Source organism: Arachis hypogaea, chromosome 11, assembly GCF_003086295.3.
Source record: "Arachis hypogaea cultivar Tifrunner chromosome 11, arahy.Tifrunner.gnm2.J5K5, whole genome shotgun sequence".
Classification (NCBI taxonomy): domain Eukaryota; kingdom Viridiplantae; phylum Streptophyta; class Magnoliopsida; order Fabales; family Fabaceae; genus Arachis; species Arachis hypogaea.
In genome coordinates, this window is record NC_092046.1 from 3,636,658 (window position 1) to 3,700,760 (window position 64,103).

Sequence of the window (64,103 nt, forward strand, 5' to 3'; positions counted from 1 at the left end):
TCCGGTCCGATAATTGGACTGCACAAGGAAAGGAACCGGTGCAAATCGGTAAAAATCGGTCAAACTCAGTAAAGACCGGTCCGACCAAACCGTCTTTCGAGGTAATTGTCAGGAGCTGTTTTGCGTTTTTCTCAAATGAAATAGTTGGGGTTCGAACCCCCTCCCTCAAGCATATGAACGGTAGCCTCAACCACCAGGCTAACTTGCTTATTACTAGTATATATGCAAATTAAAATACATATTGATATCTTTCAGCAAATAATTTACTTCTATTTAATTTATTTTAATTTTAATTATAAGATCACTCATTCTTAAATTAATTATATTTTTATTTAACAATAATTATAAACTCACTTATTATTTTCTTTTCATAATTATATAATATCTATTAATATTATTTTTCAATGAATATTTATAGTATATAATAGTATAATAGATATAAACTAATTAATAAATTATTAAACAAAATAAAAATATTTATGATAGAGTAAAATTAACAAAATATTTATTGTTTCTGTTCCATATTATTTAGAATAGCTAGATATTTTTAAAATATTAGTAAAAATATGTAGTTTAAATTTTTAATTCTAAATTTTTTACTATATTTTATTTTTTATTTACATAGGACCGGGTCAATCTGTTCAACTAGTGATCCATCGGTTGAACCAATGATCTAGTGACCCAGTAACCTAATCGGTTCAATCACCGATTCGGTTATGATAACTATGACTATAATATAATTATATTAAAAAGAAAAGTCTATGAGCCAGCAATTTTATTGAATTTTGGCCAGCATGTAACCAGCAGAGAAAGGTGAGCCATTTGATGAAATTTCACACCAATTTCACACCATTAAATCATCATTGATGACTATTTGATGGCTACTAATTACAAAAGTTGATGTCCCCTAGCATTGCTCATATTAAAATGACTCATATAACATATGTGACTTGAGAGGTCACTCAGAAGCTCTGAATTGGTGACTTGAGGCAGAAGTAATGCCTAACACCGTTTGAAAGATTGCACATGAATATGTAAACTAAAAATTAAAAAAAAAAAAAAAATAGGGTTATATATAGGTTTTGCTCAGGTAGGTGTTATATCTGTAGAGTTGTTAATATACCAACCTAAGCCTAACTGAATCTAAAAGACATTTTGATTATATATTGATTTTGTATGAGACCCAATATATTTTCTTTATCAATATATCATAGGTTCATCAATGTCTTTCCCTATACGATATGGCATGCCTTTTAATCTGTGTAGATGCATTATCTCTTCAAAAGTTTAATTTTCCAGGAGTTGACGAATTGATCTAATATTGCAAAAATGTTTTCGTTATTGCTTTTGACGGAAATCGTGTAACAAACTAAAGCATTTTTGTGGTGCTCAAGAAACAAAATAGAAGAATCATACGCGTGCAAACTTCATTAGTTATCAAACTATACAAAATTATTGATATCTAACTGTTGTATATAATCATTAATCCTTGAATTTGCAGGAATTCGATTTTCTTCCAATTAATAATTCTTGTATTGCACCCTCTAGGTTGGAGTAGAAAAATCAATCATGTATTTAGAGTAGAGACTATAAACTTTGACAACCAAACTTCAAACTTCGAAGGCCATTGCAATTTACAATTATGTTCTAATAAAATGAAAAAAAATTCTTTCGATGAAGTATTATGATTAAATAATGAGAATTTGATATGCTATATTTTTTTTTCCCTTATGAATCGAGAAGGTTGAAATGGAATTTCAAAGATATTAAAATAACTGAACCAATTGGTTTTTAAAATAATGAATAAAATAGTACATATTGATTAATTGTGTGTTTTTAGCATTTATTATTTTATTTTATTTTTAAAAAAATTAATAAATTCAGTTCATTTAGTTATTTTCGATTTAATTATTTCAGGTTAAAAAAAAATCAAATTTAACTAACAATAAAATCATGCCACATGCAATGTTGCTTAATTAAAGATTATATGATCATCGTTTATATTTGAGTTTCGAACAATCCAACTCATATTCAACCAGTTAATCTAATAGCACCTGTTTAATAGATTGTGCTGTTTTTAAGATCGGAACTAAGATAAAATTTAAGAAAGAACCAAAGTTTAATCTTTTAATATAAAAAGACTAAAATTAAAATTTTAACAGAGATTAAACCAAAATTTCCACCTAACTTATAAAAAAAATTAAAGTTTAAGGGACTATTGCCGCTTTTTATGTATGAGTGGCTCTTTCCTGACTGCTTTTATCCCCTCTTTCACAATTTGACCCAACTATTACAATATATCTTGGAGGAATGCTAGGGCCAACAACTTTTGTGATTTGTAGCTATCAAATAGCTATCAATGATGAATTTAATGGTGTGAGATTGGTGTGAAATTTCATCTAATGACTCACTTTACATGCTGGCCAGAATTTAACAAAGTTGTTGGCCCTAGACTTTTCCTATATCTTATTCTCTTCAACCGAGTCAAAATGGGTCGGATCGACGATATAAAAGTTCCATGACCTGGTATCCGATCTCATTTGGGAAGCAAGTTAAAAGTTCTTCCATTGCTTTTGTATTTTTTTCATTCAACTCATATTTAATTTATCAAAATTCTTATTAATTTAAGTACTAAAATTTCTCATAGATACTTCCGTTACCATCTAAGCAAAAATATCAAAGATAATCTAAGAAGTTTGAACCTCACATCTAAACTAAAAAATACCATCCTGATTTTAGGTAACACCTGAAAACAATAACGATATAGCAATTCTTTGATGCATCTTACAATTTTTTTTAGTGTGACTTTTTGAGGCATAAATATCATTTTTCCTTTCAATCTTTATCAAATAAAATAAATAATAGTATTCTCATTCAATTAATAACATTCCTCGCAATACAATTAATTCCACGACACACCATGCAGATGCTAGCTAGTTACCGCTAAACAAAGCAATAATATTTAAACTACCGATTTCGCTGTGTTACCAACAGTATCTGCCAACTTTTGTCAATTATTATTTATAATTGTATTTTATGGAAGTGTGTTCGTGGATGTGTCTAATAAAAATGTCTTTTTTATAGCTATGTTTAGTATGTTTGGGCGCCATTATTTTGTTAAAAAAAGATCTTTTTTCAATGAAAAAAGATCTTTTTTTATTTTTTAACGTGTTTGGCAAATTTCTAGTAGTAAAAGTAAAAGTACTAGTAAAATAAAAAAAAAAATCTTTTTTGAGAAGCTGTAATTTACATTTTTTTTAAAAGATCTTTTTTCCTTAAAAAAAAGATGTTTTTCATGTAATAAATAAACAAAAAAGTACTTTTATATTGTTATATCCAAACATAATTGATTGATAAAAAGACCTTTTTACATGAGATATCCAAACATAAAATTACTTTTACTTCTTTATAAGATCTTTTAAAAAAAGATAACTCGAAAAAAGATCTTTTTTAAAAAACTCACCCAAACAAGCCCTTAATAGAAGTGTCTTTATAGATATATTTTCTGGATGTGTCTCTTTATATATGTATTTAAAATATATTAATTATTAGACACATCCACGAACACACTTCCATAAAATACAATTATAAATAAGAGCTGACATATAATATGTTGGTACCCTATACTTTTTCTTAAACTAATTAAGATTTGAGAATTGAGAATCTTCAGGCTGAAAGCAATGGAATTTCACATGAACGCTATAATCAAATCAAATATATTAAACTCACATACGTGCGAAATAATGGATCCAATGGAAAAAAAAAAACAATTAAGCATTTGTAGGCTTGTAGCTACACAACAATGTCTTCTTCGGATAAGCTCTCAATCACCATAGCCATGGAAACACTCCAAGCTTCCCTCACAAGCGTTTACAACCACGCTCACCGCCGACCATGGCGGGAGCTCACTGACCGGAGCACCATCTCTTTGCCAAGTTTCCTTACCAACGGAATCTCTAGACTATAAAAGATTATTTACTATTCTCGCATCAACTATCTCATCGTGGCGGCGGCAACGGTGGTGGGGTTCCTCCTTCCGTATTCTTTCTCGCTCCTCATCCTTGCTTCCTTAACCGGTGCGTGGCTGTTCCTCTATTTCTTCGGGCTGTCAAAGTATGGGCAGAGCCTCTCATGTCTCGAGGAAATTTTTTTTTTTTTAAGTTAAAAGTGATATTCAAATTCAAAACGAAGATAAAGAGACTAAAGAAATATTAGCCTCGTAAACTTTAATTTTTTTTATAAATTATATGTAAATTTTAGTTTAATATTTTTAAAATTTTTATTTTAATTTTTTATATTAAAAAATTGAACTTTAACATTTCTCTAATTTTATGCTAACTTCGCCCTTACGTAGAGTAACAGCTAGTGATCTTTGGCCGTTTGCCACCGTCATGGCATTGCTGATGACAAGTGTGTTGTTAGAGATCATTTATGCAGTGACGATGGCGGTGGTGATAATTTGTGTTTCTGAAACCCTTCGAGCTCATGAGGATATGTTTCTTGACCAGCAAGAAACAAGGTTATGGGCTTTTGGGCCTCTTGTTGATATCAGGCCTATATCTTCAACTGAAATCTCACTAGTAGGCCCAACAATTGTTTAGCAATAGTAATGTATGTTCATGGCCCAGAGTGATTAAGCAATCATATTATATTATTATGTGTATATTAATAAATGGGATAAATATTGTTTTGTCCCTAACGTTGTTGGTCAGAATCGAAACCGTTCCTAATGTAATTTTTTATTTAGAATCATTCATAACATTTTTTTGTATTAAAATCATTTTTTTTAATAAAATTTTTTATTTTATTTCTAAATGATCCCTATTAATAAAAAAAATTATAAAATTAAAAAAAAAACACGCGAGGAGGCAGGGGAGAAGGGAAAAGGGGAAGGGCGCGAGGGAGTGGGGGAAGGAAAAGGGGAAGGGGGGAGGGGGGAGGGGGGACGACGCCGGCGAAACTTGGAGCCGCCATCGCCGTCGCGAGCCAAGGAGAGAGCTTCTGCTTCTGCACCGCCGCGTTCTCGCTGCTCCTCGCAGCCTCGGCCCTACTCCTCGCCGCCTCGCCGCTGCTCCTCCCCTTTTCTGCTTCGGCCTCTGTTTCTGCTTCTGCTTCTTGCTTCAACTTCTGCTTCTTGCTTCGCTTCTTGCTTTGGCTTCTACTCCTTGCTTTGGCCTCTGCTTTCTGCTTCTGTTTGAGCTTCAGCTTCTGCTTCTGTGACTGCTGCGTCGTCGGGAAAGGGAGCCCGACGCGAGAAGGGCGGCGCGCGAAGGAGAGAGAGGAATCTGAGGCTGAGCTGGGTTCCTACCACCGCCGATCTGCCCAGCCGCCGTCGCTCCGTCGCCCACGAATTGCTGGTGGTTCTGCTTCGGCTTCTGCATCTGCTTCTTCTTCTGCATCTGCATTTTCTTTTTCTTCTGCATTTGCTTTTGCTTTGTTTCTGCTTCTGATTTTGCTTCTGATCCTGATTTTGTGTGTTGAACTTGATGTTGTTGATTTTGAATTTTATGTTGTTGAATTGGGTACTCGTTGAATTTGATGTTGTTTCGGCTTCTGAATTTAATTCTGATTCTGATTATTAGTATTTGATGGGAGTAAGGGAGGTGGTGGTGGTGGTAAAGGTGCCGGAAGTAGTAAAGGGTATTTTTGTCCGTAAAAAAGTTAAAAGTACGATTTTAATACAAAAAAATGTTAAGGATAATTCTAAATAAAAAATTACGTTGGGGACGGTTTTGATTCTAACCCTCAACGTTAGGAACTAAAACAATACTTATCCCTTAATAAATAGTCTCTAAATCAACTATTCATATAAATATTAATAAAAATGAGTTAAATACTTAATATATTTAAACATAAATATATAATGACTTATTTAATGGATGATTTTTATGTGTATATAATATTAGAAAAATTTCAAGTGTACTGGAAACATCGGTATTCCAATTGTTTTAACCGTTGATTTCAATTAATATATATTATATATATTTTTTATAATTCAGATTAACGGTTAAAACAATTGGAACACCGGTGTTTCTGGTACACTTGAAAAGTTTCTTATAATATTTTTGTTTGATAAATTGTCAGTGTCAAAGATTTATGTATTATTATTCAATTCTATTAATGAAATTAATAACATAGCAAATGATTATGTTAAAAAAAAAACGATCGAGTATATTATCCTTTGACAGTGTTAAGTTTGTTTTGGTGGTTATTAGTAAGTAGTAACGATTTCTGAATATATAATGAGAATTTTTTGACCAAGTTTAATTAATGAGATTTGTTTCTTTATAATCTGGATCATTATTAATTAGATGTAGATATCGATGAATGACAAATATTTTGCATAGATGTAACAATGATTAACCTATAACAAGGTTAATTCTTGTGAGAATAACATCAAATTTATAAGAGTTAAAAGATTCACCCTGACCTAGTAATATTCTGTGGGAAAGTCTTTTTTTATTTTTTTGATTTAGGTCAAAGTGAGACTTGGATCTCCATCAAAACCGAGAAACAAAAGGACATGAAAATACTTAGAACAGCTCATATCGTAAAAATTAAAGGCAGGTTTTGACCATAAAAGAACAGAGTAGTGCAAGTTGAATATTCACATTGTCGGTGAATCTCTATTAATCTTAACAAAAATACTATGAATCTCTGCAGTAACGACACACTAAGACTTAGTAGAGAGTGTGAAATTAACATGTAAACTCATCAGGTTAAAGAGGTCAATTAATCATCACATAACGAAATGACTCCATGATATCTTCTAACAGAACGAAACTAAACAAATAAAAGGGATGGAGAAAACCAAAAAGGTTAAATCTAAATCGTGTTACCAAATTGGTTATCATCATATATATGATATTCTTACATTCAATAGCACATGTGGCAATATCGCAATATGGCATCTTATGGTTGATTTAAAGTGACGCATTATCAACAATAACATCAGTTCATTAACAATTCATCATTTAAGTAAATTAATCTATAAAATGTAATTTAATGGACTTATTAAATTCGTATTTGTAAAATTTTATAAAGCTAAATGAAACAAGTTTTTAATTTGAATGATAAAATTAAACCGATATTCAATATTTTTTTTATATTTAGTTAGAAAACTCGACTACAAACAGGACTTTTTTACCTAAATGCGCATGTAAAATGTTTTAATTCCCAAAATGCGCATGGTTTGAAATTTTTTTGAAAATACGCACTTCCATTTCTTGGCCGGCGTCTGCGAAATGAAATTCAACTCCATTCCACTCTAGGTGCCCACGAAATGGGCAAACCATATCAGATTTAGCTCCCACGAAATGGGTTGTCCATTTCCTTGGTGGCAGCAGCAAATTGGGAGGAACAACTCAGGAGCGCCAGTCGCGAAATGGGAACACTGCGGAAGTGAGTTGGACACTCCATTGATAACAAACTTATTCTGCTTTTCAAATTTGTTTCGGTGCATCAATTTTCAGTTTTTCTCAATGCTTATCTATTCTCTTTTTCCACTTGTTATATGCTCTATTTCAATCCTTTTTTTTCCCCTTTTGTTTGATATATATATATATATATTTGCTTTTATAATTTTATTATTATTTTTTTGTTCATATGAATTTTTTTTCTATCTTTTACTATATTGTATTTATGTTGTGTATCAAATTTTTTTATTTTGTTATTTATTTTATTTAGTTTTTATTGTATTTTTTTGTTCATATGATATATGTTGATGGTTTTATGAAATTTTTATTATTTTTTATCTATATGATTTTTTTCTATTCTTTAATGTACTCTACCTTTGTTTTATATTAATTTTTTTATTTTTTATTTTGACTTTGTAAAATTTGTAATTATAATTATTATATACTACGTTTATTATCAAAATTTTGTATAATATAAACTATGATTCTATAAAAAAGGACAAAATAAATAAAAAATTAATTATAAGTAACAATATAGCCATAAATAATGAAAATTTATATTCCAAAATAATACTAAATTAAAGAGTACGGGATAATATTAGAAAAATTATAAAATATTTTTTTTGTTTAACATTATAAAATTTATAGTACTCTCTTATATATTTTTTTATTGTATTTATTTATTTATATAATAAATATTTTTTATATTATTTTTGTTAGGTTCTGTTTTTGCATATATATAAAAAAAATAATTTAAATTGATATCTCTTTTAGTAATTTTTCATCTAAAAGTGATTTTGAGTAGTATAATCCAAACAACATTTATTTTGCTATAATCAATTTTGATACAAATATTGTCAAACATAAATCACGTTATCCCAAACTTACTTTTTATCAAAATCAATTTTGTAAAATCAATTTTATGCAAACTCACGTTTGCCAAACACACACGAAGCTAGATTAGTCAAAGTTTTGCTGATAAATAAAAGGAGGAGCAAATCCACAACTGACGTAACTTTAGTACTGAAACTAGGGGAGCAGTGAGAGAGCTAAATGGAATTGGGCAACTCACTTCCGCAGTGCCCCATTTCGTGCCTGGTGCCCATGAATTGTTCCTCCCAATTCGCTGCTGCCACCAAGGAATTGGGCAACCCATTTCGTGGGAGCTAAACCTGAAATGATTTGCCCATTTCGTGGGCACCTAGGATGAAATAGAGTTGAATTCCATTTCGCAGACACCGACCAAGAAATGAAAGTGCGTATTTTTAGAAAAATTTCAAACTATGAGCATTTTGGGAATTAAAACATTTTACATGCGCATTTAAGTAAAAAAGCCTACCAACAAAGAGTAAAGTATTTATACACCACAATACTAGGTATAACGTACCAATCATACAGCTCTAAACCACTTGCTCTAAACCACTTACAAAAAGACACGCATTAAAAATAAATAGTCTCATACATAAAACAAAAGAAAAGATACGGTACTAACGAACCACAATTAATACTAGGCGCTTTTTTTGGGGATAGAAGTAAAAATAGTGATATATTCTAATATTGTTATTTTTGATATTTTTTAAAATTGTAGAAAGTACATAAATTGAAGGATTCGATTTGTGTAGTTCAACTTTTTTAATTTTTTTTAAAATAGATCGGAGGATCTGATTTCTGTACCTCTAATAAATCGAACGGTTTAATTTTTACTTCTCTAATTAAACAGTTCCACATTTAAAAATAATATCTCAACCATTCACATTTAAAAAAAACAGCACTACCACTCCAATATCAAAAACATAAAAGGTCAATTCTCAATGTGCATATTATAATAATACTAGCAGAAGCCCCGCGCGTGATAATAGTAGTGTTTGGATGGTGTAACTGCTTTGCTTAAAATATTAGATTGAATGCTAATATTGTATGTAACATATATAATGGTCTTTTGACCGATTTTAACACATAGTAATAAGACATAATATAAATAAAGTGTGAAATTAAAGAGAACACACAAAAAAAAAAGAGTCATTAAATGTTTTAATTGTATTGTACTATCTATTATCTACTTCCTTTTAATTAAAAATGCAAGGTTCCAAAAATAGTGTAAACAATAAAGGAAACACAATAAACAAAAAAAATATAAAAGATAAGAAGATGATAGAAATTGACACAGTCATTTAAAAAGATTTAAAGAATGTTCGACCTATTATATAGGAAAAAATATGTTCCATCATCTATATTTGATAGTCTAAATAATTTTTCTTTTCGAGTTCATATTAACAAATTTTACTTATATATGAAAAACATATTATATTTGTATATTAACATTATTACCTCACTAAAACAAATTTATTTTATATCACTTCTAATTTTAAATAAATAATACATGCTAAACTAATAACTTCTTACTAAAAGAATAATATATTTTAAAAAATATTATTATTTAAATTCACCTTATTTTGACTTACAAACTAATTATTCAATTTGTTAGGGTTCACAACTTTAAGCAAAAGATCATTATTTTTGTATATAATCTAACAAAATTTCAAATTTTTGTATATGATTATAGACAAACTTAAACTTTCTTACAAAAAAAAAAATTCAATTTAAAATATTTATAAAATTGACGAAATATAGTTTCATAATTATTTTATATTTTAAATATAATAATTTGCAATGTACATTTGGTTCTAAAATCTTACTTGTAACTGTTCATTCAATATAGGTAAATTGTATAAAACATATAATACTATATTTTTGTTACCTTATTTAATTAGTGTTATGTATTTATTTAATTAAATCTATTATCTATTTAAATTTCTAATTAAGTATATAATGATAAACTCTCTCAACGAAAAATGCATTAAATTAATGTAGAGTTATATGTTATTTACGAAAATGTTCAAATTCTAATAATTGGATACTATAGTTAAGTTCAATTAACCTCAAATAACACACCACAAACTTGCACGCAATAGCTTATGTTAAACAAAAAAAAGTTATCTTCGTTTAATTAAAATTTATATGTATCATAATTATTTTTCTAAGAAACAATTAGGAATTTAACCATTTTGATATATATAATTTTTTTTCAAGTAGATAAGTTTCTAAATTCCCAAGAATTGAGTTATAAAGTAAAGTTTAATTATCCTCAAATAAAAGTAAGAGTATAAAAAAGTGCTAAATCTCTTTATATAAGCTATTAAATAAGTTATTTATGTTTGTGCTTGCTCTTTATCATGAACATTTTGAATTTGTATGTGAGTGTTGTCCTCTAAGACATACTTCTCATCCTTGATCAAAATAATTCACAAAAACTCTTTATTAAAATTTACAAAAGTGAGATAATTATTTTTATAACTAAATTTTACTTCCAACCTACTTGCCTTTATAATCCCATATTGACCTACAGAAATTTAAACTTGCTAAGATTAAAATTTAAATTAAAAAAATTTTAAATTATATGATTTAACATACTTATTTAAGTTATCCAAAATGCAGAAAATATTAAATAAATTTTTTGGTTCTTATAAAATTCAAAATTAGTTCTTGTAATTTATTATAATTATTCAAATTTGATACTAAAACAATTAAAGAAGATTGATTTTGATCCCATAATTAATTTATTTATATTAATTGTTAAGGCGGTCTCAAAACAAATATAGATGTTATATGTCAAATTTAAACGGTTTAATTACTTTGTTGTTCCTATAGTTTCGCAAAATTTTCAATTAGGTCTCTATATATTTTTTCTTTTTAATTGGGTCCCTGCACCAAATTTTTTTTCAATTAGGTCCCTCTTCGTAGTAATTGGCTTCATTATATAGGGACCCAACTAAAAAAAAATTGGTGCAGGAACTCAAATAAAAGGAAAAAAAAGTGTAGGGACTCAATTAAAAAAAAATTGGTACAGGACCCAATTAAAAGTAAAAAAAGTATAGGGATCTAATTGAACATTTTGCAAAACTATAGAGGCTAATAGAGTAATTAAACCAATTTAAACATATATCATTCAGCATTTAAAAAATAAGGACAAAGATCAATTAAATATTTAAAAAATAAAGGTTTAATTACTTTGTTGCCCCTATAGTTTTGCGAAATTTTCAATTAGATCCGTATACTTTTTTTCCTTTTTAATTGGGTCCCTACACCAATTTTTTTTTTTAATTAGGTCCCTCTTAAGTAATTAGTTTAATTATATAGGGACCAAATTAAAAAAAAAATTGGTAGAGGGACCCAAATAAAAGAAAAAAAAAATATAGGAACCCAATTAAAAATAAAATTTGATGCAAGGACTCAATTAAAAGGAAAAAATGTATAAGAACCTAATTGAAAATGTTACGAAACTATAAGGACGAACAGAGTAATTAAACAAAAAATAAATACATATTTGATTCACAATTTTCACAGAAAATAATCAATATAATCATTGTACTTTAAATTAAACCTCAAATCCGATGAATCTTCTATTTTTATTTTCTCTTTTGAAAAATTCAATGTTGTTAAGATAATATTAATAAAATCGTAAAATCATAACATTAAAAAAAATTGCACTTAAATTCATTTCAAATTATCAATATAATCAACTCCACCAATATTATTTTAACTTTCTAATAAAAGTATTGTTTATTTTGGACAACTTTTTTCAATCTTAATTGTACAGTTTTAGATAGGATGAGCTGAATATATATATATATATTAACATTTTCTGCTAATTGAGAAAAGAGAGAGAGGGAGAAACAAATTGAGAGAGAAACAAATTGAGGAAAGAGAAAGGGAGAGAGAGAATTGATAAATTCGAAGTTTCATTTGAAGAAGGGTAAAAGTTTAAAACGCATTCGAAAATTTTCTCGAGAAAATTCCCGCTAATGAGTTTTGCTTAGTATTTAAAATCAAAGTATTTGGCTGATCAACGAAAGGCAATCCGTGTGATGTGTTAACAGCCAATCAAATGCTACCAATATCTTCTATTATGAAGAGGAAAAAAACAAAACTACCTAAGACAACTGTCACTCTCTCAGCCATCATTTAACAATGCTAAATAATGTGTGAATTCAATGTGTAACTAGTTAACTATTATATATTAATAAATAGATATGGTACATGAATAACTATTTTGTGTACAACTTTTGTACAACTACTACAAATAGGTGTATTTTCACTATTTTGACAATTGCTTTAGTATATTTTTCAACTTGCCTAGGATTTACCTCACATACATCATTTATGCAACAAGATGTATAGCATTCCAAATCCAAGGCAAATTGACCGGCCTCTCAAACGGTAACATTTATGAACTGAATATTTTTATTACCAATGGAGAAAACTATAAAGTTTGTTTTTTAGTTTATTTTATTTTATCTATTTAACTTCAATACAATTTCAGCAACATTTCACACTCACACCTTCATGTCAAGGACCATGGGCACAAACCAACTTAAGACTTTTTTAATCCAGAAAAAATTATGGAGATTTGTGGGTTTTTCGTCTACCCCAATTGCTCTACTTTGTTTTGCTTTGAGTTCCTCTTTCAAACAAGTATTTGGAGAATGGAACTTATTGAAGATTTTCATCTATGCAAGTGTGAGCTCCATTATCTGTACCGTGATGTCATTTGCATACAAGTTCCATGTTTCTTGGAGTCACTTATGGAAAGCACAGGTTAGCTTTTTGGGGTTTATGCTAATTTCTTGTTCCTCATTTTTATATGATCAAAAAGTCAACGGAAACCCAGACATGTTTAGTTTGGTCTCAAGTGTTGCATTTGCTATAATGTTCTTGAGTTTGTCAAGGCAAGTTGACTTTGGATTCGAGGTAGATCTCTTCAACTTCTTCCTTGGATACTTTTTAGTTCAACTCATGAAAATTCACATTGCTCTCATTTTTTTGGGTGCTTCAATATGCTATTTTTTCACGTGTCTTCGCTCTTACTTGGATAACAAGCAACCACTGAATGGGAGTAATGTCGCCCATTCAGTGGTGCAAATCGCATTGGAAATTGAAGATGGGAGAAATACAGTAAATAAAAAAGAAAATTTATATTTGATTCTTGGAATAGAGGAGAAAAGAGAAGACATGGTGATTTTTCCCATTGATATGGAAGAAAAGATTCGGACGGCGATTTTCGAAAAAGCAGGGTATGATGAAGAATGCTACAATGTATACCTAACTTGGAGGAGACAAATCCTTGCTGAGAAAATGAGGAAGATAGATATGCAAAAGCTTCTCATAAAGGAGATCAAAGGTGTTCCATTAGATTACTTGCAGAAAAAGATTCAACGCTGGATCATGTCTTTTGAATATTCTATCAGGATTCTGTTCTCTGAAGAAAGGAATCTAAGTAACTCTGTTTTTGTGGAGTGTTCTTCTAGTTCAAACTATGCTGATCTCTGTTTTATGGAGCTATGCAGGGCACCAATGACTCTGCTACTAGATTTCGCTAACGCAGTGGCGAACAGCGCAGGCTCGCCATTGCGATTGTTTAGGCTGCTCAAGGTATTTGAGGCATTGAAAGAAATGTTACCTGAGATTGAAACATTGTTCTCTGATGAATGTGGCGGCGTGGCAATAAGGGACGAAGCGATTGGAATCTTGGCAAGGTTGAGGGAAGCAATCAGAAGTGTTTTCGCCGATTTGGAGACTCTGATATGCAAGAATGAAATTTCAGTTGGGATTGTTAATGGTGGAGGGATTCATCCAATCACTTATTATGTAATGAACTACCTTGGTGCTGCTTGTAAATCTTTGATGACATTGGAGCAGGTTTTTGAGAACAATAACAATAATCATGGAGTGGAATTTTATTTGGCTAGGATTTTGTTGTTGTTGGAGCAGAGTTTGAAGGCTAAATCAAAAGAAATGTACAAGGATTCAACTTTAGGGTTAGTTTTCTTGATGAACAATTACACCTACATGGTTAACTGTGTGAAACATAGTAAACTAGGAGAGTTGTTAGGTGAAAATTGGATCAAGAATCACATTGTAGCAAAATTTCGCCAATGTTTTAAAATTTACAAAGCAAATTCATGGGATCAAGTATTCAGAGGGAAGCTTATTAGTGAGTTTGTGTTGAAGTTTGTGGAGATATGTGATGTGCAATCATGTTGGATTATCTTTGATGATCACCTAAGAAGGAAAATTAGAAATAACTTGAAAGAAACATTGTTGGCAAGGTTCAAAAGTGTTATAGAAGGGTCACAAGAAAACATTAATATTTGTGGTGACTTTGGGTTTGGGGTCAGAGATATTGTGGCTGGAATAGACAAGTTGTTTAAGGGAAGAGATGAGCTCAAAAATCACAGGTAACTTATTTTTTATATAACGAATATACCAAAATCAGCTACCAAAATTAGTTATCAACGTAAAATACATGTTGGAATATAAAAAATACACTAAAAATAAATTAACACATGTATTTATATGGCGACTGATTTTAGTGTTTGATTTTGGTATATAAATTGCATTTTTGTTTTTCTACAATATCACTCTACAAGTTGAGTATATTTTTAGGTATTTTTCACCATCAAAATGTATTTCATGATTTGTTGCAGAGAGATTCATCCTACATGGACTACAGCCTTGCATGAGCACAATATCAAGGATTTTCATAAACATTGGAAGAAGCATGGCCAGAAAACATTCATTGGTTCTTCATATCCAATGTAATAATCATTATTGCACTCTTTTTAATATAAGATGAAGAAATCTTAATAACTTTTGATAAGAAAAGACTAGTTTGAAAAGGTTGAAATTTTCTAGCTGAAAAATTTAATCCTATGCATAAATAAATTATATTCTTATATATATTTGTTCTTGTTTTGATTGACAGAGAATACTACTGGTGTATTCACAAGTTTAATCAAGGATGCCATGCAACCATTCAAGTGCAACAAATACAAGAAAATCCATCAATGTATGAGACTAGGTATACTGGCCTTCACACATGCAACTTACACACATTCATCTAGAAGTACAATAAATCCGACCCTTGATAAATTTTTATTACAATTTCGATCAATTTTCGATTAAGTGTGTTTGTTTCAGTTTTAGATTTTGTAATCATGTTCAATCAAATTTCTATAGTTTAAACATTTTTGATCAAATATATATGATTCATTTTCAATTAGGTCCCTTTTATTTAAAAAAATTGTAATAAGTTAAATACCTAGCATAAAACTTTGGCGCAACTACCCTTTCTATCTATAACTGCATGTAATTTTTTATTTTTTGGATGATATAATTCTATGGAGGTCACTCAAATAAAGACGTTTAAAACGTCTTTTTTTAAAGATGTTTTCATGTTGTATTTTAATTGGTTTCTGTATAATTTATTCGGTGTTCCTCGTCACATATTATTAAATTCCTCAAAAGATTTTCTTTCCATAAACAATAAAAAAATTTAATTTGGACTAAAATAAAAAAAGTAATAAATTAACTATTAGATTTTTTTTAAAAGATTATTTACATAAAAAAATATATCACATTCATCAACATATATATATATATAAAATAAGCTCTTAAAATTTTTATAAATAAAAATATAATTAATTTATATTCGTATAATATATAAAATAATTACTATATTATTATTATTATATTATATATTAAGATTCACTAATTTAATTTTTTTTATTTTTAATATAAGCATTAGAAATAAATAAATTTTTTATAACTAAATGTAGTGTAACAAAATATATATAATATTAATTAATTCTTAAAAAATTCTAAAAAAATAGTTTCTTTCATTTTAGTAAAATAACTATTTATTAAAGTAGACAAATTAATTATTTTCTTCTCATATACAGTTTTTTTAAGACATAAAAGTAATTAATTAGGACATTGGTTAAGATAATTAAAGTCACTATTTCATTAAATTTTTAATTTAAAGAAAAATCCTAGTTAATTTTGATATAGAAATTTCGAATTTGAAAATATTGATAAAAATTATGTTGAATTTTGATTTATTTGATTCTCATTTCAATTAATCACTACATAAGTTAAAGTTCTGTTTTGAAGTTATATTCGAGCTTTAATCTGATTTTTTAAGTTTTAATTTACTTAGTTTGATTTTTTAACTTAGGTATTCGTGACTCATATTAGGATTTTAAGTGTTTAGTTGAAAAAAATAAGGTAAAAAAATTTCAATTGTCACATCAAACAATCGCTAGAATGTATAATGTAACAGTCGTTAGTCCATCTCAGCATGTCGTTAACGATTTTGTGAGACAGTGACAAAAATAAGATTAGGAACCAATATGAGTCATAACTATTAAGTTGGGAGACTAAATTGAGTAAATCGAAATTTTTGAAATTAGATTGAAACATAGTTGTTAGAACCGAACCAGTGATCGAACCGGTCAAGCTATTGGTTCACTGGTTTATTAGTTCAACCGATAAATCATTGGTTGAACTGATAAAACCGGTCTCACGTAAATATAAAATATAAAATAGTTAAAAACTTAAAATTAAAATTTGAAATACATATCTTCACTAACATTTTATGAAGAATCAAGTCTCAACTTCTAAAAATAACTAATATAAAAAATCATAAAATTTTAATACTACAATAGTATCTTATTTTGACACAATAAAAAAATAATTAATTCACAAAGTCTATCCTCTAACTATAATATCAGTAGATTTTAACACTAACATCAAAACAAATAACCTTAATCACAATACTAGCAATAAAATAGATCAAGTAAATTAATAAATTTTTAGTAAAATTTATATTTATATTAATAATGGTATATAATTAAAATATAATTAATTTTAAAAATAGAAAAATAAAAAATAAATTAAATTAGATATTTATGTATACTATATAATTAGTATTTGTCAAATATAATACTTAGAAGTGTATTGGCTAAGTGGCAAGTAGAGATTGCTTTTGCTCCAAGGTTCTTGGTTCGAGACCTTGTGGAGACATTTTAAAAAAATTTTCAAGCAGACCAGTTCGGTTAGACCGGTTTTTACCGATTCACACCGGTTTTATTTCTTAAACGGTCCAAGGAGTAAACCGAACTAAACTAGGGTTCAGTTTTAGTCCAGTTTACTAGTTTTCCGGTCGAACCAGCCGATCCATATAAATCACAGTATTTATCCGTATCTGATCTGAAACATAAAAAGTGCGAATTATAATGATTATATTTTTAACTAAGAGGAAGTGCAAAAAAAAAGTACTAAATACAAGAACATTTAATCAAATATTAAAAGAAAATTTTACTTTAAAATAGTTGGACTTTTTTTACTCATATATATATATATATATATATATATATATATATATATATATATATATATATATTATAATGTAATAATAATATGATAATTGTTTTATATATCACACAAATATAAACATTTTTTTTCTATGATCTTAAGAAAGGTTTTGTAAGTCCCTAACCTTGTTATCGTTTTTTGTAGTGTTAGCCCTCATATTATCAATTTTATTCATATATAATTCGGATGATAAATTATTTGGTGACGTGCTTTCTTTTTTATTGTGATATACTTGTTTATTATTATTATTATTATTATTATTATTATTATTATTATTATTATTATTATTATTATTATTATTATTATTATTATGTACATTAAAAAATAACAGGCGAAATTATTGCCATAACATAATAGAAATATGGAAGTTTATCATTCTTCTCTAATGGAGGAAACAAAATTCTTGTCAATAGTTTATTTAACGTTTAGTAGAATAAAATAAATTTTATTAGAATAAATTTTAGTACGAGTTTAATATTTTTATTCATCATAAAATATTTATACAACTACTCGTAGATAAATTTTGAAAAAAAGAAAAAAATATAATTTTTAATTTTATTTTTAAATAAACTTTATTTTTAATTTTAAAATAATTTTTATTTTTATTTTTTAATAATATTAATTTTTTACCGTATATAATTATTCAATTATTTTTTAATCATATATAAATAAATTACTCTTAATAAGATTTTTTTGTGTTATTCAATTATCTTTTTTAAAAAATAATTAATTATTAAAATAATTAAACTTTTTACAACAAAAATAATAAAAAAAAATTATGAACGAAAAAAATTAACTATCCTGATAATTTTTTGTATTTTTATTCATATTTTAATTATAAACATAAATATAATTTAATTGTATTATTTATGAAATGTGACTATAGATGTAGATAAATTTTAGTTATATTACTTATATATAGTTTCATTGTATTGTATTGCTTATAAAGTTAGATTATAATTATAAAGTTAGATTATAAATAAGATTTATAATTTAAAAAATCAAAGACTCAATTAAAAAGATACAAAAAAAATGATGTTAAAATATTCTAACTCTTTAAAATAAAAATATTTAAAATTCAATTAAAAATTATTTAAATTTTAAACTCAATAAAAATTTATATTCAATGTGTTTTGTATTAAATATATTTAATAACCTATTATATCATATTGGTTGAAATTAGTTTTTATAGTGTTAATTTTTTTAATAATACTTTATTAAAAAAATCATCTTTTCAGAATTTTTTAAAAACTAATTAATATTATATATATTTTGTTACATCACATCTTGTTATAAAAAATTTATTTATTTCTAATGCTTATATTAAAAATAAAAATAAAATTTAAATTAGTAAATTTTAATCTATAATATAATAATAATAATAATATAGTAATTATTTTATATATTATATGAATAAAAATTAATTATTTTTTTATTTATAAAAATTTTAAGAGCTTGTTATATATATATTTTGATGAATGTGATATATTTTTTTATGTAAATAATCTTTTAAAAAAAATCTAATAGTTAATTTATTATTTTTTTTATTTTAGTCCAAATTAAATGTTTTTTATTATTTTTGGAAAGAAAATCTTTTGAGGAATTTAATAATATGTGATGAGGAACACCGAATAAATTATACAGAAAACCAATTAAAACACAACATGAAAACATCTTTAAAAAAAGACGTTTTAGGCGTCTTTATCTGAGTGGCCTCCTAATTCTATACTAAAATAGGGTAAGTCTTTACTTCTTTTTAATTTTTCCTATACACTTCATAAGGGGACATTAGAATTGAAAGTCCAAGGATATACATTTTCTTTCGATAAAAAGAGACAGAAATAACGACGTCTAATACAAATGATCTATGATGCACGAACACTGATATAATAAATATGGAATACAACACGATACGAAACACACAAAGAGAGAGAATGAGAGAGAGTACACATTGTGCTAAAATAAACACTGGTTTTGGAATTGTCACTAAATGCATTTTGGGTAGAATCTCGTTAGGGAGCCAATGGAGTAAATATATAATGTGTACAATGGGCTGATTCTTTGGCCCAATATAAATAAAAAATCAAAATTACCCACATTTACCCTTATTCCAAAAGTGATGTTCATTTTTGAGATAACCACCACCACATAATCAGTAACCATGACGTTTCAAACCAAACTCTTCACATACAACGTTGAACATCCCACCGTCTCTCCCAATGGAATGGAACTCTAATCAGCGCTGAGCATCCTTCACCGCTAGCTTCCGTCGCGTGTCTCCCGCCCACCAGACTCTAGTGGCTCGCTCTCGATCACAGGTGTACAGGACGCCGACGGTTCAACCGAAGCTGCGCCATCCATGTTTAAATTCTTGTATAAGATCACACACAATAAGCCATGACAATTTTATATAACCATCTGCGTATAATAAGAAGTAGTCATCTGCTATCGTATAGGCTCGAACATCTAGAGTAAATTACTACTAATTTATCAAACACAATACACTCATACTATCCAGAATAACCATCCGGATACCAGGAATAATAAATATCTGATATCCTACTAAATCGAATATCCAATTTAAAATACTTGAAACTGATCACATATATTGGCTCCCTATATTTCCTCTTTTGGTAACAAGTTTCAACTTTGTCATAACATTTGGTTTGAGAGCTTTAATTGGTTTTGACCCTTTTGGAGTGAAACCCATGTAGATTTCAAGCAATCCAAACTTGTCTCATTGGCTTTCATGTCTTGTATTCAACTAAGAAGTAAGAACTACACCGGCAAAGAGACATTATCTGTTTAGCATTCAAAATTCATACTATATAGCTACCTACAACTACAAGTGTCCTACACACATTGCCACCTATTTAGTATTTAATTCATCATAATGCCAGCAATTAACAAATCTGATTATGTCTATCCTTAACTCTTGAAGTTGGTTGGTTTTCTACCTAATACTTTAGAAACAAGATCAGCTAAAAATTTAATGTATCATCAATTCATCATATATTAATGAAAAATAGTATAGGTATTGAACAATTAAATTGGGTTTAAATTTCATCTAATGGTGGATAAAATATAATTCACAACAATTTCTTACACTATATATATATATATATATATATATATATATATATATATATATATATATATATATATATACATAATATAACTCTAATAATATAAGAATAATATCACCAAAAAAGAAAAAACAAAAAATAAACCTTGCGTGGATATAGACATATAATACATAAAACTACAATTATTATAAGTAGGGAAAATATATAGGGAGTGAGTAAACATATCAAACCTGCTTCTTTTGAAATATATTTCAACACCTAATGTGAAAGAGATCGATGTGCTTTAGTTATATATAAATATCTAAATCAATTAATCGCTAGATCGATGATAAAGAGGGAACTAGTTTCTTTTAAAGAAAAACTTTAACTAACAAAAGTTCAATTATCATAATCAATGCAATTATGCAAAACGTCTTTATAGACAGCTTCAGTTATTAGCAGTCAAATAAAGGTGTTATGCTAGTAATAACGTACGTAAAAACAGCGCCAATAATTGCATGCAAATGGAGTAACTCATGTGTCTGATTATAATATGTGCTAACTGCTAAGGTTGACATTTGTCAAAATGGTTGACTTTGTAACGTGGAAACGATGCTTTTCATCACCAAAACATAATTCCACCTGACCTTAACTGCCCTACTATTTTCTTCTGCTAAGACTTGATATCGGTTATATTTATTTGGGTGTACTAACATACAATTGAAGATAATTTTTTGAGGGATAAGAATTTATATCAGATAAAGAATATTTATCTAAATAATTTTGGTATAAATTTCACTTAAAATAAATTCATCTAACTTCATTTAGGGCATTTTCATAAAATTTAAAGTTATTTTTCGAAATCTCGTTGCAAATAATTAAAACCAATTTTATTATTAAATTTGACTCTTTAAATTTTAAAAGTTGTATTCCATTTTTTTATTTTATAAATTATTGGAGTTATAGAATTATCAACTAAAATTGACATTATTAAAATTATAATATTTTTGCCTTCTAGAATATTAATCTTCCTCTTAAAAAAACATCAATTGTAGAAAATTTGAAATATATAAACTATAAAATATTTTAAAAAATTATAATTTGAATAATAAACATTAAAAATTAAAATAATTATCGAATATTTGAATATCTTTATTTAGCAAAAAAATTCCAATAATAAAAAGCTCATAAAGAATAAAGTAATATTAAGTTAAGTAGATAACTAAAAATTTACAAAATTAAGAATTTAAAAAAGTTTATGAAATTTTAGAAAGGTTTTATGATTTTGTGTTTATTTAATTGAATGTTTTTAGTTAGTCAAAATTTAAGAAGTTCAATTATCTAAGTCAATCTCATCTATTAATCTAATATTTGTATATTATTACAATTGAGTATAGATTTAAACCGAGATACTCCAAGATATTTGATTTAAAAAACCAAAAATATCAATCAATTGAATAACTAATACTTCATGTAACAAAATTACTAATTTTTTTTCCAAAACATTTGGGCCTCATTGTCAAAAGAAGATCTGCCGAGCGATGCTAACATGTCCCCTAAGAGAGGAAAAAAATGTCTAAAATTTGGAAATTTATAAAGTAATCAAATAAGATATTAATAATCACTTAAAGGTAATTAAACTTTTATTTTTTTTATTTTACTAATTTTTTCACTTAAAAAGAGCTTGATCTATTCTAAAGGTTAAATATCTGTTACTACGTATCCAACTACAAAATAAGATTAAATCCTAATTACTTGTCAGAAGTTCCATTCACATGAGTGTTTAAAAAGCTATTTACTTTTTAGGTCTGTCTTCTGTATGCGTATCAAAATCAAAATGTAGGTCTACTTGGTCTACGAAAATTAAACACAAGGCAAGCCAATAATTCAAACTGTAAAGTATGTGACGTAAATGTAATATTGTTCATTGATTGGTGTTAAGTGTGTTTATCAAACTATTGAATCTACAAACTCTCACTTTGCATGAGAAAGATCCATAACAATAAATCTAGCCATGTAGTTACTTCATATAGAAACCTTAAGATCAACTTGTCTTACAAAATTTATAATATCCAATCAAAGCTATACATTAATTCTCATCCTATAATATATAGTTCCCAAACAAGGCAAAAACTAGGTCATTAACTTTATATCAATAGTGTAACTCTAATCTATACATCTTAATCACAGAATCTAGCTTTGTTACACAGTTGATTGCGCTGGTGGGTGCACCAAATCCTCCACCTTGTTAGACTAATTATCCTTCAATATCAAAGTACCTTGTTGACTAAAACATATCTTTTTTTCCAAGAGGGTTTACTCTACACTTTTCAAGCTTTATCACTCTATATAAGGAGCACTCTAAAACTCAAATAACCATGTAACCCCATTTAAACACAGATTTAGACTAGAATGAAGACTTTCCACTTCCCTAGTAAGATATGTTGCTCCTTGTTCTTACTTGTCCTTTTTGCTCTAATCGCCTCACTAGCTTCGGCAGCACAAACTCATTACCATAATTTTGTTGTAAGTGCTACTCTAATAATCATTAAAAAGGATCAGTAAAGTTTTTCTATTATGTTTCAAAGAAGTTAGTAATTGTCATTGCTGCAATAATGATTGAAACAGATTCAACCTAAGCCAGTGAAGAGGCTGTGCAAAGTTCAAAACATACTCACTGTCAATGGTCAGTTTCCAGGGCCAACCGTGGAGGCCAGAAACGGAGATTCTCTTGTCATCAAAGTAGTAAATGCAGCAAAGTACAACATCTCTATCCACTGGTAAATAACGTGATCATTTATCTTCACATGAATATCATTCAGAGTATTTAACTTAAATATAGTCACCCAAAAAAAAAAAAAAAAAAACTTAAATATTCTCTGTGCTATTAGTTCACAATGCTAGTGATACATAACTGAAATTTGTCTTCCTTGCAATTTGATCACGTGTCTTGTGCATCAGGCATGGATTAAGGATGGTGCGAAATCCATGGGCAGATGGACCTAGCTATGTGACTCAGTGTCCCATAAAGCCAGGGGGAAGTTACACATACCGGTTTACGATCGTAAACCAAGAAGGGACACTATGGTGGCATGCACACACTGGCTTCCTAAGAGCCACTGTCTATGGAGCTCTGATCATCCATCCCAAAATGGGCTCGCCTTATCCCTTCCCTACGCCTCGGCGAGAATTTCCCATCCTTCTTGGTACTATCCTGCTCTCAACTCAACTTCTAACGATGTCTAAGCACAGTGATCAAACTAAAACAACTAATCAATGCTTAAAAAGCTTAACAGATTATGTTGGGATGATGTCACAGGGGAATGGTTTGACAGGGATCCGATGCTTCTCTTAAGGCAGGCACAATTTACAGGAGCAGCACCAAATGTATCAGTAGCATATACCATTAACGGGCAACCTGGTGACCTCTACAGATGCTCGAGTCAAGGTTTGAAATGTTACAAGAGTCATAACTTCCATATGGGTTTAAATAGTGTTATGATTGAAAAGAATATAGAAATGGTAGATAACATGTGACTAGCATATAATGCAGAAACTGCACGCATTCTGGTAGATGCCGGGGAGACAATTCTCTTGAGGATCATCAACAGTGCACTCAATCAAGAACTCTTCTTTGGGATTGCCAACCACATGATGACAGTTGTTGGTACAGATGCTGCTTACACCAAGCCTTTCCCCACAAGAGTCCTAACAATAGGACCTGGTCAGACGATCAATGTCCTAGTCACTACCAACCAACCACCAGGTCGATATTACATGGCAGCACGTGCCTATCAAACAGCCCAAAATGCTGCCTTTGACAACACCACTACCACAGCAATACTTGAATACAGATCTGCTAGCCGCAGTAACAAGAACAGACCAATATTGCCGGTTCTTCCAGCCTTCAATGATACAGCCACTGCCACCGCATTCACTACTGGGCTCAGGGGTCTTTCTAGGATTCAAGTCTTTACAAAGGTTGATGTGAGTCTATACTTCATAGTGGGTTTGGGGTTGATCAACTGCACAAACCCTAATAGTCCTAGGTGTCAAGGACCTAATGGCACTCGCTTCACAGCAAGCATGAACAATGTTTCTTTTATACTCCCAAGGACCACCTCCCTAATGCAAGCTTACTATCAAAGAATACCTGGTGTCTTCACCACTGATTTCCCTCCGGTTCCACCTGTACAATTTAATTATACTGGCAGTGTGCCGCGGGGACTATGGACACCTTCCCAAGGAACAAAGCTCTACAAGTTGAAGTATGGTTCTAGGGTGCAAATTGTTTTGCAGGACACAAGTATAGTAACTACCGAAGAACACCCCATGCACATTCATGGATTCCACTTCTTTGTAGTTGGTTCAGGTTTTGGCAACTTCAATCCAGCAACGGATCCAGCCAATTTTAACCTTGTTGATCCACCAGTGAGAAACACCATTGGAACACCTCCTGGAGGATGGGTAGCCATTCGATTTCTGGCTGATAATCCAGGTAACACACTATGCTACTGCAAAATTGTCTCTCAGTTTTTGTTGTATCTACATACTGACATATTACATGATTTTCTTATGCTGCTGAAAATCAGGAATTTGGTTTGTCCACTGTCACATAGATTCACATCTAAATTGGGGTTTGGCAACAGCATTTCTAGTGGAGAATGGAGTTGGACCATCACAGTCAGTAATACCTCCACCGACAGATCTGCCCCCATGTTAAGATCAAGAAAGTATTGTTTGTTATAAATTTTGTGAGTTGTTTTTGTTATAGCATTTCTGTTGTGTTTCCCAGGTTGTTCAAGAATATCCACCAAATAAATTATGACTTTCTCATTTATGCTGCTCCCAAACTAAACTATGGTTAATTGAGCAGCACATTAGAGGTTTGTTGATTAGCTGAATTGTAATTCTCTTAAAAATAATTATAATATAAAATTATTTCTTATCGTTATTGTACCTGTTTCAATCTATCAAGTTGACAGAAAAATACTTCACAACTAGGCATTAAGTGTGTTTTCATCAGCTTATTCGTTCAAATTTCCAGACAAAATTTCAAAGCAAAAGCTTCCTAAGACAACTTTTAGCAGGGAAAAGAGTGTATTTCCCCAAAATATGGTATTAACAAACTTTGACAATGGAACTATTTGGTCCTTAAGTGGAAGAACTGATCCCGTTGCAAGTGTACAGGGTAATAATTGTTAAGAAGGCTATTATAAAACAGCATGTGAAGTTGTCCTAATTTGTCATGGACCTCATTTTATGGGAATGCCTAAATCAGTAGAATGCACCAACTGTCAATTATATGGGTTGTATGTATACAACATACATATACATGCAAAGTAAGGAAGAACTATCCCTGTCTCACACTAAGGAAGATAATATTTTAAGATTTAAATAATAAGTATAGCATATTGAAGCAACAGGCCGAGTAAATCAACAGAACACGAGAGGTCAGATATATGGTTAACCGAATTACTGAATACTACTTAATAGCCGAAAACATTTCAAGATCTCTCTTCTTTTCATGTCAAACAGGTGGTAAGTAGAGACAAAGACATGTTTCTTCATAGTAATAATGATATATTATAATATTGCAATTACAAGTCTACAATAGCATCTTGCTCAAGAAGTCACATTTATCAAGCTACAAACTTCAAACAACGAGTATCATTGTGCACATTTTGACATCTATAAGAACAGAAGCGCATACCACATCTCACGCATGTGTAACTAGCTGAGAAACCACAAACAGTACAGAAGTGGCGACGGGAGGTTGAACTTGGAGGTCCAACTGCTGCTCTCAAATAAGAAGGAACATGTGGAGGCAATGATTCTAAGTTTGCCTGCATTCATAGGAAGAGTGAGTTAATTGAAGGCCAATGAAGAAATTGTGGCAGAAGAAAAAGTCACAAAATAAAATAAAATAATAATAATAATAATAAATTGAGAATTTCTTCATAATCACCTCGTGTATAAGCTCAAGGAATGTTCTTGGAGCCTTCCTAGCCTCAAGTGCTTTTGCTTGCCGAGTTTTCCTTTTGGTGCCCTTAGATTGCTTTTTTTGCATATACCCTGCAACAACACAGGTCCAACAAGGAAGTACTTAACATAAATCCCATTCACAAATCAATACACTCAAAAGAACCATGAAACAGGTCCCATAAATAAGGGGATCAAAACAAATACCATATATCAACAAAACAAAAAGCAATCTTCTTTTTTCATGGTATGTGTAACAAAATACATAATTCAATGAACAAGCTTCATGCATCATAAAATATTCAATGAAAAAGAAAATACATATAGCTCAAAAGAAAAAAACAATTCAAAGGATCAAAGATCTGTAGAAAACAATTAAACAACTATCTTTGAAGTCTGAACCATATCATGAATATTCAGAAAAAGGTTTTATGCATAAGCCTCAGCAAAACTAAAATTAATAAACCAAACCTTCTTCATCGTCTAGAGAGGCCTCATCATCATCATTATTAGCATCTGCCACCTCAAATCCTGCATTGTCATTCTCCAAAGCATCAAGTCGTGCAATAGCTGCCTAAAAAATGTCACAAAAACCCCAAATGTCCAAATTTTCAGCTATAACCAAAACCGCTGAGATTCGATTCCCCCAAATATATAAAAAAAGAACTAATAGCTGATAACCCATTTGATTATAGATTATACCTGGGTTCGGTTATCAGTGCTGGCAAGAGCCGCAACCATTTTCGAAGCAACCTTTCGTGTTCTGCTGGACATGCGCCGAACTCCATCATCCTCCATTTCTTTTTCTATTCTTTAATCCAACCAGATAACAAAAAAAGGTTGGAAACTTGCACTTGCACAGCAAAAGGGTCTCTATTCCTTTCTATGTTTCTTCCTTTAATAGCAATAATTAATCAAGCAAACAGAGGCAAAATTAGTGTGATTTGCAAATCAAAAAAACTGAAGAGTATCACAGAACTCATCATACCTCAACCAAAACAGAAACTATTACAACTAAATTCATCTCCAAATACACAGATTGAGAATTTTCACTTAAATTCATCTCCATACCTAGCAACATTCATCTACAAGTTTTTCCCAAATTCATAAAGAATTTCCATCTAAGGTCACTCTAATAAAATACATTTGAACAACATGGCAGCAGTAACAGTAACAGTTACAGAATTATAGCATCAACAGGGGTATTAGATTAAAAAAAATAGCCAAAAAAAGCACAGAAGGATCAGTACCTTTCAGAACAGAGACCGGCAGCGAGAGGAGAAACACAGTGCAGAAGAGCAGAGCCGAGTGGCGGAGGCAGCGAACGGAGAAGAGACGAGAAAAGAGTTGAGAGGTTAGGTCAGGGTCTTTTTTGTCTTTTTCTGTTCTATATTTTGGTGCATACCATAGTTATCAGAATCCAACCGGTAATCGAGACTGAGTCAGTGGGTCATTGGTTCAACCGGTAGATCCACTGATTCAAGAAGTTGACCCAGACACAAATTAAATATAAATATAAAATTATAAAAAATAAGTTTAAAATTAAAGATTCAAAAGCATGTCTTTACAAACACATTAATAACAATCAAGAATCAAAATTCTAGCAAAAATAAATCAATAAGTTAATGATTAACAAACTAATTAAAAACTAAATTCAATTAATTATACCAAATCTATTCTTACAGCAACAAAATCAGCTGATTGATAATTTTCAATAACAAATTCAACCATGATAATTTTCACCAACAAAAATTTTAACTCCAAAGATGATTTATAGCAACCAAAAAAAATTGGCTAAGTGATTCTTTCAGCAACACAGCAACAAATTCAAGGTTCAGTAATGATAATCAGCATCGAATTCAACTCAGTGATGATTTTCATCAACAAAAATATTAGCTCAGTGATATTTTCAGCAACAAATTCAATAAATGCTAGTTCAGTCAAGATTTACGGCAACATTTACATCAGCAACAAGGCAAATTAATTGATTAGCAATTCAGCAACATGGAAAAATACAGGGAGAAGGGAAATCTGGAGAAGTCAGAACAGGGGAAGCGATGATGCAGGGACTCACCAACGGTCCACGGTCCACGGCGACTCGGCGACGGAGAGGACCCGAAACCAGAAGACGACGAGCGACGAGGAGCCCAGGGAAGGCCGCGAGATGTTGAGACGCCGGCGACCAGACGAGACGAACGGTGAGTGTGACTGAACGAGACGAACGGTGAGTGTGACTGAGAGGCAGAATCAATTCATATTCATAAACCCTAAAATGCTCACCTGTTGTTGCAGAGGCAGAATCGAGCAGAGACAAACACGCACGCTGCAGTGCAGGCAGCAAAAACCACGCACAGCTCGAGCACTCACTGGCTGAGGGAGGCGCGGCGAGACGCGAGCAGCCGAGCACAGACGGAAAAGAGAGGCGAGCGGGCGGTGGCGGTGAACCGAGGTGAGCTGAGAGAGAGAGAGAGATGGGGCGTGGGGTGGGCAGCTTCAGAAGTATGGTGGTGTGCCGTTTGTGAGAACGAGAGACACGGGGTTGGGCTGGGTAGCTTCAGAACTGGGTTTTTTTTAGGGTAAATTATCGTTTTTTGTCCCGACGCTGAGGGTAAATCTTATTTGTATCTCTAACGTTTAAATTGTCCTATTTGTATTTCTAACGTTTGTAAAAATGATTCAATGTTATTCTGTCATCAATTATACATCATGAGCACTTTAATTTAAGTTTTAAAAATCTCTTCTTGAAGTTAGAATACAAAAGTATGGGATAGAATCGATGATTTACTGAAAAATAATTCATCAAATGTTGAAACTAATTCCTACAATATTTATATAATTCACCTTTTTAGGGACATAATTGAATCTAAACATAAATAGTGGGTATAATATTAAAATCGAACACATCTAAGTGAGACCTAATTGAGAATGAATACATTCAAGTGAGAATAATTGAAAAATATAATTTGATTTGCTAGTATAATTGATAGTAGGATAACATTGAATCACTTTTATAAACATTAAGAATACAAATAAGACGATTTAAACGTTAGGGACACAAATAGGACTTACCACAAACGTTGGGGATAAAAATGATACTTTACTCTTTTTTTATGAGTATATAAATGAAAGTATATTTGTAGATGTGTCTAATAAAAAGATTTTTTTATAATTGTATTTAATAGAAATATCTTTATGTGAGGGAGAGAGAAAGAAAAGGAAGGCTAAGAGTTATTATAGGAAAGTTTTATTTCTATCCGTTAAAATTATAGCATATAACCACTATATAATCATTTGTAGAATTTCAATTCAATCATCATCAACAATAACAACTACATTCACATCTTTTTTTCATATTATTATTATTATTTTATTTTATTTCCTTTTCTCTTTAGTAATTATATAGTGAGTACGTTATTGTGAGTAGTGTTCAATTTCATATTACTTTGTATCTATTAGAAGTCAAAATTCCGCTGTAGACTCAACAATTGGTATCAAGAGCCAACGTTATATTATTCATTATTTGAGTGGTAAATTTCAATTTTGAATATAATGGCTTCTACTAATAGTAATGTCAAAGTAGGCAAATATGAAATCGAGAAGTTCAATGAAGAAAATGATTTTTCCTATTGGAGGATACAGATGAAAAATCTGCTTATATCACAAAAATTACACAAGGCACTGACAGGAAAAGAGAAAAACCCAGAGGAAATGAAAGATGATGATTGGGAAGAATTAGATCTTGAGGCGCGAGCTGCAATAATCTTATGCCTTGAGAGGGATGTTGCTTTTTTGGTAAATGAAGAAGCAACTGCAGTAGGCGTTTGGTTAAAGTTAGAGAGTAACTTCATGACGAAGACTCTAACTAATAGGATCTACTTAAAATCCAAATTGTATACATGCAAGATGGAGGAAGGCACCTCAATCCGAGAATATATCAATAAGTTTGATAGGATCATATCAAACTTAAAGGATATAGATGTGAAGGTTGATGATGAAGACCAAGCACTCATATTGTTACTTTCATTACCGAAGTCCTATGAAAATCTGGTGCAGACATTGATGCTGATGGGTGGCACTCTGACCATGGATGAGACGAGGGCATCACTTTTAGCGGATGATCTACGTAAGGTTGCTACAAGTGTAATGTCATCTTCAAATGGAAGAGAGTATAATGATCAAGCACAAGGATTGTTCGCGGCTAGAGGAAGGACTAATGAAAGAGGAAAAGGTAATAAGCGTGAAAAGTCTAGGCCAAAATCTAGACCTCACGCGGAGAGAACATGCTTTAAATGTGGTGAGGCTGGACATTTCAAAGCAAATTGTCCAAATAAGAAGATAACTTTCAAGAAACAGAACAACGACAACCCAAAAGAAAAGCAAGAAGCAAGCTACGTCTCAAATGATGAGGAAGATTGTTACTCTGTGACAGAACAATCTTATGAAATCTTCGATAAGTGGATTTTTGATTCAGGAGCCTCTCACCATATGTGTCCAAATAGGAAGTGGTTTATTACCTATGAAAGCATAAATGGTGGCACAGTTTTAATGGGCAATGATCATGCTTGTAAAACTGTGGGGTTGGGTACTGTAAGAATCAAGATGCATGATGGTGTCGTAAGAACCTTAAAGGATGTGAGATATATTCCAGACTTGCGAAAAAATCTGATCTCCATAGGTTTGTTGGAGAAAAATGGTTGCAAAATAGTTGCGGAAAATGGGGTACTGAAAGTTGTTCGTGGTTCTTTGGTAGTGATGAAAGGAGTTAGTCTAGGTAATCTTTATTCTCTTTTGGGGACAACGGTTATAGGTGAGTTAGCAGTTAGAATCGGTAGAAGTAGAGATCAAACAGATTGCACGAGAATATGGCACATGCGGCTTGGACATATGTTAGAAAAAGGTCTATCATTGCTTTGTGGACAAGGTTTGCTGAAGAATATGAAGAAACCACAAATAGAATTTTGTGAGCATTGTGTGTATGGAAAGGCACATAGGGTGAAATTTTCTACAAGCAAGCATAAAAGCAGAGGGTTGTTAGACTACGTGCATACTGATGTTTGGGGCCCGGCTAAAGTTACTTCCAAGGGTGGTTCCAGGTATTTTGTTACTTTTGTTGATGATTATTCCAGGTATGTTTGGATTTATTTCCTCAAACATAAGAATGAGGTATTCGATACTTTTAAGCGATGGAGAGCAATGGTTGAAAACCGAACAGGTAGGAAGTTGAAAACTCTACGATCTGATAATGGCACAGAGTACACGGATGGGGCTTTCAAGGAGTTCTGTGACCGAGAAGGCATTACAAGACACTGGACAATTAGAGAAACACCACAACAGAATGGAGTCGCCGAACGACTGAATCATACGCTACTTGAGAAGGCAAGGTGTATGCGCTCTAATTCCGGGTTAGGCAGAGAATGGTGGGCAGAATCGGTTGCTACAGCTTGCTACATAGTGAATCGATCCCCACATTCTTCTCTAGATAGAGACACACCTTATAAGGTATGGTCAGAGGAACATGCAGATTACGAGAAACTCAGAGTCTTTGGATGCACAGCCTATTATCATGTCAAAGATAATAAGCTTGATGATAGAGCTAAGAAGGCAATCTTTTTGGGGTATCCAAGAGGGGTTCAAGGCTATCGCCTTTGGAGTGTAAATGATTCTAAGTTTGTAATTAGCAGGGATGTTACCTTTGATGAACGATCTATGGTAGCTTTGTCTAAAGATGTGGTGCCAGATGATGGTGATGTTGGAAAAACTTCAAATACTCAAGTGGTGGAGATAGAGTCTAAATATCAACAAATAGACTCTAATAATGTTCAGGTGGAGCATCCTAATGCTACTCGAGATGACGCAGAGGATGAACTTGATCATGAGAAAATTCAGCGAGAAAATGCACATGCATTACAACAGCAGCAGCAGGATTCTTTAGCATCTACTAGGCCAAAGAGGAATTATAAATTTGTTCAGAAGTTCGGGTCAGACAAGCCTTTGAGACATTATGGGCAGCTAAACTTGGTAGATTATGCACTCTCAGTGGAGGATGATGAGCCGGTCACCTTCAAACATGCTATCAAAGACAAAGATAGAGAGAGTTGGTTGGTCGCTATGGAGGAAGAGATGCAATCTCTTCATAAGAACAAGACATGGGATGTGGTCCCATTGCCCGTGAAAAAGACTGCAATTGGTTGTAAGTGGGTGTATAAAAGAAAAGAAGATCCTACTAAGTCAGATGGTACAAGATTCAAAGCTAGGTTAGTAGCAAAGGGATTTGCACAGAAAGAAGGTGTTGATTACAATGAGATATTTTCTCCAGTGGTGAAACACACTTCCATACGGGTGCTTTTAAGTCTTGTCGCTCATGGTGATCTTGAGTTGGAACAACTAGACGTGAAGACTGCATTCTTGCACGGTGACTTAGAGGAAGAAATCTACATGTATCAACCTGAGGGTTTCAAGGTTGAGGGTAAAGAAAGTCAGGTATGTCACTTGAGGAAATCGCTATATGGATTGAAACAATCTCCTCAGCAATGGTATAAGCGATTTGACTCCTTTATGTTAAAACAAGGTTTTTCCAGAAGTAATTATGATTGTTGTGTATACATTCGTAAGCTTCCTGGAGGTGATTATATATATCTTCTATTGTATGTGGATGACATGCTTATTGCCTCTAAGAGCAAGGTAGAGATAGATGTTAAAGGTTCAACTTGGTAAAGAATTTGAAACAAAAGACTTGGGTGCTGCACGAAAAATATTAGGCATGAAAATTAAAAGGGAGAGATCAAGCCAAAAATTGTTCTTGAGCCAAAGAGGATACATTGAGCGCGTCATTGAAAGATTTGAAATAAAAAATGCTAAATCGGTGGTAATGTCATTGGCTCCACATTTTAGGCTCTCTGGTAAACAATCTCCCACAATAGCAGAGGATAAGGCTTACATGGAAAATGTACCTTATGCTAGTGCAGTCGGTAGCCTAATGTATGCTATGGTATGTACACGCCCAGATATTTCACAGGCAGTAAGTGTTGTTAGCAAGTTCATGGCAAACCCGGGTAAGGCACACTGGGAAGCAGTCAAGTGGATATTAAGATATTTGAAGGGCACCATTGACACAGGTTATGCTTTAGTGAAAAATCATGTCAAATCAGCGGCTTTGTTGATTCTGATTATGCTGGTGATCTAGATAGAAGACGTTCTACGACTGGTTATGTATATAAAATACAAGGTACTCCAGTTAGTTGGCGATCGATGTTACAAGTTACAGTGGCACTATCTACTACAAAAGCTGAGTACATGGCAGTAGCAGAAGGGGTGAAAAAAGTATTGTGGCTAAGAGGTCTTCTAGATGATTTGGGGTTGAAGCAAAATTGCGTGGATCTGAATTGTGATAGTCAAAGTGCAATTCATTTGGCTAAAAATCAGGTTCATCATGCTCGTACCAAACATATTTATGTTAGATATCACTTCGTGCGTGATGTTATGGAGAAAGGTGACATTTGAATGGGTCTTTATACTGTTATACATATGTTTAAAATATAATAAATAATTATTATTGGTAATAAATTAGCAGGTAGAATATTGGTATCTTATACTTTTCTTTTTTTGTTTAATTAAAAACGTCAAATGACGTCATATGGGAGCGAGGTTTTTCAGAAAAAAAAGTCTAAATTGGTCCGAACTTCTCAAACCTGTCCGTTTATCGATTTTTACAAAGCATAGCCAAGTCAAACCGGATCTAACCGGTTTTGTTTCTTTCCATCCCAATGGCTAATCCTAGGGGGTGGCAATAAATAGGATATGGTAGATTTTGGAACTAACTTTAACCCTACTCGCGGGTTGAAATTTTTATATAAACTCAACCTTATCCTATTTACAGGTTGAGAATATCCCAACCCTAATCTTACCGTTCTTAACCTGCGAATATCCGACTCTACCCACGAGTTACAAAAAAGATGCAATATTATTATATAACTTGATGATAATTTAAAATAGAATTGATTTTTATGTAAGAAAAAAATATATTAAATTATCAATTAATGAACATCTTTCAGTGGCTAAGAATTTTTTGCATTTAGTGAGAGGTCTTTGGTTCAACATCCGCTTGAAATATATTTTTATATAAGTATATAATATAAACATATATAGGATGCGGGTTGGTCGAATAGGGTTGAGATTCAACCTGCAACTTACCCGACTCGCATGAGAACTCTACCTACACCCTACCCTACTCGTTGCAAATCGGATTGGTAACCCACCCGATCACGGACATGTTACATATTGCCACTCCTACCTAGTCCGGACTGACCTAGAGGTCGGATCGTCAGTTTGTCAGTCTAATGATTTTTTTAACTTTAGTCATATTATCTTTACGTGAAAAACATTCACGTTAAGTTTGTGAATTTGAGGGTTGGTTCCACTATAGTTATTAAAATTGAGTTGGACCAACTAATAAACCAAATTCTAAATCAGTTCGGTGTAACATTTTAAGTGTTTTAAGAAAGAAAATCAATCAAAATTGGATAAGTCAACAATTAACAATAAAAAACTCTTTCTTAAATCCTCTTTCATGTGTAATAGTTTAGTTGTCATTAGGCTAAGTTATTTTTTGATAAATTTGTCCTTTTTTAAATATATAACATATATAAATTAAATTAAATTTTTAAAATTTATTTGTTAATTATAATTTAAACGAATTAACCAATAATTCACCAGTTAAACAAGTAGCCGAATTGGTTTGATTATCAATTCAGTTCTAATAACTATAGATTTCAGTGTATCAAAACAGCAGCGTTATCTCTAAAGTCTAAATTCTAAAAGATTAACATTTATTATAATAAATTTCCGATAGTTAATTTTTGTGATTTTTTTTTGTAATTTTATAGTGAATTGAGTTTTTTTTAAGAAGAAAAAAAGTGGTATAGACATAAAAAGAAACTTATAAAAGTCTACAAATTGTCTTTACTTATGCAAAAGAGTATAAAAAATTATCTACTAATTAACTCGAGTTGGTTAAATAATTAGCTCAATCATATGCTTAAACAAGTGTTAAGAGTTTAAATTCATCTTATTTTTACATCAACTTATTATAACTCCTTAAATAGAATTTAGGGCAATTTACTTAAATAAATAGAATAGAGAAAACGTTTACCTAAATGTGCAAAACTGGTTCTTGTTACCTGCATGTGCAAAAAGTCATTTCTATGTAATCCGTGGCAACCCACCACGGTTTCAAAATGTGCATAAACCGTGGCAGGTCCCAGCGGATTATGGCCAAAAGATATAGAGTGTAAACCGTGGTAGGTCACCACGGTTTACTAAGGAGAGATGGCATGCATAAACCGTGGAGAGTCACCACGGTTTATGAAAAAACTTGTTTGCACATAAAACCTTGTGGGTCACCACGGTTTATATGTGGTAAATAATGGCCAGAAAACCTTGTTAATTTTATGTATTATTGACTAATATATACTATAAAATTTTTACTTCTCTTTATGTATTATTGACTAATATATACTATAAAATTTTTACATGTATTATCAATTATTTTTTCATTATGTTTATCACTATTTTTCATTTTACACTATATTTAAATATTTATTATACTATAAAAAATATTAATGAACATAATAAAATAATTACTTATTAATATTTTTTAGAGTACTCATTAATATTCTTATAATATAATAAATATTTTTTATTTTAAATTTAACAAATACTAATGTATCAATATACACTTATATGTGAATTTATTAAATCTATATAAAAGATTTAATCAATAAGCATGTTAATAAATATTAAGATACCAATATTAACAAGTAATTATTTTATTGTACTCATTAATATGTTATAGTGTAATGAATCTTTATTTTATAAATGAAAAAATAAAGATGAATATAATGAGAGAGGTCACCTTAAGCTTAAACGAACTTTTGAGTAGTTTTTATAAGTTCGCCTAAGATTTTGAAAACTTCATAAAAACTCAAAATAAAAAATAAAAACACAGATTCCAAACATTAATGTTAGTGTAATTTATTTTTAAAAATATTTTTTTATTTTATAATAGAAAAAAATCCAAAAATTTTATGGTGTTTATTATTGGAGTCTAATTTTTTTCTAATTTATTTTACATAACAAATTTTAAATATTTTAAATTTATTAAATTTGATCATTTTAAATTAAATATTAATTTTTTATTTTTTAGTAAATAGACATCAATTTTTTAAGCACTATAAAAATCATTTTCTTAGTATTATCTGATTTTTTTTTTCTATTGTACTCTTTCTATTATAAAAAGCTGTTGTTGATAAGACATAATTTAAGATTCTGCTCATAAATTTATTGTGCTAATAAATTCATTTTCTATTGGACATAAAATTAACAAGGTTTTCTGACCATTATTTACCACACATAAACCGTCGTGACCCACAAGGTTTTATGTGCAAACAAGTTTTTTCATAAACCGTGGTGACTCTCTCCACGGTTTATGCACGCCATCTCTCCTTAGTAAACCGTGGTGTTTACACTCTATATCTTTTGGCCATAATCCGCTGGGACCTGCCACGGTTTATGCACGTTTTGAAACCGTGGTGGGTTGCCACGGATTACATAGAAATGACTTTTTGCACATGCAGGTAACAAGAACCAGTTTTACACATTTGGGTAAATATTTTCTCTATTCTATTTATTTAAGTAACTTGCCCTAGAATTTAGATTTACCATAAATTAATCATTATATTATCACTAATTTCTAGCTATTGATACTAGTAGTCTAATACATTCCAAAAAGGAGACTTTCATTAACTTTTTACATAATTTAGTACAACTCTAACAGTACTATTTATACTACTTTTAATAAAAGTTAATTCTGCTCTACTAATTCAACTAAACCCAATAAAACAGGTTACATATTATCATCTAAAATTACTAAACTACCCATGTCAATGTTAAGTTAACAAAGTGCTGCATTCATAACCATTTGACCTCAACTTGTTTATCCTCTTACAATTTGTTGATGTATAACTAAAACAGAACCAGAACTTGGAAAATCTTCAGAAGCAATATAATCTCCTATGAGTCCTAATTCTTCACTCTCACTCCATTCTGATAACCCTGTAAGAAGAACAGGGTTTATCCCTTGTTTTCTTCCAACTATCCAAAGATCATAATCTTCATCACCATCATTATCATTATTATTCATAGCTAGAATACTTGCAATTGTTTCTTCTCCATTCTTAACCACCACTTCTCTGTACTTCACTCTGTTGTTTGTCTCATTCTTAACCCAAAACCATGTCACAATTCCATCATCTAGCTTCTTCTCCCTTTCTTTGTCCCCTACATAGTTTGCGGACAAGAATCGAATCACAGTAAGAGAAGCATCTTGGTTTGCAGCTATCATATCTGCATAAACAAGAGCCTCTCTTGCATCTGCTCCTCCGAGAAATAGCATCGCATATCGCCGTCCGAATCTACGAAGGGAAGAAGGAGCAGCAGCAATATTTCTTGCTGCAGTCATCATTTCAATAAGATTATTACTTCCTTTATCAACAAGAATACCAACAGAGCAAGGTGCATGATTCAACACTTGAGAGTTTATAGTATGGATCATGCCCTTGTTATAAACATGTTTTTTCTTGAAAGGTAAGATGATCAGAGAAGCTTCATTTTCTAAAGCAATCAAGCAAATGTCTTGGAACATCATTTGCTTCAGCGAAACAACTGTGAAAAACTTTAGCTCCACAAATTTCCCTTTAAGTTCTTGATAGCGCCTTAGAACATTTACAATGTGCATCCATTGATAATTGGAAGGCATTTCTTGGTTGTCATGGTCTATAAATAGAGGGCTAGCACGGCCAACAAGCTCGAATAATCGAACAGTGTGAACTATGAAGGGACGATTTGGATTTGGATTTGATATGTCAAGAACATTGATGAGACCATTTATGCTTTCATCATCTTGAATGCATAGAACCATTGAAAGCTTAGTGTTTGGAAGGTGATGCTGAATGTTCCTTCTTTGGTTCACAATATATGGCCTTGTTGGATCATACACTATGGAGATCAATGGAGTGAATGTTGCAGTTAGAACTGCTGTCATAAGCACTAATAATGTGAAACCTGGTATCTTTATGATCTGTGTTTGCATGCACACAAAGAACAAAGATAGATACAAGGAGCTATTTAGTTGAAATGCAAACAGCTATCTCCATATATAATTTGAAACAAGGAAAAAAAATTGAGAAAATACTCACGTGATCATATTTTCTTCACCCGAAGATGATATTGTAAACTGTTAGATGGTTCAGTCAAACATATTTAGTAACCATCTAACAATTTACAATGTCATCTCCGTATAAAGATGTCATTATAAGAGTATTCATTAAAAAATAAATCTACAATTTATTTTCCTAAACTTCAAATCCTTTACAACGTGAAATTAAATTATTCAAAGTTATTAAATAGTGCAAAAATTGTGATGAAACACATAATGTGATGATAATTTTGTATGAAAAGTTGGCCGGAGGTTTTTTTTTTTTAAACCATTTAATAGAGTTAACAAATTAAAAAAATACACATCTAATCACTAGCTAGGACAATTTTGTAAATTTCCTTTTCTTTATATAATTTTAGTATTTTTTTAAATTATTTTCTCAATTTATGTGAGTATTTACAATTAAATACATCTATTCATATTAAAAGAGTATAAGATGAGTTAAACTTTAAAATGACACTTGAGATTGGTCGCATATACTAACATACTCATCAAGATTTCAATTGTACCAATTATGTTTTGAAATTCTAATTGTACCACAATCGTTCTTAATGACATGATGAGTTACTTGATAAAAAATCAGTGAGGGATTATTACGATGCACTTTTACCAATTTCAAATACCTAATTAGTATAATTGGAATCTCTTGAATTTTTTAAGTACATACAATCAATTTAAAGGGCCACTTTAGGATTTAACTTGTATAAGATACACATAATGGAGCTTAGTTACCTTCTTATCCATGAAATGGACAAACATTATGAGCTCCATTTGTCCTCTCAAGCTCATCATAAGGCTAAGTGCAAGTCCATCTCTAAATGGCAACTGCCAATAGAATGTAGCAACCCAAGTGGAAAAGAATTTGGTCAAGTAGCCAGTTAAAACCATGAAAAACAATGGTTCTAAATGAGACCAATCAATCTCACTCATAGCAAACACATCAGTATGAGTTCCCACCATAAGGAATGAGAATGGTAGTAGAAAATCAGTCATAATAGTCTTGCTCTTTTCCACTATTGTTGCTCCTAAAGGAGGCCCATCAGGGATCACAAGGCCCAACCACAAAGGCCCATTAGCAATTGCCATCCCAAGCATATCTGTCACAAAGCCCAACACAAAAACACCCAAAAGAATGACAACAACATAAGATTGTTCCACTGGGTGCCCTTCTGGAGTGTTCTTATGAATCCACATCATCGTGGGCCTTACACAAAACATAATGAACATTAGCACCAGTACAAGAGAAATTGTGTACCAAATTGCATGCTTTGTTCCTGTTTCTCCATGTTTCCCAGCCTCAAATACTACAATTGAACATGTACCAATTGCATCACCAATTAAAGCCATAGACAAAGCCATTCTCCCAACATGTGAGTTTATAAGGTTAAGCTCTTTCAAAATATTATGGACAACAGGGAATGTTGTGATCCCAAAGTACGCTGAAATTACACCTAGTGAAGCTATTCTAGAAAGTTCTTTGTCCATGTTTTTTCTCATGTATAGTGACACAAGAAAAGTTAGCATTGAGGGAATGCTTATACCAACTAATGCCGTGTACAAATGCATTTTCCCTGATTTTTTCAACATGGTTGGGTCACACTTCACACCATAGATGAAAACAAAGAACATGAATCCCATTATTCCAAGATTTTTCACCAAGAATTCAGCTGCTTCAGGCATTACATTATGTTTAAACCATCCATGGCGTCCCAAAACAGAAGGTCCAAGAATAATACCACCCTTGAAATGATAACATGTAAATTTATTTATATTTAATCAGTATCCAATTAGTAAAAGTTATCTCCACACCAAAACATTATATTATTATTATTATTATTATTAGAAATAATATTTCTTTTTCATGTGTAGTCAAAATACTCACATAAATATTTTTTACATAAATGCACCAAAAATAGCAAGAACTTACCTTATTTTAGTATTCATTTTCACATGAATTAATTTTGTTTTCGAAAATTTTCAAAACTTCAATTTGTCCCTAAAATGCTTATGAAGGCAAAATCTATGTATGTTGGTGCTTATCTATTAGTTTGGCTAAGTTCTTTAATTTTATCAACGACTTGGAGCTACATTTAGAAATTTGATATAAACATATGGAAAATATACATTAAAAGAATAAATTAATGTATGGTTCCTCTTGAACATTAAGCAATGAAATGAATGTTAATAATACTAAAAATTAAGAAGCTTATTACCATCATCTGACAAACCAGCTCAGGTTGTTTGAGAGGCTTAAAAAGAATGCGAAGAATGCGAGTGACGACGATGATAAGAATGAGATCTAACATTAGAAGTGAGAAAGTAGAGGCTGTATGATTGTTGCCACCGCCATTGAAGAGTCCCCCAGCGCGAAACTCTTGCATTGATTGGCAAGAAAGGGCCAAGGAAGTTGCAATAGAATCATCATCGATATGTTTCAAGCTTTGTATCAATGTTCGCGAATGACGAATGTGATGATCATGTATTGGGAAAACCCTAGTCATGTGCAACAACGTTAAAGTTTCTGTCTCATAAAACCATACACATCCAAATCACATTCAAACGTGAAGGAAATGTGAAAGAGGCTGAGATAGGATACAAGAATTGTGGATATACGTCAAAGTGGGAGAATTAGTGTTTCTCTTTCATTCTAATCACTAATCACTATTTTTTATTATTTTATTGTGAGGTAAATATTTTACATGTTTAGTTTTTTTAATTTCCTACATCATTGAAGTAGTGGAATTTTTTAGCTACATTTATTTTATTTATTTGGTATACAAGGGAACGCCCAAGTATTTTCCTAGGGCAGAGCAAAATTCTTATAGCTAATAAGGAAGTAAAATTATATGACACGAAGCTACTTTTGGAGGAACTAAAGTTTTATTAATGTCATATTTTAGCATGTTAGTTGATGATTGTTACATATGGCTTATTTGAATTCTTTTAAGTGTATTCCCAATTTGTTATGGGAGCTTGATGGAAATTAATGTCTTTAGTTTTCAACTGATCTGACATAAATCTTCATGAAAATGAAGCTACACAATTAATTAATTTAGGTTGATGTGGTGATTAACAATAATCATTCGCTTAAATAAGTATTAGAAGTTTGAATTATGCATTGTTTGAATTATGCATTGTATATCTAGCAACTCATTGGCCAACGACAAATCCTTAAATAGTGTTTAGATTCATAGCAGATTAGTCCTTAACATGTCGGACTGACTATAATAATTTGTGATTTTATTTTGATTTGATTACACATGGTTTCTATTATATTTTTTAGGGGCTAATTTCATGATACAAAACTTGGAAATTTATACATAAATTGCATAACAGAATTGTAAAACTAACAGCACCCCTACTTAATTTACATAAACTCCCTCTGAAGTTAAGCTACAGTTGTAGTTGAAAGGAGAGAATTTGATTTGATTCACCTAGCAGTGACCTTTGGGGATCCAATCCCATCCTCAGAGGTTTCAAACCCTGCATCATCACTCTTGCAGAGAGCATAGACAACATCCACTATGCTAGGCCTCTTTGAAGGCTCCTTATGCAAACAAGCAATAGCAATCCCCAAAACTCCCAACAAACTATCCATAGATATTGTGTCCCTCAAGATTGCCTTGTCCATCCACTCCCTCACCCTCCTACCCTTCTCTTGATCACTACTTACCCCTTCAAAGGTCTTCATAGCACTCATCCACAGTAGATTCCCCTCCTCGTCGATGGCTTCCCTTCCAGAGATGAGCTCCAGGAGCACCACCCCGAAAGAGAAGACATCCATCTTGGTGGAGACGACGCCATCGGCCAGATACTCGGGAGCAATGTAGCCCTGAGTTCCCACAATGTGCATTGTAATGGCATTCATTCCTGACTTGGCAAGCCCGAAGTTGGCAATCTTGGCTCTCATGTTTGAGTCCAACAGAATGTTGCTGCTCTTTATGTCTTTGTGCACTACTCTTGGCCTTGTGTGCTCGTGGATGTATTGAAGACCATTTGCTATGTCTATGCCTATTCTCACCCTTGTCTTCCAGTTTAGCTTCTCCTTATTCTTCCCTTCCTCTTCGTGCAGCCACCAGTTCAAAGATCCATTCTCCACGTACTCATAAACTAGATAGCAATTCCCTTCTTCAGAATCTATGCAAAACCCTTCTAACTTCACCAGATTCCCATGGTTAACCTTCATCCACACAAAACCATCATTTACTAGAGAAAGTGTGTGAAGATATCTTATATGCAAAGATGATATTGCGACCAATTAAATAGTTCAGTCAAACATATCAAATCATTTAACGGTTTACAATATCATCTTTGTACGGAGATGTAATAGGGGAAGTAGCCACCTTTTGTTTATCTTATGTGTTGCTGTGAATTTTGGAGTTTTATGCTTTTACTATATTTTCTTTAAAAAGTTAAAAGAGTGCAGCAGCATGATTTGTCTGTTATTATGACTTTATGTGCGTACCTAATAATGTGCTTCTTTAATTTAAAAAACTCTGTATAATAAGCTGATAACAATGATCAATCATGAGAGACAAAGATGGAAACGTCACTCACCAAATAACTAAAAGGAACTATTCCATTAACTGATAATGTTTTATTCTTATTTAAGTGTTCCTCAAAATAGATTAGTTAGCATAAATGAAAAATAATAACCAAAAGAAACCCAATCTGATAACGTTTTGGATCAGAAATATATGTCTGTTTATTTATTGAGTCCTGCTAGGGAGCCAAGCTCTTGACTTTTCGGATCTAGAGCTCTGATACCATATCATGATACCACTCATCTCAAAAACTTCAGCTGATAGAAAAAGATAACACTAATGGTTATATCTCCATTGGCTCCCTATACTTTTTTATGTTATATTTTAAGGAATAATAAGCGACCACATGTAACGATTCCACTGGTTTTTTTCTCCGCCCCTAATAATACCTTAGGGAAACATTAAAAAAATAATGATGTGCATATAGATCTAGGCATCTCCAGGTTTATTCCCTTGGCTTGAGTATGCTTAATAAAATAAAGTATTTCGAAACACACGACATACATGATAGGAAGTTAGAAAGAATAAAGATAATTTTACGAGTGAAATTGATTACCTTCTGTAAGATCTTGAGCTCCTCATAGGCATTCCACTTCATCTTCTTGATTGCATAGGTTTCTCCATCAATAGTACCTTTGTAAACAGAACCTTGAATGAGGCAACTGTCACTGAAGGCATCAGTGGCTTCTACAAGTTCCTCAATTCCAAATACTCTGTACTTGTCCAAGCAGTCAGACACATTGGCCATCAGCTTCACATCCATCGGTTTACTCCCTTTCCCATCTCCCCCTCCCGAAAACACCCTGCCCTCCTTCTGCCTCTGCTCCTCCTCGTCCCTGCCCGCCCACATCCTGCCCTTCAACACACTCTCCCTATACATCCACACCGCACACACCACCATTAGCAGCAAACCAGCAATCCCCAATCCAATTGCCAGCCCTCTCACGGTGCCTGTTGTTATGAGTATGCTTAGTGGATTATTCAAAAACCATGACATTCACTAAGCAATTCTAGTTTTTAGTAAATACTCACGTACAGTTATCTTCACGTGAAGTTGATAGCCGAGAACAATTACATTGACTAAATTGTTAAACAGTTCTCAACTATCAACTTCATATGATTTTAGGTGAGTTTTAAATGTCTAGTGGTTATTTTCAATATATTGAAACAAAAAATATTTAGTAAATTGTTTAGCGAGGTTGTTACCTGCCCTGTCATCAGAGCTGCCGGCCGGAGTCGGAGAAGGAGCAGCAGCAGTGCTTGTATTCGGCTGTGACAGAACCGGCAGCTTCGTCACCGGGACGAATATGGTATCATAGACGTTGAATTTGTTCCCGTTGACATCAGTGATGGCCTTCTGCTGAGATCCAAACCTGGAAGCAATCGAAGATAGGTTGTCGGACGGTTGGACAACATAGGAGATCATGTAATTGGCTCTTGTGTTGGACACAGTTGTGTTCTTGTCGGGGCACTTGCAGAAGACAGGGAATATAGCATTGTCCCCAATTTGGAGGTTGGTTGCTACAAGGTTTGGGTTAACAACCTCAACAGAAGGGTAGGTAGTGAGGTTCTCAAACTTGTTGGTGGAGACTAAGTAGAAGGTATCGTTGGGTTTGATGGTGTAGGAGATGTTAGCATAAGAGATGGAGCCAAAGGTGGTGTTGATGGAGTTGCAGGAACATGTTAAGGGAATAAAGAGTTGCTGGTTTAGGATTAGAGGAGAGGAAACTGAATTAGAGGATATGTTGCTTGGATTTGCAATCATGAGACGGCTGACTTGGAAGAGGTCTCCAATGGAAGCTAGGTCAAGAAACTGACTCTGAGCTCTGTAGAAAGCATAGGCCTGGCATGGATAGCTTCTTCCACTGCACTGGAACCCTGTGTTGTTCTGTTGGCTCTTTGTCTGGCCATGTGAGGGTTCAACAAACTGCAACAGCAAGATGAGAAGGACAGGCCAAACTCTCATTTTGGCTTCTCTCTCTGTTTGTTTCTATTTTGACATGTTTGTTTATTATATATAGTGTAGAATTTCAAGTGCTGTGGCTGCGGTGAGAGGCAAGGAAAAGAAGAAAAGAAACAATGGACTTAGTTTCCTTTCAGATCTAACTGGACAGCATTCATTCAAGTCAAACCTGCTTGCTTATGTCTAAGTTTCCCACTCACCGTTCTTGATATTTATCCCCCAACTATGAAATATGAATACTAGTCAACATGATTGAATTTTCTATGAGTGACTTAAGATGGGGCCTATTCCTTTTCAATTTTCAATTACTCCAATCACTGGCATCCTTCTAGACTAATTTCATGGTGCTTGTTAAATAGTATTTAATTTTTTAATTTATTTTTTATTGAATTTTAAATATTTAAAAAAAATATTTTTTTATTTTTTAAATTAAATATTAATTTTTTATTTTTTTTAGCAAATTAAAACTACTTTTTAAATACAATAACAATTACCTAATATTTAATATCAAATTATCAATAGTACAAAGAAACTTTGAAGGTTATTGGATCACTAATAATTATAGGATTTGGATCCTCTAAAGTTTGAATTTCACTTTAGATAATAAAGTGTAATTTCTCACTATTGATTTTATAGGTGGGATCAATAATAAATATGAAAGAGAAACTATTCAAGAGTAGAAGATCACACTTTATTCTCTAAAGTAAAATTTAAATTTTAGAGGATCCAAATCTATAATTATAATATACAACTAAATGACTGTTGAGTATTTTTTATAGACAATGAACTAATTAATCATATCAAATGGATTGATTTTTTTATAGTTTTTAAGATATTTTTTAATCTGACATATTAAAAATTAATCCATTTACAGAAAATGGTGTGGATTTGATCTATTTGATTGTTGATGATAATGTCAGAAATGACAATGAATTATACCTTTTTATTTATGTTTATGTCTTATTTTTTGTTGTGCTTGGTTTTTTGCTGCTCTATTTTATTGTGTTGAGTTTCTTTTATTCAAAAAAAATTTCAAGTTCTATTTAATGGTTTATTACTTATCAAAATTAAAATCCTTACATTTACCCAAGTAAAACGAGTGAATTAGGCTGTTCGACCAACTCAAAGTTGGTTAATGAATTGATTACTTTATTCAACAGTCATTGTAACGTTTGGTTTGGGCAAATAAACTAAAAACGATTGGTGATTGGCTATAGGCTCTAGCTCAGGATAAAGCAATAAAATTGATTATTGGCCCTGCCCTTTGGTGTAAAAATGAAACACAAAAGATAAGAGTACGAGGAACGCATATACTACACAAGAAAGTCGTGACAGATTTGGTTCCCAACACAGACTTGAGAGTTGACTACTAAATGCAAACTAAACGTATTGGAGAGGTCATTACTTATTTCTATGTTAACAAAGTCACAAGTCATTGCAAAATTTGGACTATGAACATTGATTGCAAGAAATTTCTATGTCCTGGATAGCAATAATTTCCATAATTCACACTTTAAGTTGATTATTAATTTATGCCTATTGCCTAAATAGTGTCAGTGTTAACACTGCTCACTTATAGACCAGTCACTTCAAAGTTGAAACCTAAAAAATTCTTCAATAAAGGAATCTAGAAAAGTAAAAAACCCAAGGAGCACTCCAGCCTCTAGAGAATTCATGTTTTGTTATTTGATTAGGCTTATATTGATCATACACGTTATTCTAATACTATTTTTTCTAAGTTTGAACTAAGACAATTCATTTGACCGAAAATATATAGTCATGCATACATAGCAAATGTGTAAAGTCTTTGATACATAACAAACAATATTTGATAGATAGAATCCTAATTCTTGTATATAATGCTCCATGCCAATTCTTATTAGTTAAATAACTTCTCCTGTATTTGAAGGTTACTAATTTTTGAAAGATTGAAATTTTTTTCTTTTTCTAAGGTCTAATTATTCGTGGCATCATCACCAAGCACTAGATATTTTTTAGCATGAAAAATAAGTGGAAGGCTTCTACATGATAAGTGGAAGTGGGAGACTTGAGAATCATGATAATGAGAATAACATTATTAGTATTGACTAATTTGGATGCTGTGAATTAGTGATCTAAAATAGGTTAGTGGCTAAGATGATTGACATCTATAAAGATTTAAAAAAAAAAAAAACTTAATTATTGCAATAAACAATTTTAGAAAAGGTTATAAGAATGTGATGTTTGGAGAGTGCGTAGATGAATAATATAAGAACGTAACATGTCCAAAGACGCATTATATTTTTTAAAAAAGTGTAGAGTCTAATCTTAAAATTTTTTTACAAAGAATACTACACTTACTATGTAGTGTTTCATTAGGTCTCTTAAGAATTTCGATCTCAGATTTTTTGTTATTATACAGGATTTAATTAGTACTTTATTTTTCTTCAAGAACTAATTATTTTGAGATTAAAATTCTCAAACAACTAATTAACATTTAAATCTTAAAAATAATGTCTTAATTAAATCTATCAAATTCATCATATTTTAGAAACCTATTCTCAAATATCACATTTATAAAACTTAGATTCATTTGATGGAAGAACTAGAAATTAAAATAGTGAAAAAGTGAGCAAATTTAGCAGTCATCCCACAATATAAATTTGAGTTAAGCTCCCCATTCTTCTACGGTTATGGTATGTTTGATTGGAGAGTGAAAATGAGGAATAAATTTTGCCTAAACAAGTTATTTAAGTAAAGTTTTACTCTATTTTTGCACGTCCAAACTAACCATTCTCTTACAAAAAAATAATGAACATATTGAAGACTAAATTCTTAAAGTAGTCCTTTTGATTTATGGTGTTCACCATTCTAATTTTTTAAATCCAAAATTTATTATATTGATTGTTGAGATCCAACTCTAGAATCATAGTTGTCTTTAGACCCTTTTTAGCTCTGAGTCAATAAATGAAATGCTGAGTTGATTCTAACTTGTCAAGCTTAACAGTTAACACAGGACTAAACGACGTCGTTTCATTTTAACGCTTAAACAAAGCAAAAATGAAGAGATAGAGGAAGAATAGTTTACATGATGTACAAACCGTTTTATCCCTTTTCATTCTCCAAAACGACCTCATTTTTTGCATGCTTGTTCAAGCACAAAACCAAAATGACATCATTTAGTCCTATGTTTAGTGTGACAAGTCAAAATTAGCTCAACATTCTATTCATTGACTTAATACTGAAAAGAGTTCAAAGACCAATATAATACCTGGAGCTGAATTTCAGGAATCAATATAACAAATTTTGAATTTAAAAGACTAAAATAGTAAAAGTCGTGAATCCAGAGGCCACTATAAAAATTTATCCCATATTAAAAGCATTATTTACAAATTACAATGTATAAGACCCAAAGTGATCTTTCCGAAATTTTTTATAAGATAAAAATAAGGAATATATATACATAATCAAACCTATTGATTAAATAAAATAGTGAAGAGAGAAGAACAAAATTAAAAGGGTTGCCAAGCCTCACCCTCAATATTATAGAATGATTATCTGTTATCTCTATCTTCCTGTATCATCCTGTTTGATAGTAAAATCCCAAAGATCTCCATATTTCTCATTGAAGTCCCAAATGTCCATGGTGTTATAGTCATTGATCAACTTATCTCTAGCTCCCCTCTCCATATTATATATCTGAGGTTCAAAGTGGTGAGGCTTATCCGGCTTATCCATCTCGATTATGCAAAATATGATTGTAAATATACCTGCTCCTATGTATAAGTACTCCCCCTGAAACAAACAGTTACAAACAAACATTCATCAATGAATGAAACTTAGCATTCATAGTTGAAGTCTTCTTCGTTATTACCGGAACATTGAAGAAGACTCCGGCAGCAATAGCTGGTGGGAACAGCCATGAAATAAGCCCTGCAAACAATATCAATGTATAAGTAAGAATTGACATTCAGGTTGTGTTTGAATAATGTCTAGATACTCATGTGATTGTGGTGACAGCATTCTAGACAGAGTAATGTTAGAGAATCAATTTGTTAGGCCAACATTATTTTGTTTATATCAAATTTTAGATTCTAAATCATAAACTCTTACCTCTAAATCCAATCCGGGTTATGCTAGCTAACCAATGACTTTCTTAAACAACGCGAACAACGGGCTTAATTACTCGTGCCACTAATTAAATTTGAGATTAATTTACTTTTTTAACCCCAATGTTGTTGTCTACCTATATTTTTTCAATCCTAAATTATAAACTTAAACGCTAAAATTGACTAACTAAAAGTTAATTTTTTGTACTTTCTCTAAGAGATAAATAATGCTAGGAACTCAACTTTTTATGTGCTTCTTACTAATGAGCTAAAATTGGTTTCATAACATATATCAAAACTTCTACGATCAAAAGATCTAGAATTTCATCATTGCCTTATTGACCCCAAGTGAAATTTCAGCAATGAAAAAGAACCTACACAAACATGAATTGAATAGTGTATGATATACCTTGGAATCCTGTGGGGGGTTCTGCTGCTGCAATCTCTTCAGCAATGGCACTCCAAAATACTCCTGAAAAGGGATGGATGCAAATGGATGATGATGTTTGTGATTGTTGAGATGTTGAAAGAGAAAAATATATACCTTTGAGTTCTGCTTCTCCCTCATAGAAAGTGTGGTGGTCATCATAGATTCCATATTGGAACTCTTCAGAGCTGATGCCATTAGTGCGGAATTGGTCTATAGGGTCTTCATTGAGGTCAGGTTCAATCTCAGCAAAACCGGCATTCAACAAGAATGTTGTTCTTCTTCTTCTTGAAGAGCTCTTTGTGAAGATGGCTTGCAAGTTGGGAGATGAGGACTTAGAAGAAGTGAGGTTGGAGAATGGAGGAAGAGATGAAAGTGAGAGTGAGGAACAAAGAGCCATCATGTCACTGTGCTTCGTTGGTTACGTTGCTTCCTTGCTTCTTATCTCATTCATTCATGCTGCTTTTTTTATCCCTTATCTTCTCTTCTCTTCTCTTCTCCTCCAACCCTTTTCTATCTTCTCTTCTCTTCTCTTCTCCTCCAACCCTTTTCTCTTATTTGGATTTACTATGTCAAACCCAAATTCTTTCAACTAAAACATGAGAATTCAACGTAAATTATTCCTTATCTTTGCTTGCTAAATTATATTTATTTATTTTTAGTGAAAGTATGAAAATTGAAAATGTATTATTTATTTATAAGGGGAAGTGTTAGTTGTCAAAAGAGACTAAATGCCAGTGTTATTGGGTGGTTGTAAAAGACTAAAATATAAGAAAGAGACCAAAATATGATTGAGATAAAAAAAAAAAAAAAGAACAATAAAGGCTTCAAGTATTCCAATCATCTTTATTATTATACAAATAAAAACTTAATCATAGATGTAAGTAAGACATTTGTTATTGGTTAACATCATTGATAAAAAAAATCAATTTAATTATTTGAGTAGTTAATTCATTCGTACTTAATCTAAATATCAAACATTTAAATCTATTTTTGTGCATGTAATAATCTATAGTCAACAACAAACTTTAAAATACAGCGATGAATCAATCCTTGAACTGTTGTAGTCACAAAAAAAAAATCATTGAATTGTTGTAATGTAGATAAAAAAAACAAAAAGAACACCGATTATACATGCTTACTAGTTAAACCAAGCAAGGAGACCCTTGTGAAAGAATAATTAATCAATTAATTAATTAATTAAATTTTAATTAATTAAGGTGTTCCCAGTGGGAATAGATCCTCTCTAGTGGAAAAAAAATTGGATGGTGTTTAAGATCTCACATTTCATTGTTCTTTCTCTTCTATTTAATTTTGATCCCACTTATAAAATTAAAGATAAAAAATCATACTTTATTCTCTCAAGTATTAAAAAAAATGGAGAGGATCCATTCCCGTCTTGAGCCGGTGGCATGTGAAAGAACAAGGCAGGCATGGAAGTGAAGTGTGAAAGTCAAAACTGTAATACTAACTGAACTGAACTCAGCAGAGCTAACTAGTCTAAGAATCTTTCTTGAATCTCCAATCATTTAAGTCTTTCTCTTCCTTCTCCTTTTCTGTCTCATGCATACAGATACAGGAAGCATTTTCATGATTCTGTTTGCTGTTAGTTTCAGCCATGGATATGCAGAATCAAACTCCAACCCCTGCCACTGAGGAAGACAACTACGCTTCCCTTTCTAACTTGCTTCAAGAATTCACAACTATTCCCAATATTGACAAGGCTTGGCTTTTGAACTCTCATTCAACCAGTAACCATCTTTTCTTTTATGATTCTCTGTTGTAACTTGTGACATTCACAATCATATTCTCCCACTTCTAACATTAGCAACAATATTAACAGCATTGCAGGGAATGTTCTCTATTAATCAACCTGATCTTGTAGCAAATAACACCAAGAAACTCATGCTATCATGCCAAATCTTTAAAGAATCTGAGAGTTCTGTTAACTTTCTATGGGCTCCATTTCCAATAGAGATTTCTGGAGTCTCCTTGATTGTTCCATCACCTTATGGCTCTAAACTATTGGTAATTTGGAATCCCAAGGATGACGAATCACCTTGCCGCTTTGAAATTTGGAGTCAGTCTCGAATGGAGAAGGATTTCCATATCCCCCAATCTCTGCATGGCTCAATCTACAATGATAGATGGTAAATCTTTGATTTTTCATCCTCTTTTGCAATTTTGTAGCAGTAGAATAGAAATGTAGAGGCACTTTACTAGAGATAGCAATTAGCCTCATATAGGAATCATTCCTTTCTGTTATGATTTAGGTTTGAGGGAGTCTCTTGGAACTTGGATGAGACATTTGTAGCTTATGTAGCAGAAGAACCCTCTCTTTCAAAGCCAGAATTTAGGGATGTAGGCTACAAGAAAGGTGGTGGTTGCGCGCCAGCCGACAAGAATTGTGGTACATGGAAAGGCCAAGGGAACTTGGAGGAAGATTGGGGAGAAACATATGCTGGAAGGAGAAGGCCTGCACTTTTTGTTATAAACATCAGCAGGTTTTGTTTTGTTCTTTTCTTTTTTGCTCATCGATTTCGGATGATTTTTTAGCTTAAGGTGTAGTTCTTAGTTGAATTAGTACTGTGACAGTGGAGAGGTACAAGCTGTTAAAGGAATTGACAGATCTTTGAGTGTTGGCCAAGTTGTGTGGGCGCCATTCCATGATGGCTCGGAACAATATGTTGTTTTTGTTGGGTGGTCAGGTGAGAAAAGAAAGCTTGGTATGAAGAACTGCTCTAACAGGCCTTGTGCATTATATGCAGTTAGAGCACCCCATCATGACTCAAAATCTAATGAACAAGAGATCAAGTAAGTCAGTTTAGTAATATAATCTTCTAAATTCTCCCTCTTTTAAATCCTTTTAGATACATAGTGCATATTTCTTTTCATGTAGCTCAACTCAAGAATGGTATATACTGAACCTTACTCGAACCATAAGCAGTGCCTTCTTTCCAAGATTCAGGTATGATGTATGTTTTTTCTTCTTTTTTTCTTTTTGATAATTTAATAAGGCTCAACATTCAAAGTGAATGGAGCAAATTTTACTAGTTTATGAAACTATATTAATTATTGAGAAGGTAGGTGCCTAAAACTATGACGATCAATTTGGAATTTCGACCAGCCCAAATGGAAAATTCCTTGTGTTTTTATCTGCGAAAAGTGCTGTGGATTCAGGACTGCACAATGCTACAAACTCACTACATAGAATTGATTGGCCAACCCATGGAAAACTGCACCAATCTGCCAAACTTTATGATATTGTAAGCTCTTCTTCTTATGTGTGCAGTTTAATTTCTTGCCATAAGTAAGATGCAATAATAGCCTTCTGAAATGCTACTTCATAACTCAAGTCCTTGTATGGTTGTCACCATCAGTTAATAACTCTGCTATTTCCTCTAAATTTTGAAGATTCCAGTTGTGACAAGCACCGAGGAAGGTTGCTTCCCCAGGCTTTATTGTACAACTATCCATAATAATCCTTGGCTTCCTGACAACTCTACTATGATCATATCATCTATCTGGCACAGCAGTGAAGTTCTACTCTCAGTGAATGTGTTGAGGCAAGCATATGACAGAACTAAAATAATGTTCAAATGATCCAAGTTCTTGTAGTTCTTATATTCATTCTTTTCAATCTTCATCATGTTATAGTGGGGAAGTTGCACATATCAGCCCAGCATTTCCTAGTTTCTCTTGGAACCTTCTTACACTGGATGGGAACAACATCATTGCCAGTAAAAACAAATGCTCAAGTTATCAATAATTTGGCCTTTGAAAGTAGAGAATCAAGTATTAATATATATCCTTTTTTTTTCTTTTGTCAATCTTTTTGCAGTTTGCAGCAGCCCGGTTGATGTTCCTCAAATCAAGTACGGAACGTTCACTGAGAAATCAAAGAAAAGTATTCCATGGAGTTGGTCAGATATAAGCAGTCCCATGTTCAGATGCTCCGACAAGGTCGAATCACAGACATAAAAATTCCATCTGTTTAGAAATGAGTCAAATGACTCGCCGGATATTCGCTGCAGGTTAGGTCGTCGTTGTTTTCTCTCAAGTGCAGTATACTGAAGATCCCAGTCAAGGAGGCTTGCCAAGGCATAGCAAAAGGTATTTTTAAGTTACTTTGGTTCTTACATAGATACATTTTTTACTTCAATGTCTTAATTTATGTTGTCAAATTCAAGCTCTTATAAAGGTTCGGATTTGACCTTATTGTATCTGTCCATTTATTATTAGTAGTAGTATTTCAATTTCAGGTGCTAGTAATCCTTTTGAAGCCATATTTGTGTCATCTAAATCCAAGAAAAATGATCCACTGATTGTGATCCTTCATGGAGGGCCACATGATGTCTCTTTGTCATGCTTTTCAAAGTCTTGGGCATTTCTATCTTCAGTTGGATACAGCTTGCTGATTGTAAATTACAGGTAAGCAACAAAGTACTGAATTTCCAAGCATTATTTGTTGCCAATATTGCTAAACTTGTGCCGAGTTTGATTGAGTTCTTTGGTATTCCAATCAAACTAACTGTTTGATCAAGAATCATAAACAGATTGTGTCATTGGTAACAGAGACACACATACAAGTCTCTTTGCCAGAATGTGGAAACCTGTCAAAAGATTCTGCGTTAGCAATATGGTTTAGAAGTTGGTGATAATTCAGCTTCTGTTCTATTGGTTTGGATACTATCTCTTTGACAGAATTCACAAAGATAGAGACACAATTTTTGTCTTAGGAACACAAATTTCATGTAATTCCTGAAACTAAGAACAGAAGATATATGTCTCTATTTCCTGAAACACAACTAAAGGGTCTTTGATCGAAACTAAATAGGAACAAAGAAATGTATACTAATTTGTGTATTTTAAGATTCTTATATGTTGTTGCTTCATTCTTCAGAGGTTCATTAGGATTTGGCGAGGAAGCATTACAATTATTTATTATGTACGGTAGAAACTCACGTACAGTTGTCCTCGTATAAAGTTGATAGTTAAAAACCGTTAAATGATAATTTAGTCAAACCTGTTAAATCATCTTGCAATTCTCATTTATTAACTTTACACGAAAACAATTGCATGTGAGTATTTATCTTTATATATTTAAAAAATTAAACTTGTATGGGGAAGGCAAGTTTGTTATATTTTTCTTGATATCTTTCTATGAATGGTGCAAGTGTAGGATGTGAATGATGTTACCATGGTATAAAGAGTTTAGGAAAGAAACGAATAATTATTTAGAAAAATATTATTTTTGTTATTCATATTTTTCATTTGTGATTACAAAGTTCTTACCAATATATAAACCAAGAGTACGCTAAGAGTACACTCGTTATGGAATAATATTCTAATAAATTACATTGATTTTTTCTAATCCTCTTTGATATTTTACTGATTTTGTTCCCTAATTATGATATTCTAATAAATGGTGGCTTCTTGACAACCCACTTGATCGGGCAGGCACCAGACAAGTTTGCGGCCGCAGCCGCTATCAACCCTATTTGCAACCTTGCACTCATGGTTGGCACAATTGACATCCCTGATCGGTGCTATATAGAGGCTTTTGGAACCAACTCCAAACATAGCTTCACAAAGTACATTCTCTACAACACTTAGACTCTCTTTTATAATAAGTCTCCTATTTCACACTTCTCTAAGGTTTGTACACATTGAACAGGACACACATTTCTTATTGCACTACCACCTAGGAAGCATGGACACACCAAGGTGTTCGCATGTCCGACATGCCAACCTATTACTTAGATTATTTCTTTATTATCATTGTAATTATTTTTTAGTGAGAGTACATAAAGAGTACATAGTATATAAGGTGTAATAACTCAACAAATATTTTTTAAGGGAATTATTCATTCTCTTCAACAATGAAAAGAACTTATTTTTCTCTCTCTTAATCCCTTTTAGTTCATCAAACCATCAACATCACAATATATAAAATATTTTCTAGGTTGAAGCAAGTTGAAGCATCAAGCTTATATAATATTTTTTAGGTTGTAATTTGATAAATTAATTTGTGAGTGCAGGTAAAAGCACAACACTTTTCTTATTAGGTGCTAAAGATGTACGTGTTCCAATTTATGATGGATTGCAGGTAACTAATTAAGTGATTTGGTTGTGCCTTATCATTGAGCTTAGTCAAATTGAAACTATACGTGTTAATACAAAAATGTTATATGCACGCAAAAAAAATAGTCACCAAATTAGTTATTATATATTTGTGTATAATTTAACTCATTTTTAAATGTATATTACTGGTAGTTGATTTTAGTATGCACTTAGCATGGTTGGTATTAAACTATTAATATTTAATTAAAATAATGATGTTCAAATAAATGTCTTTGATAGTATGTTAGGGCTTTAAAAGAGAAAGGAGTTAAGTGGGAGTACGTACTCCTCATCTAGCGCCCGACGCTCTGCTAGGGTTTCACTGCGCCGCCTCCATGGTTACACCTTTCTTTGTCTTTTCTTCGTCAAACCCTTTTCCATCTTCTTCTACTTTCTTTTCTTAATTTCTTTTCCACTTAGCTCCCTAATTTTCGTTTTCTCTCCCAATTCATTCCTCTTTTAATTCATTCCGTTTTCTTATTCACTCATTCCATATATCTTATTTCTCTTTGGAATCATTGAATACCAATTCTGATTTTCTCTACACCATGGGCAACAAATCAGAGACTCAGAACCCTCGTATAATTGCTATGACGGTGGAGGGTGCCAGCCTTCAAGTGGCACCCAGAGAAATATGAAACTGCTCTCGTGGAATTGTCGGGATTTGGGGAGACCCCTGACAATCCACAATCTTAAAGGGATTTGCAAATCCTACTCCCCCGAGGTTGGTTTTATCTGTGAAACAAAAAATCAATCTCGACAAGTTGAAGGAAAACTAAGATCTTGTGGTTTCAAGGAATGGTTTATTGTGGATCCGGATGGATTATCAGGGGGTTTGGCAATGGCATGGAGGGATGGTTGTACTGTTCAGATTTTACAGCATGGTAGATTTTTCATTGCGGCATCAGTTCTGACAGTTGGTTCTAATGATCCCTATGGTGTTCTAGGTGTTTATCTCAATTCAAATGATCAACATAGAATGGCTCAATTTGCTGAATTAACTTCAGTCACCCAATAGTTCGATGGTAAGGTTGTATTAATGGGGGATTTTAATGCCATTTCTAATCAATTGGAGAAAGAAGGTGGGGGTGCTAAATCTCCTTCTTCTATTGAAACCTTTAATAGTTTTATTGATGATGATTCCTTGATTGATATTGGTATGGTCGGAAGACCATTCACTTGGTCAAATAGACGGAGGGGTGATGAGTTGATATAGGAAAGACTGGACCGATTCCTGGTAGGAGTTGATTGGCAGCAACTCTATCCCAATGCAACGGTTCTTAGACTATCAGAATCAGGCTCGGATCACGCCCCTCTTCTCTTAGACTCTAATCCGAGAACTGAGATATCTAAACGCCGATTCAAATTCCAAGAAAGATGGTGTTCCAATGATGAAATAAGGCAGATTGTTAGAGAGGTTTGGCATGAACAGATTGATGGTTCAGCCATGTATATCCTAGCTCAAAAAATAAAGCGTTGTCGGCATAAGATTGTCAGATGGCAGCAAGAACACAGATCTAATTCGAAGGTGGAGATTGATTTACTACAGTCGGAATTAGAGGAACTTCGTTTAGCAGGAATTCATGGAGGCGACATCATTTCAGAAATAGAGGACAAACTTGAAAAAGCATTACAAAATGAGGAATCTTATTGGAAAGATAAGTCTAGAGTCAAATGGCTCAAATCTGGTGATCAGAATACAGCTTTCTTCCATCAGAAATTTAGAAATCGAACCCGAAGGAATAGAATTTGGCAACTAATTGGCAGTGATGGTGAAGTGGCTACTTCAAATGCTGGTATTGCTTCTGTGGCTGAATCTTATTTCAAGGACATCTTTTCCTCCACTTGTCATGAGAACCCTAAACCTCTATTTACTGATTTTGAACCTAAGGTTACAGCTCACATGAACCGTAGGCTTCAAAGACCAGTGACTATGGAGGAAGTAAAATGCGCAACATTTAGCATTCATCCTCAAAGTGCTCCAGGAGATGATGGTATGACAGCAAAATTTTTTCAAAACTTCTGGAACATATTTAGTGGTGATGTGTTTCGAGCAGTTAAGAGCTTCTTTTCTGGGGGCAGAATCTTGAAGGGTTTTAACCACACTCAGATCTGTCTTATTCCCAAGATTTCTGATGCTAAAGATATGACTCAGGTAAGACCAATAAGCCTATCTTCAGTCTTTTACAAGATTATCTCCAAAGTATTTGTACATAGGCTTCAGGGTATGATGAATAGACTAATTAGCCCTACGCAGAGTGCTTTTATTAAAGGCAGATTAATCTCTGATAATATCCTAATTGCTCACGAGTGTATGCATTACTTGAAGAACAAAAAAAGGGGTCTCGAAAATAAAATGGCGCTAAAATTAGATATGAGTAAGGCATATGATAGGGTGGAATGGCACTTTCTTTAGTTTATATTGGAGAAGTTTGGTTTTGACTCCCGATGGATCATGTGGATTCGAGAATTAGTGACAACTGTTTCTTATTCTGTTATTGTGGAAGGACAACCTTATGGTTTCTTCAAACCAAATAGAGGTATTCGACAAGGAGATCCTCTATCCCCCTATCTTTTTCTTTTCTGTGCAGAAGGTCTCTCCTTCTTGCTACACAAGGCAGAACAAAACAGACTAATTCAGGGACTTCAGATACATAGGCGATGTCCCAAGGTCAACCACCTCCTGTTTGCTGATGATTCCATCTTATTCTGTAAGGCTAATCCTGAAACATGTTCAAATATCCTACATTTATTGAATTCTTATGAAAGCATCAGTGGCCAGAGGGTAAATCTTAATAAATCTGCTGCATTCTTTAGCCACAACACTCCGTCCACTACTCGTACACTACTGGCTAACTCTATGAATATTAATCATATTGGGGCTCAGGATAAATACCTTGGTTTGCCTTCTACAGTCTCTAAATCGAAAAAGGCTTCTTTTAGTATGATCAAAGAAAAGATTCGAAAAAGAATCCAAGGGTGGAAGCGTAATCTTCTTTCGTCAGGTGGTAGACACATATTGCTTAAGGCAGTGGAAGAAGCTATTCCTATTTATACATTGTCTTGCTTCAAGTTGCCTGATGGTTTAATTTTGGAAATTCACTCTCTACTTTCTCAGTTCTGGTGGGGACAAAAAGGTTCTGAAAGGCGGATGGCTTGGATTAGCTGGGACACTATGACTCGCCCACAAAAAGAATGAGGCCTTGGATTTAAAGATCTCAGAATCCAAAATCTGGCGCTTTTAGGCAAACAGTTTTGGCGACTTGTAACACAGCCTACTTCCTTATTATCCAAAATACTAAGAGGTAAATACTTTAGCAATGGTAATGCTATAATGGCAGAAATTAGAGTCTTACCTTCTTGGGGATGGAGGAGCATACTGGAAGGCCGAAAGATTGTTGAAAAAGGTCTTAATTGGGCTGTGGGTACTGGTGAGAATATCCGAACCTTTGAGGATCCTTGGTTGCCTCCTCCGTATCCTTTAATGATTTCTGACATGCCAAATAGACAGGCTATTTCTGAGTTGGTTCCAAGAGTTAAAGATCTAATTACTGAAGATAGGAATTGGAATCAGAATCTCATTCAAGAATTATTTCCCCAAGACGTTGCAAACAGGATTTTGTCAGTTAAAATTCAGCAGGGTAGGGACAAATTGCAATGGGATTTGAACAAATCCAAGCAATATGATACAGCTTCAGGTTACAGAATTGGCTATTTATTTTACCATCCGCCTCTGGAGCTTTGCCCTAATTATATGCAGCAGAAAAAGTCGTGGATTGATCTATGGAAGTTGAACTTGCCTCACAAAATTAAGCTATTTATCTGGAAAGCTCTCCATGGCCGACTTCCGGTGCTTGCTCAGATTCATCACCGCATCCCGTCTATATCACCAATATGCCCCTGCTGTCATGAAGCAACGGAAATAGTCACTCATTGTTTAATCGATTGCTCTAGAATTAAAGACGTATGGTCTCAGAGTTATCTTCGTGACTGTCTTCCCCCTCAGAGTTCTAACGACTTTTGGACATGGTGGACTGCATCAACAGAGATACTTAACCCGTTGAAGAATGCTAACCGTAATCCTCAATTACTTGCCATCATTTGCTGGAACTGCTGGAAAGCTCGCAACCAGTTGATTTTTGAAGGTTCTACTTCTATGCCGTCTGCCATTCTAGCAAGCTCTGTCAAGTTGCTCCATGAAATCAAAAGAACTCCCAGTTTAGGTCGCCATCTCCATGAGGCAAGCTCTTAGTTGCATGCAATTGGATTTATCATTCTTTCTTTTTTAAGATTTTTCTTCGTTTTTCGACCACGCACCGTCGGATGAATACCTTCAGTGTAGTGTTTTTGGAAAATCTCCACCTTTTATTATGCTGTCCTGCTTTTGGACATCTTTGTATTTCATTTTTTAATAATTAATAAAATATAACCTATTATCTTTGAAAAAAAAAAAAGAAAGGAGTTGACGTCAAAACCATTATGTTCCCAAACGATGTCCATGGATTCCAAAGGTACATCGATAAATCATTCATGTGTGTTTATCTATTAACTTAAGATTTTGGAATAGAAGGTTCATGACATAAACTTTTGATTTGGAATGGGATGAAATGAAATCACTATCATGGTTAACCATCTTATTTTGTTTATGTTATGTTTCTTTCTGACCACAATCTGAGTTCGAATGCTTCCTTAATATTGCGGTGTGGTTCAACAAGTATTGCAAATTGCAAGTAAAGGATCACACTTGACAACAGTGAAGAGAACGGCTGCTTTGATGATGGCAATTCAAATGCAATGTTAGTTTATCATTCTTATTCCTATATTCTTAAAGGTAGAAATTTAGATGTAGTTAAATTTATGTAAAATTAATAGTTGAGAGTTGTTAAATCTTAAATAATTTAATAAAGTTGACTAAATTGTCATTTAATATTTTCAGTTATCAGTTATTCAGTTTCATATAGGTAAAATATAGGTAAAATATATAGGTAAAATATATAAAGGTAACTACAGCTAATTTTTATCGTATTTAATTTAAATATTTTTTTATTCAATCCATAAATATTTAAATGCGGTAAAAATTAGCTGTAGTTACTTTATATTATATAAAGATAACTACAGCTAATTTTTACCGTATTTAAATATTTATGGATTGAATAAAGAATTGTTACATCTTACAAATAGTGGTAACGTTAATTGTTAACCTACCCTACCCTACACTGTAATGCATTGAAGCTAAGAATAATGGCATCTTTGATTCTAGAAGAGTACACTAAACCAGTAAAATATCAGAAAAACATGTCAAAAAGCAGGAAAAAACAGTTCAGCTGAGTCTTTTTTTTTTCCTTCGGTAGTTAATAGTTTAAAATAATAAAATATAAAAAATTATTTTTTAAAATAGATATAATATATAAATATATTATTTTTATATATTTTTTGTGACTATATTATTTTTATATTTAATTCAATCTGGATTGAATTTCGGTTACAAATTTTTTTAATTCTACAAATTTAATAACTGATTTAGTCTTTAGGAGCTTGGTGAATTTTATCCATAGAAATGGACATGAAATATGAGAAAAAGTAAAGAACAAAAGATACTGTAAATAAAAAAAATCTGTAAAATAACATATTGTAGAAAAAAAAAAAAAACCTATTTGCACGCCGGTTTTAGATGCCATATCTAGACACTTTATTTCTATTTTTTTTTCCTTTTTTTCCTGAAAAAATTAAAAGTTGAGAACTTCAACTAAAAAAGATTAGAAATTGAAATAAATAAGTTACGAACCTTGTCTAGTATTAAATTTAAATGTCAAATACCAATGAGTAATAGCTCAAATGGCATAGACTCCCCATACTCAATTAAGAGGTTGCGGGTTCGAGTCTCCTATACAAGTCACCAAAAAAAAATTTAAATGTCAAATAACATGAATGTTCGTATAGCAATAATATTCATATAGCTTTTCAATTAGGCGGACAAATATCAATCCCGTTAGGTGAATAAGATTCACTAACAACGATTATATTTAATTAATTTAAAATTTGATTTTTAAAATTAAAATTAACTTTTCTTTTTTAATCTATTGTTTATAACTTTATGTTATTCCAAAAAAATGTCATTCTCCTATATTTTTTCTAAAATATTTGATCTCGTCCATTAAATAGGTTGTCATGTATTAAATTTTTAACATGTGTTATAGATTAAAAGTGTTATCTTTATTAAAAAGTGTTGCTATTTTCTTAAAATCGTTACTTTGATTCTAATACCAATTTTTTTATTTGTTTATAATTTTATTTTTTAACAAAAATTTTATTAACAGATTGTTTTATTTTTTATTGTTTTTTATAAATTTTATAATATTATTTTTCTACTTTCATCTTATTATTATTTTGATACTTTTTCTCATTTTGTGAATTTAATAATTTTTTACGAATTATATTTTTATTTGTAATTTTTTAATATTTTTTTCTAATTTTTTAAAATTTATATTTTAATCTATTAATTCTTATTGTTAATTATTCTATTTTTATTCTAATGATTCTTATTTATTTTTAAATTTTTTGTATAAAATTTATTGTGAAATTAAGATTTTAAAAAATATATTTTATATAAATTTAAGAAATTTAATGTCGTTTGAATTAATATTAGTTAAAATTATTAATATAATTATTTTTTCTTTTGGATATTCAATTTTATTCATAATTTATATTTTTATTATTAATCTATGCCTTTTAGAGTATACTTTTTAATTATAGTTAAATAAATTTTTAAAAAAAAAAGTTATTTTTACCATGTTTATACGAGTGGTGTTCTTTTAATTAATCTCATTAATAATTAAACATTCAAGATTATTCAAGAGATTAAGATCTAATATATAAATAATATCTATCTCAATGTTGTTGATCATAAGATATGCAAGAATAATAGTATAAGCTTGGAGATCTATTACTTTAGAAGTTGGTTGTTTTGTCCCCATATTACAAGACACCTCATGTACCCTAAAGTTGATTCAGACTTTCTCAATTTTGAAACAATAATGGCTGAATTTTAATATTTGAATCTTTTATCCCAAATGCATATAATGGCCAACCAGATGATTTCCAATGCATATGTGTTAATAGGAACCGGATAAGTATGTGGAAAAAGAAGTGCATTGGGGAATAATAAAGCAGGGATTTTAGCATGTTGCCTAATACTATTTTGGTGGTCAAACTCAGCATCATGGTCATGGCAAGTGGGAACACTCACTCAACTAAATTCATTTATTTGCATGTAATAATAATATATGAATTAGGATGTCAACGGGGCAGGACGGGGGTGGGAAATGCCTCCTTGCTTTTCATTCCTGCTCTCAGAATTGTTTTCCATTTTTGTCTGTATTTTCCGTCGTGGAGGAATATTGCTCCCCATCTCCATTTTTCACGAGGCTCCATTTTCCGCGGGGACCCCATTCCCTATCTACATAATAGTTCTAACTAATTATTAACTTCCATATGAATAGAGCTGCAAGTATCTATCTTATACAAAAATTGCAAGATTTTATACAAAAAGTCTAAATGACACGATGGTGACTTCTTTCAAAATGACGCAATGGGGGGACGCAATGACGAGCCAAAGGATAAAGCAGTGGATGAGGTGGGAGACGCGGCAACAGTGAGGAGAATGGACACGACGGCAGAGTTACGAAAAGGAACGCCGCAAATAAAAATTACGACGCGGTAAGGGTAATGGCACGGTGAGATGTGACAATGCGGTGAGAAGGGTGGCGAGGGAGTGGTTGCAGAGAAGTTGGATGGAGTATGGACAGCGTTAGGAATCTCTGAATTGAAGAAGGGTTATGCAAATAAAGATTATGAGTTTTGGGTTTCTATATATATGTGTGTGTGAGAAATGACTAAAAAACATATATGAAAAATAAACTATTAAGAATAATTAAGGGAATTTATAAATTTCGG

At 32.0% G+C, this 64,103-nt stretch overlaps 6 protein-coding genes across 11 annotated transcripts; 2 read left to right on the top strand and 4 right to left on the bottom strand.

Moving 5' to 3' along the window:
- The first annotated feature begins 23,037 nt into the window (after positions 1-23,037).
- On the top strand, positions 23,038-25,706 carry LOC112719927 (laccase-3). Of its 2 annotated transcripts, none has more exons than XM_025770667.3 (6): positions 23,038-23,278; positions 23,381-23,532; positions 23,714-23,958; positions 24,072-24,200; positions 24,306-25,250; positions 25,345-25,706. In XM_025770667.3, the coding sequence occupies exons 1-6, from the start codon at positions 23,165-23,167 to the stop codon at positions 25,473-25,475; spliced, it is 1,716 nt and encodes a 571-aa protein (XP_025626452.1). In that variant the 5' UTR covers positions 23,038-23,164; the 3' UTR covers positions 25,476-25,706. The 2 variants fall into 2 exon arrangements, with proteins under 2 accessions (XP_025626452.1, XP_072062419.1); XM_072206318.1 differs by having other exon boundaries at positions 23,099-23,278; positions 23,444-23,532.
- Positions 25,707-26,314: 608 nt separating this feature from the next.
- LOC112719928 (SWR1 complex subunit 6) lies at positions 26,315-29,326 on the bottom strand. Its single transcript, XM_025770669.2, has 7 exons — positions 29,015-29,326; positions 28,809-28,942; positions 27,985-28,208; positions 27,437-27,629; positions 27,206-27,308; positions 26,721-26,827; positions 26,315-26,598 (listed from the first exon to the last, which is right to left on the bottom strand). The coding sequence occupies exons 4-7, from the start codon at positions 27,530-27,532 to the stop codon at positions 26,395-26,397; spliced, it is 510 nt and encodes a 169-aa protein (XP_025626454.1). The 5' UTR covers positions 27,533-27,629; positions 27,985-28,208; positions 28,809-28,942; positions 29,015-29,326; the 3' UTR covers positions 26,315-26,394.
- Positions 29,327-37,675: 8,349 nt separating this feature from the next.
- On the bottom strand, positions 37,676-40,735 carry LOC112723745 (cation/H(+) antiporter 24-like). Its single transcript, XM_025775186.2, has 2 exons — positions 39,738-40,735; positions 37,676-38,867 (listed from the first exon to the last, which is right to left on the bottom strand). The coding sequence occupies exons 1-2, from the start codon at positions 40,683-40,685 to the stop codon at positions 37,725-37,727; spliced, it is 2,091 nt and encodes a 696-aa protein (XP_025630971.1). The 5' UTR covers positions 40,686-40,735; the 3' UTR covers positions 37,676-37,724.
- Positions 40,736-42,173: 1,438 nt separating this feature from the next.
- On the bottom strand, positions 42,174-47,685 carry LOC112719929 (serine/threonine receptor-like kinase NFP). Its single transcript, XM_025770672.3, has 3 exons — positions 44,756-47,685; positions 44,106-44,500; positions 42,174-43,185 (listed from the first exon to the last, which is right to left on the bottom strand). The coding sequence occupies exons 1-3, from the start codon at positions 45,513-45,515 to the stop codon at positions 42,436-42,438; spliced, it is 1,905 nt and encodes a 634-aa protein (XP_025626457.1). The 5' UTR covers positions 45,516-47,685; the 3' UTR covers positions 42,174-42,435.
- Positions 47,686-48,845: 1,160 nt separating this feature from the next.
- LOC112719930 (photosynthetic NDH subunit of subcomplex B 5, chloroplastic) lies at positions 48,846-50,865 on the bottom strand. Its single transcript, XM_025770673.3, has 4 exons — positions 50,145-50,865; positions 50,010-50,072; positions 49,366-49,424; positions 48,846-49,286 (listed from the first exon to the last, which is right to left on the bottom strand). Exons 1-4 carry the CDS (start codon positions 50,428-50,430, stop codon positions 49,059-49,061), a joined length of 636 nt encoding a protein of 211 aa, XP_025626458.1. The 5' UTR covers positions 50,431-50,865; the 3' UTR covers positions 48,846-49,058.
- Positions 50,866-51,203: 338 nt separating this feature from the next.
- On the top strand, positions 51,204-56,315 carry LOC112719931 (acylamino-acid-releasing enzyme-like). 5 transcript variants are annotated; one of them, XM_072206319.1, is made up of 14 exons: positions 51,383-51,488; positions 51,601-51,778; positions 51,871-52,177; positions 52,301-52,531; positions 52,623-52,841; positions 52,927-52,995; positions 53,155-53,293; positions 53,442-53,593; positions 53,685-53,767; positions 53,869-53,990; positions 54,062-54,140; positions 54,290-54,458; positions 55,488-55,621; positions 55,705-55,931. In XM_072206319.1, exons 2-13 carry the CDS (start codon positions 51,646-51,648, stop codon positions 55,582-55,584), a joined length of 1,800 nt encoding a protein of 599 aa, XP_072062420.1. In that variant the 5' UTR covers positions 51,383-51,488; positions 51,601-51,645; the 3' UTR covers positions 55,585-55,621; positions 55,705-55,931. The 5 variants fall into 5 exon arrangements, 4 of the variants coding, with proteins under 4 accessions (XP_025626461.1, XP_025626459.1, XP_025626462.1 ...); XR_003161951.3 differs by having other exon boundaries at positions 51,204-51,778; positions 54,276-54,458; XM_025770676.3 differs by lacking the exon at positions 55,705-55,931 and adding an exon at positions 56,069-56,315 and having other exon boundaries at positions 51,204-51,778.
- The last annotated feature ends 7,788 nt before the right edge of the window (positions 56,316-64,103 follow it).

Excerpts from the sequence above, each read along its gene's own strand:
- LOC112719927 (XM_025770667.3), top strand. The coding sequence starts at position 23,165 with ATGAAGACTTTCCACTTCCCTAGTAAGATATGTTGCTCCTTGTTCTTA. Across the intron at positions 23,279-23,380 it reads CTCATTACCATAATTTTGTT|ATTCAACCTAAGCCAGTGAA; the intron begins GTAAGTGCTACT and ends TGATTGAAACAG. Across the intron at positions 24,201-24,305 it reads CTACAGATGCTCGAGTCAAG|AAACTGCACGCATTCTGGTA; the intron begins GTTTGAAATGTT and ends CATATAATGCAG.
- LOC112719928 (XM_025770669.2), bottom strand. The coding sequence starts at position 27,532 with ATGGAGGATGATGGAGTTCGGCGCATGTCCAGCAGAACACGAAAGGTT. Across the intron at positions 27,309-27,436 it reads GCACTGATAACCGAACCCAG|GCAGCTATTGCACGACTTGA; the intron begins GTATAATCTATA and ends GACATTTTTTAG. Across the intron at positions 26,599-26,720 it reads TCCTTGAGCTTATACACGAG|GCAAACTTAGAATCATTGCC; the intron begins GTGATTATGAAG and ends CTATGAATGCAG.
- LOC112723745 (XM_025775186.2), bottom strand. The coding sequence starts at position 40,685 with ATGCCTGAAGCAGCTGAATTCTTGGTGAAAAATCTTGGAATAATGGGA. Across the intron at positions 38,868-39,737 it reads TCCATTTCATGGATAAGAAG|ATCATAAAGATACCAGGTTT; the intron begins GTAACTAAGCTC and ends ATGCAAACACAG.
- LOC112719929 (XM_025770672.3), bottom strand. The coding sequence starts at position 45,515 with ATGAGAGTTTGGCCTGTCCTTCTCATCTTGCTGTTGCAGTTTGTTGAA. Across the intron at positions 44,501-44,755 it reads CAGCTCTGATGACAGGGCAG|GCACCGTGAGAGGGCTGGCA; the intron begins GTAACAACCTCG and ends TCATAACAACAG. Across the intron at positions 43,186-44,105 it reads AGCTCAAGATCTTACAGAAG|GTTAACCATGGGAATCTGGT; the intron begins GTAATCAATTTC and ends GTGTGGATGAAG.
- LOC112719930 (XM_025770673.3), bottom strand. The coding sequence starts at position 50,430 with ATGATGGCTCTTTGTTCCTCACTCTCACTTTCATCTCTTCCTCCATTC. Across the intron at positions 50,073-50,144 it reads GGGAGAAGCAGAACTCAAAG|GAGTATTTTGGAGTGCCATT; the intron begins GTATATATTTTT and ends ATCCCTTTTCAG. Across the intron at positions 49,425-50,009 it reads ACCCCCCACAGGATTCCAAG|GGCTTATTTCATGGCTGTTC; the intron begins GTATATCATACA and ends TATTGTTTGCAG.
- LOC112719931 (XM_025770676.3), top strand. The coding sequence starts at position 51,646 with ATGGATATGCAGAATCAAACTCCAACCCCTGCCACTGAGGAAGACAAC. Across the intron at positions 51,779-51,870 it reads TTTGAACTCTCATTCAACCA|CATTGCAGGGAATGTTCTCT; the intron begins GTAACCATCTTT and ends CAATATTAACAG. Across the intron at positions 52,178-52,300 it reads TCAATCTACAATGATAGATG|GTTTGAGGGAGTCTCTTGGA; the intron begins GTAAATCTTTGA and ends GTTATGATTTAG.